Source organism: Phalacrocorax carbo, chromosome 3 (assembly GCF_963921805.1).
Source record: "Phalacrocorax carbo chromosome 3, bPhaCar2.1, whole genome shotgun sequence".
NCBI lineage: Eukaryota > Metazoa > Chordata > Aves > Suliformes > Phalacrocoracidae > Phalacrocorax > Phalacrocorax carbo.
The window spans coordinates 24984248-25039967 of NC_087515.1; the positions used below are offsets into that span (position 1 = coordinate 24984248).

Sequence of the window (55720 nt, forward strand, 5' to 3'; positions counted from 1 at the left end):
AAACTCCAGTGTTTGAAGAGGGACACTAAAAATGAGACTGTTGAAGTAATAAGTGGTGGGTTTGAGTGGAAAACCTTGAAAAACAGGCGTTATTCCCTGTAAAACATATTTTCCAAGGATTCAGTTTTGTTTCATTTGAAGAAAAGTCAATGCAAATTTCTGTTAGTTTGACTAGCTGTATGGAATATTTTCCCCAACACCTTGAACTGTCTCTCCTAAGACATCAACTGGACAAGAAGTTCTGCCTTTGCTTTTTGGCATTTTCCTGAAGGGCCAAGCAGGACCTGTATGATTTGTGCACAGGCAGCTTATATAGCATGGTTACTCCATGGCTTAGAGTGGTTTGAGCCAGAGTAATACTAAAGATGTGCTCATCACTTACATCATCAGAATACTGAATTTTCTAAGTGTTGTCCAGTATGCTCCTGCCCAAGTAAAGGTGAAATTTTGAAGAAATGCAATTAGGTGAGATGATGGTAGTAAAACCAGCCTGAGACGATCCCATCCCTGTCCATCTCCGTCTCCTCTCCAGGGGAGAAATGGGTTGTGACTTCCGAAGCCAGCTTTGCACTGAAGCCAGGGTACCTTGTAATGGCATGGTAAACCCCACAAATTTTAGAACATGTATTGAATAGCATTGAGTATAAAAATTGTATCTTTTTATCCTTTTTACATGACTGGGTAAAGATAAGTACATCTACAGCAAAATTTCAGGTTGGAGCCCATAATACTTACTTACTGTGATCAACTCATTTTATACTGTTAAAAATCATATATATTAAAAAATATGGTTGGCTCATCTTTTAAGACTACTCAAACATATTTAATATTCCTGACATTTGGCTACGTGTTTGCGTTCACAAAGCTCTTTCTTGAAAGTAAAAATATAGCACTATTTTCTCAGTAATGTTTAACTTTCTGCTTCTTAAATAGTAAAGCAATACTGTTATTTAGATTGCAAGAACAGCAAGAACACTTGCTCTGTTTAAATTTCCCCTTTCTAAAAACATGCTTTATTTATTTATTTATAATATGTAGAAACACACTTGAAAGAAAAGTAAAAAAAAAAAAAAGGTAACAAGCCAGAGTTATGAACTGAAATTACCATAACAGTATGAAAAGACAAATATTCAGGGGTTAAAAACATGCTGTGTTGATAACTGCTAATTCAGGATGGAATTAATCTCTTCCAAAAATGGCAAGGTCGCATACTGTCTAATCATATTCATACTAAATGAAGTTTTATTTCTCTCAAAATCTTTGTCTTTTTAGTTGTGTTGATCTAAGATGTTAGAAATGATTGCAATCTACAGCAACAAGGGAAAAAAATCCGTTGTTAAACATGTCTGACTCTTGGAGATAATTCAAATGGAAAAAAATCCAGGTCATTGGCCTTTTTAAATAGACCCCCGGCAATATTTACTCCTCCATAAATAGCACAGTCACATGAAATAAAACTGTGTTCAGTAAAGCCTGCAAAACAAAAGAACAATTTACAGACTGAAACGCAAACTGTGGCTCATGTGTTCGCTGGGTAGGATTAAGTGAGCTTGCAGCACGGTCTGTGCTCAGTGCCTGTGGTGTCAGATCCGCTGGAAGGAGAGCAAGTCAGGTCACCGAAGGTGCTCCATCCTTCAGCAAAAGCAGGGAAATGCTGGGATCCTGCTCTAGACAGTGACCTGTGAGAGACAGCTTTTGCTATAATGTCATATTTCACTGCAGTAGAAACAAGCACTGCTGCCTTTACCGTCATGACTAAGAGTATACCTACATAAGGAAAAATCATGGGAATTTCTATGTTACTTTAATTCAACTACTATGGCTCTATCACTACAGGAAAAGCAGCACAGTTCCCCAAGGTAGAAAAGTCATAACATGGAGGTACATACTTCTGAAATCTCAGTCAGACCATTTATTTCATCTGCTGGCAAAAAAAATATAAATCTTTTAGGATGTTACAGATAAAAAGACAAAGGTCTAAATTACTATAAACATTATTTACATCTCTCTAAAGCTCACATCAATCTCTTCCGTGTGCTTACCCACACCTATCACTTTATGTCAAGTCTTCCTTCTTTATTTCCCCCTGCAAAATACAGCTCTGGGAATCATGTTATTACATAAGAACCACAGCTCTCTCTTTTAAGTCTCTTTTGCAGCTCTCAAAACAGTTGAGAAAAACTTGGAAACATGAAAGAACTGCACAAAAAACTTGCATAATCTATATAACAAATTAATAGCATTCACAAGTGCACGTGACTCGATTTTGTTCATTAACTGGGGAGTGGAAGGATTGATTATAATTAATCAATATTTAAGACTTTACCTTACTAGCAGGACTCATTCTGCTTTTGCAGAAATTAAGTTTAAAAAATGCCCCTGAAAAGGTGTAGTTTGAAATTGAGTGTGGTTTGAGAGGGCAGATTTGCTGACAATGGGTGCCAGCCCACTTACTAGCGGGCCATGGAGAACTGGCTATTTGGCAGACTTGGCTCTTTGTTTCCAGTTGCTAAATCACAGCAGAGGCAGATGAAAATATAAAAATACTTTTCTGCTATTATTCTCCAAGGAGAATAGGATTACAAGGGAATAGAATTACAATTTGAGATGCAAAACCAATTCTTTATAGAAAGTATTCTACACTGTCAAAGTGCTCGGAAACTGTGGTACAGCGAACACTTCCCAACCTGGATTTAGGGAGAGATTTCCCCATCCTCTTCACTTCTCTTCACTAGAGCCTATATATCTGGTTTACATCTCTTGGCCACATTTTGTACTTTTCTGGCTGCCACAGTCATTAAGTTTCCAAGAGCAGCTGATTCTTAGCATGCAGTAATTCTTGTTAGCCTGCTGAGAAGCTGACAGAATAAACCTTGCTGTTTGTTTGTTTAATTCCCTTCACTGAGCATTAGGAATTATTTCTGAAAGAACTCAAGCTTCAAGGTGTTTGCTTTTATGTGCAAACATTTCATAAGAAATAGTTCCCTTTTATTTTCTAAATGCTGTGTAGAACAATCTTTACAGAAGAGTGTAAAGCTGAGGATCGAGATCGTTGGCATTTACAGAGGTCTGGTTTGCCACAGACAAAAGCATTTAGAAAGGGGTAGTGGGAAGGCTACAGTGGTTTTTTTGTTGTTGTTGCTGGTGGCTGGTTGTTGGAGGTTTATTTTTGCATTTCAGTAAATACCAGTGCCAGTTGTTACACTTAAAAATACTATATCTCCACCCCTCTTGCTGAAGATCTTTCCTCATTTTATATACAAAATGCAAACGTATCTTCAGCACAGAGAATGGATTAATAAATACATATACTCTTATGTTCTGTAGATTTTTGCTAAGGAAATGTCATTACAGCAAAGATGCTAACTGACTTTGTAAACCTATATCCCTGAGGGATGCTTTGCATCTTATTGAGCCAGAAAGACTGCTGTGGAGTTCTTGAACAGCGCTGTTTCCACCCAAAAAGACAGTTCAAGGCACAGGCAGAATTAAGGACTTAAATTGGGATACATTTGCACTGGTCTATCAGTTATGATAATCAGTGTACGTGTGCATGCGTGCGCGCCTGTGTGTATGAACTTCTTAAAATACATTTTTTGTTTGCAACACAAACACACTGAATTGTCTGACAGAAGATTCAATTAAAAGGTTTTTAAAATAACAACATGAATCACAGCTAGTTTTAACAACCCATTGCCTGCACATACCCATACACATAGTTTTGCCTGGAAAGACTGTGATGATGTATTCATAGGTATGCCGAAGGAAATTCAACTCAGGGCCCTTACCAAGAAGGTCTCACCAACTAATCTCTGAGTTCCAATCCCAGAATTTCAAATCCTCCTCTGGGAGGAAGGTGACAGATGGTCCCCGAAACAACCGATTCTGGATTAAGCAAGTATTTATGAAGCAGAAGACTTGGGAACACTTCTGCTAGATAGCGACTGGCCAGTGTAGACCCCAGAACTTGTAAACGTATGGTTTAACGTGAAATATGTGAATAGCTCACTTGGTTTTACTGGGACAGCCCAAGTGCTTAAACTTAATTCCACACATGCTTGAAAGAGCACAGGCTTAGCCCAGAAAGTATTTTAAGTTAGTTGAAATACACTGAAAAACTGATGGAGTGGTGCAGTAGTAAATATAATCATGGCTGCAGCCAATGGGGCTTTTCCTTAAAAATTTTCATTTTGAGAAGGAAATAGAAAGATATTTTCATAACCTTTCTTCACAAACCTTCCTGGTTGAGGGTTCACCTGCTTAGGGCATCCTCTTTACTAAAATATTCCTCCCACTGTCTCTGAGAAGAGCTAGATTTCTTGTAGGTTGGCTTCTAAGCACCTGTACAGAATAGTGGGAAAGCAAAGCTATAGTTAACTCCTTGTCTGCTGGCAACCAGACAATGCCCTGTAGCAAAAACTCAGCAGCAACCTGGTACTCGAAGCACCTCACTTCCAAGCCAAGTCAATCAGGATTCTGAAAGTTGATGATACGGGTTGTTCTCATTCACCTTTACAAAGGTCTCATTCCTGGGTAAAAAGATGCTAAGACGGTGCAGGAAATAAACCTCCATGATTGAATGGAAAGAACTGCAAATGTGTCTTTCAGTTAAATCTGTTCCAGAATGTTGCTTCTCCTTTTGAATAATGATTGCAAATGATAATGAGCTTTATTCCAAGTCAAGTGAGATCCATGCGTGAGGTTTTGCAGAATCGATGCTTCAGTGCATATTGAGGGCTCTTATTTAAGAGTGGGAATCATTGGCATAAAATTACTGTTCACAACATTCTCTGTGGACACCTCAGACTTTATGAATTGGATTTGGAGCCAGCAGCTTATAACCTGGCATCATCGCCGTGCGCCTTTAAATGCACTCTAAAAACCAGGGAGTTCAGAAGCTGACTCAGAGCAGCTCTGACAGCTGTGTAGGAAGCAGCATGTGCAGAAAGTGGGGAAGGGCAATCTCCAGCCTTCTCAAACGCAGCTATTCCAGATTGCCAGTCAGAGCTCTCGCTTACATTTTTTTTCTCCGAATACCCCAGCCCCGTAGGCCTGTATGTTCCGATGATTTCATACATCCATGTAATTCCACTGACTTCCAGTGTACACTGATTAAAACATTACCATTTCAGTTTGAGAAACTGTAGCTGCTTTAGAAAGCTGCTGCTGATTCTTTTCCAAAACAGAAGAGTTATATTAAAAACACAGAAGAAAACTCAACAGCTGAAAATCCTGTTCATTTATTTGGGAGAATGAAGCAGTTTCTTTTTGTTTGGCTGACTCAGATTTCAGCAATGTTTCTTTTATGAGTGATACGTGAAGATATGGTCTGAAAATATCTTCCAGTGCAATTGATATGAAAATCCCATCATTGCAAGACTACGCCTATTATTTACTGAGGCCTTTGCGTCATGAATTCCAACTGCCAACAGATTTTTACAACATAGTTTTAAACACCATGGCAGCCATTCCAAAGCCTAGTAACCCTGAAGAAAATATTTTAAATCTCAGAAAAATATTTTCATGTTACTTAGAACTTACATAATGCTTTTCACTAACAAATTCCAAAATATTTAATTGATGAAACTTTAAGGTAGACTCTTTTACACTGGGGACAGGCAGCAAGGCTTTAGCTGCCAATAAACAGTATGCAGGACACACTGGGCAGTGTCACTTTCTAAAAAAGGGTGCAGAAGAAAATGACAGCTGTCGGAGGGCAGGCAGGGTCTGGGCCTTAGTGCTCTCTCAGCAGGGGCTGTGGGAGGTAAAGGGAAATGCGCATTAACCAGGTAAGGAATGCAAGGATTTCCTTTACTGCAATGACTACTGAGTTGGCAATTTAAAGGACAAGTGCCTAAAGATTGCCCTTTTTGTCTGTAAAATGGATTTTGTAATATATGAAAAAGTGAAATAAAAAATTAAAAATATATTTACAATTGTCCCCTATCATTTCTAACTATGCTGTGTCCAGAATTGAATCTAAAGAAAACAGAAAATAATTCTTTTAGTCTCCATCTATTTCTAAACACTGAAAATTAATTCACCAAAAGCAAAAAAAGGTGGGAGGTACACAAGTAATCATACATTAAAAAGTTAGTAGAGGTTGTGCTGACAGAGGAAAGGAAAAAGGAAGGAATGACAGAAGGAAACACAGACAACAGTTTCTATTGAACAGGCTTCCACAGTCTTAGTCTTCTTTCATGCTCGCATAAAGTTATAATCTACACTTGGTTTTTGATTTATGGTTTATACATATAAACTCATGAGAGCATTTAACCAACGCATATGATCACCTTACAGTATTTATGTCCTACCCCAGCTACTGAAACTCGAGCATGTATTTAAAATACTACAAATACTTATTTGCTGAATTCGTACATAAAACTATGTAGTAAGAAGAAATGTGCTGATGTGCATAAAACTTATCTCTACGTGAATGACTACAAGCTAAGGCATCCCACAGGTTTGCAGTTCAAAATGGGGTTGTTCGTATAGAGAAATGGCACCAGCCAAAAGTCAGACTTTAATGCACCCACCTACTGCACGCACAATCCTCATTTTCTTAGGCTGCAGCAGCCACAACTATAATTTCTCATAGCCTAACTTCAGCCTGTACCATATAAATTGTACAAAACAGGAGAATTGCTAACTCCATAAATATTCACTCCTTCAAAGTTAAGCACGTGCTTGTTTCAGGCAATTTTGTGCTTTCAGCCTGCAAAACGAGACTGTGACTCAGTGTGAGAAAGCAAACGCCATGGTAACACAGGCTCCCAAGAGCCGAATTCATCCGGAGGTGTAAGGAAGACCAAAAATGTTGGAGTGCCAGGAGGGTGGGGGAAAAAAAGAAGTCAGAAGATGGGAAAAGAAGCGTTCGCGTGCTGCCGTGACTCCCGCTGCGCGCCGCTCACGGTTAAACACCCTGTAGCAGCCTCCGCCGTGAGGAGCAACCCCAGCTACCGCCCGCGGCTGCTAACGGCGCGCTGAAGGCGCGACTCTCGTTTCCCCAGCGGTTCCAGCGGTGCCGGGGAGCCCCTGCCCCGCCTCGCAGCCCTCACCCCGCCGGGGACGGGACCCCCGGCCCGGTCCCAAGGGCGGAAGCACCCCTCGGGCCCCGGAACGAGGCGGGGAGGCCCCCAGCCGGGACTGCCACTCTCTCTCCTCCCTCCCCCCGTTCGTGCACCTTATATGAGCAGCGGTGACAGCAGCCCTGGCTGCGCTACAGGCCCACAGACTCGCGCCCCTCTCACAGCCGGCACCCGGGCCCCGGCCCGGGATCCAATCCCCGCTGCACACCCTCAACACCACACCCCGGTCTCCACAGAAGCGACAGCAGGCGGTCTTGGGCTCCGTGAGGAGAAAAAGGCCACCACTGCCGCCGGGCATTGCGTTGCAGCGCGGAGCAGAGCAGGACAGTAACAAGGCACCGCCGTAACGGCTGCCTCGCGCGCCCAGGAACCTCACTCTCACGGCCCCGCCGCCACCGCTCCCCAACGCCGATTGGCCGATGCTGGCCCCGCCCCTTCCCCTTCCCCTTCCCTTTCCCTTGCGTGGTACGTCGGCCAGGAAAACCCCACCCACCTCCCCTCCCCTCCTCTCGGTTGGAGAAGCCAGTTGTCAATCACACAGCGCGTCCCAGCTCCCGCGCCTTCCCCAAGCCTCTGCGCGAGGAGGAGGGGGAGGGAGAGTTGTTCACGATCCTTTCTTTTCATTAGCTGCCCGGCGCCGTCAATCATCCAGCGCCGCCAGCAACGGCCGCTCCTCTCGCCCCTTCTTGCCCCTGTGGCGGTCGCCCCCGCCCCGCCCCTATCCCCTCCTTCCTCCTCTCAACTCCGCTCGACCCAACTTGCGCGGCCGCTCGCCCGCTGGCTGCGGGGCTCTGGCGGGGCGGCTGCGGCGGGCGGAGGCACCAGCGGCGGCCCCTGGCGGGGCGGGAGGGGGCAGGATGACGGCGGAGGCGCGGGGAGCACCCGGCGGCGGCTGAAGGCGGAGAAGGGGCGTGTGGAAGCGAGCGACTGAGGAGCGGGGAGTGGAAGCTTGCCCACCCCGGCTAGCTCGGCCCAGGGGCGAGTCCGGCCGATGACAGCGGGCTCGGCGCGGGCTGGTGGAGGCGAGCCCGGCTGAGGGGGGACACGGAGCGAACGAGGCGGGAGCGGGGCAGCCCCGCTGCCGAGCCCGACCCGCGGCTGCTCGCGTCGCGCCCGCCCTGGGGAGAGCGGCAACCCGGTCCTCGCCGCGGGAAAGTTTGGCGCCCGCCCGCGCCGCCGGGCAAAGTTGTTGGGTTTGTTTGTTTGTTTTTCCCTTTCCTCCTCCTCCCCCCCCCCCCTTCCGCTCCCCCGCCGGCCGCCGCTACCCCCCCGCCTCCCCGGCCGCCGGCTCCGTGCGGGGAGGAAACAGCGAGGGAAGCAGGAACTGAGGAGCGAGGCGACAGCCCGGACCCGGGAGCCTCCCTCGCACCCGGCAGCCGGCATCGCCGCCGCCCCGCTCGCCGCTGGGACGCCAGCCCTCTCCTCCCCTCTTCCCGTCGGTGTGGTGTGTGCGGGCAGGGAAGACTCCGTTCTGTTGTTGGTTTTTTTTTTTTTAAAACCCCTTTTTTGCCCGCCCGCTTCTCCCTCCGCTTTAATATATGCTTCTGGAGAGCGACGTCCCCCCGCGCCGCCTCACCGCCCAGCCATGTCGGCGGCCATCTCTGCCGCGGAGAAAGTGGATGGCTTCACACGGAAATCGGTGCGCAAGGCTCAGAGGCAGAAGCGCTCGCAGGGCTCCTCGCAGTTCCGCAGCCAGAGCAGCCAGGTGGAGCTCTCGCCGCTGCCCCAGCTCAAAGGTACCCGTCTGGCCTCCTTTTCCCCCGGCCCCCCGCACACCCCAGCCCTCCGGCTACAGGTGCCGGTGCCCTCGGCCGCCCCGGGCTGCCCCTTCTGACACCGCTTTGCGTGCCCCGCGCTGCCCTGTCGCTGCCTGTCCCGGCTTGTCCCCTTCCCCCGCATCCTCTGCCCTTTACCCGTGTGCTTTCCAGGTAGGGGACCCCGCAGGAGTGATTCCATCTGCGGATGGGCTCGCATCCTCCGCTCGGGTAAACAAGTGTCGTACAGGTCGGTTCTCGTTTACTGCCCCGGGCACTGGCTACTCTAACTCGCCACCCCTTTTCTGGGTGATTTAGGAGTAAGTGTTGGGCGGGCAGGTGTGCTTTTTGAGGGCTTACTGTGGGAAACTTAGACGGTGAGTTGAGTTCAGGAGTGCGGGGAATTGAGCGCTAAAACCTAGGAGCGAGTGGTGGCTCCTCCCACGGGGGGGATCTTGCAAAGAGGAACTCTGTGCCTGTGGCATAATATCCTGAGTTACCGGAGAGAGTTTGCGTTTGGCTTATTTGTTCCTTCCCATCACTTCTAGACGGTTTTGCTTGTCTTGTTTTAATGGTCAGGAGTTGCCTCAGAGATCTTCTCCTGCATAGTGCTGTATACAGGCACTCACAAGTGAATGAAAATTGTAGATGCTGGCATCGCTGATGTTAAAATAGGTAGTGAAGGTTTTATCCTCTGTACTGGAGCTAAAATTTGAAACGATTCAGTTTGTTAGATTACAAAAATAAAACAGAAGTTAAAATTAACTTTCCACACCTTTGAACATCAAAATAAATTTCTGTATATTTCTTCTTTTAAAAATGACAAAAATAGTTATTAGCTAGAGAATATAAACTTGGTATTGGAGCACTTGACAGGGACCTGAAAAATAAGGGAGCAAGATTACCTTAACATGACCCAGCATACGAATTTTACTTCCACTAGTGTTAAAAGTCTTGAGGTTTTTGAAGGTGCATCTTATGACAGTGGAAAAAAATCTCTGATTTGCAGCAAATATCCAAAATCTGAATGAAATACAGTAAACTTAAAAATATTCCTAGGTAGTAAGTTTTTTCTTTTTGATTTTTATGGCGTTTACAATCATGTCTGTAGTAGTTCAAGTCAATTTCTTTTCCCTACTCTTGAGGGGCAGATGTACATGAACCATAAAACTAGCTATTAGCATAAATGTTATTGAACGTGGATAAGCCTGGGCAGGAGAGTAACAAGGGGAGGATTTTTTTAGCATGCTTATTGCAGTGGCTGTGGGCATTACTTTCAACAGCAGGAGGGGTGTTCTTGCTCCTTGTTTTGGGCTTTCTTTTCTCTGTGAAGTTATGTCCTGTCTTGGTACACTAGTTTGATTTCAGGGATTTATAACCAGAATAATTTGTTTGAAATCAGTATTTAGTTTCTCCTCTTCACATGCTGTATAGACAGTATATTTTCCTCAGAGATCATTTTTGTAAAACCACACTTGAGACGTTGTAAAAGCACTTGGTAAACATTGCACATAGGTGGCAGACTTCAGAAAGTTTGAGTCCTGATCCAGCAAACAGTTAAACATACATACTTCATGCAGGGAGTAATTCCAGCTTAAATCAGCAAAATGGCTAAGTTTACATTCTTTGCTGAGCTGGGACTTTTAATATTAAGGTTTTAACTCTCTATGATTAAGTCCTATAGTTTGTGAGTGCAGTTTTACAGCTTTTTACTTAGAACAAAAATTTTGCATGGTATCAGCAGCTCAGATGTTCGGAAATTTGGGGCCATAAACTTTCAGAGGAATTTCTTCAGTTGGGCAGAGTTTTATAGTAGTTTGAATTGCATTAAATTCTTGAAGGAAAATCACATCTGTCTTTATGCTTATGATTTAAATTTAAAAGCCTTGCCCTTTAAACCTGCTTCAGAACATAAATTGTGGGCAAAATATACTTTTATGAGTTACAGTATCCCAACTAGTCAGTTAGCAGAAAGCCGGGCAGCACTCTTCTGTGTGTTTTCTCCCTTGGGTTTGTGACGTTAGATTTGTCCTGAACATAGCTATGGACATAGGATGGTTTCTCTCCATCTGCTTGAGGTGCCCTCTCTCCCGTCTTCCCTTGAACCTTCCCTGCCCCCCAGACCAAAAAAGTGTCTAGAAAGAGTTTGCTCTCTCTAAATGTATCATTTTGCAAAACCCCTTGTTCAAATCACATACCTCTTGGGAAGATGAAGCTTTGCTTTATTCTTTAAAGCCAATATGGAATTCAGTAGTAGTTGTGATGCTGCCAATGTAGTATGACCCAGAGAGTACTAGCCAGCGTTGCCAGGGAGGGGCTGAAAAGGAAAGTACAGTTGTCATACTGATGCCTAAGGGTGCTCAGCATACACTTATGAAATCAGATTAAGGTTATTGCTTTTCCAGATATCTTCAAATGAATGGTTAAATCTGAGGTGTTTGAAGCCTGTATTGGGAGAAAAGTAGCATTTTATAGGTGAAAAAGCAGTTTGGTATTATGCTGCTCCAAAATGTTTCATCTTGTTTGTAGTTACTCTCATTTCATCACTTTTAAGAAAAAAAAATATTCTAAGTATAAACAGTATTCTAAAACTCCAATGGATTTGTCAGACTGGCCTAAAATGCTTGCATCTATTTTACTGGGAGATGTTCCAGAAGAAAATTAAAAATTACCTGTCCACTTTAAAAAGTACCTTCTTGGGTAGGTAGTGTTGTGGGTTTTTTCCTTTTATCTACGGACTGTTGTTTGTTTGCCACCGAGATGGCCAGATCATGTTGTGTAACACACTTTTGTAGTAGTGTTGTTTGAAAGCCTGTAGACAGATAATATTAAAAGTACATATTTCTGGAGTTAATTGTACTACTGCTGTATATTACCAAAACTCCTTAATTTGGCGGCTTATTGTATCACTGCTAGGAGAAGAAATACATCAGTAATTAGTAGGTAACAGTCCAAAATAGTAGGTACTCTTCACTTTGGAGATTTTGTTGGGGGAGTGAGATTGAGTGGAGGGGCAGCAAGATTGTGTGTTGTCATTAACATTCAGCTTATTTTTGTGTGTGATGATACCTATCATTTTTAGATACAAGCTCAGCAAACCTGACCGGTATCAGGATACATAAATTAGTAATGTGTTCTTCAGTTAAATTAGCATGTTCCTGTGTGTTTGTTATTCAGGAGAGTGTCCATTTTACTGTATTACTTAAAAGCTGATTAAGAAATACCGAAGATCCAGTGACTGTATTTAAAATTAAAAGGGGGAAAAAAAGCTTGTTAAACCTGTTAGACATATACGTTGTCCCCCCATCTCCTTTTCATTTTGTTACTTTATAGTTTACATAATACAAATCCTTTGAAAAAAATCTGCAGCCAAAATAATGTGCTGGTTAACAGCAGTAAGTTATTGCTCAGTGAACAGTTCTGAGTGTGTTGAGGAACTGGCAAAGGAAGTGTTATTTTTAATGTCTTAAGAAGGGTAATTTTGTTTCAATAGCAAGTCGTTTTGAAAGATTGCAATAGCACATGTATCTCTTCTTTCAAAAATGAAGGTAGCTGCAACTCGTCTGTGGAACCTGATCTGACTCATCACAGTAGAAGTATGCATACTTGTTTCTGTCACTTTTGGTTGAAGCAGCACGTGAAAATACAGGTGGAAAATAGTGAATAGAAAACATACAACTTGTTGCTTTTATTTAGCACAATTAATATGGTCTGTAAGGTTGTAAAGCAAATATACCTTCCCCCCTCCATGTACCAAGCATGTCAAGTGCAGCTGGAATGAATAAATGTTTCCTGGTGCCTTTCTGTGATCTTCTCAACAGTGAATATCCATTTGGGAAAATACATGTCACTGCAGGTTTATTTCCTATATCATGCTCAGATAACAAATATATGAAAATAAATTCTTAGTATTCACTTCCAAATTAAACCGTTTCCCCGCAGAGAAAACTCTGGCCCTTACAGCAGAACTGGAAAATAGTCCAAAAAAATCTTTCAATTACAGGCTAGAGATGGTTATAACTATCTCTGCAGGGCTGAGATGTACAGTGGTGAAGTATACCGGGATACCACATTTTTAAGAAGACCTTCCAATGTGTAGTTTCAGCATTCAAATATGGGGTCTAAAATAGGTGTTAACAACAGTGTTTTCTTTACTTAAACCCTTGAGAGAGAACTTGGGTTTGACTGAAAACCAGGTGGTGTGTTCAAGCCAAGCTTTTGTGGAAATGGTACAGGAAGGCTTAATGAAATTTTACCCATAAGCAAAATTATCATTATTAAACCTGTCGGGGTCAGTTCCAACCTTAAGCTTCAAATGTTTTGTGTAATATAGTGTGTGCTTCAGAGTGACAAAATAAGTGGAGTTTAAAACAGCTGAGAGGAATTATCTTTTAATATTAAAGTTGCCTTTGCTCCCCAAGGGAAAAATGTACTTCAGAAATTTCAAATGGTTTACTTTTACTGCAGCCTTAATAAATACTTGTAAGTGAAATGACAGTTTTCTCAGATTTGCACTTTTTTATATCCCTGATGATTCATTGTTATTTCCTCTTCTGTAGTCCTCCATCCTATACCTTTTGTGTTCAGCATCCCTTGCAACTACGTTCTTCTTGAGTGAGTTCTGCCTTAAGAAAGCTAATCTTTATTTCAGATGAAGGATGAGGATGTTCTGTGATGAATTTAGGTTTACTCTTATGTTTCATGTCAGCAGGGTGCACTGTAAAGTAGTAAAAAGTTCTATTTAGTGAAGTTACAATTTTGGGAGATAGAGAACCCATAATAGCAAAAGAAGCTTTAAGAATTTTTTTAATATTCTAATGTAGTTCCATGAAAAATGGGCTGTTTAATTTTTTTCTATATTAAGGAACTGTTCCTAGTTTATGGAGTGGAACATTTAGTCTTTAATTCTTAACAAATTGACCTTTTTTATCCTTAGACTTGAGTTTTTGGTCTTAGAATATACTTCCATCAAGAGCAGCTCCTAAATATAGAGCCTATTGACAGCCTTCACATGAACTTTTCTATTTAAATCTTTCACATCTTCCGTGTGCCAGCTTAGTATCAGATTTCTTTTTCCATATTAGTTGCTTTCTAGTTTAGTCAGATATTAGTTTTGCAGGTGCTGAATGTAATGTTAGTTGCTGTAGGAAATACAAATGGAATTACTTTATTGTTCCAGGCTACCTGATCAAAATAAGACTATTTCAAATTTTTTTTTTAAAAAATCTATCTATCTTAAAAGTATTTAGTACTTTTGAAAAGGTGCCGTACCAACAGTTCTGGACAGATTAATATTCTGTTTAAGCATAAATGGGGTATATGTTGCATTCTTATGAAAAAAGACATTTTCCTTGGGAAGGGTATGAAATTCAGCTCCCATACCATTGTAGTCCTGACTCCTGTTTTAATCGAGCAGGATAAATTTGGATTTATAGTTTCATAACAGCATGTGGATTTTGAAGTATGGAACCACAGCCTAACTAGATGAATAGGTAGTAAATAATGTCTGTTGTATAAGACTGCCTTGGCAAAATGCTCTGCTAGAAACTGGACCAGCAGTGACAGCTTCTTCTTAATGTCTGAATCATTGATTTTTATCAGGGAGTTACTGAACTAGTTTCTGTTAAGTTTTGCTGAGTTCACGGCCCTGTTGTCTACAAGATGCCTATTTCATAGTATACTTTTGACTTAAAGGCAGAGCTCATCATAGTTAAGGTCGCCTACAATATTCCTTCACAAGACCTTATTCTCAGCTGCGTACAGCGTTGCTAAGCTGTTTGGACTGAAGTTTTCCATGCCAAGTATGGACAGTTTTATTTGGAACTGTTCCTCAGGCTAATTTTCTTAGTTTCAGCGAAAACAGTTCAAACTGCTTCTAAGACTAAAGTAAAAATAAGTTGTATATTGTTAATATATATAAAAAAATTAACTGTCTGGAGGCTTAATGTTTGCTGTGCTTTGGAGCTCAGCATGTAGTTCTTAATGCAAATTGATCTAATTTGGTCCAAATACTAAGACATGCGCAGTAACTGTTGTAGCTCAGTAGTGAGACTTGATTTGGTATCTGCTATGCTATTCTGTATAGATACATTATCTACCATGCTACTCTCATCTGCTATGCTCTGTGAGGCTACTATGCATGGCTTTTCTTCATGGGTTTTCTCGTCTGTAGTAGTGCTAGGCATGGCAACTAAGTGCATGGACAACTTGTATTCTTCTCCAAGCAAGAACCCAGAAGTGTATTATAGGTGAGGGGACAGTATGGAAATGGTGGGCTGATTTAGAGAAGCTTCAGTGAGAAGAGAGAGCAGAAGCTAGCTCCTCTCCAGTAGCTGCATCAAGTTCAGTATCTAGAGTCTCAACACTCCTGTTGGCTCTGGAACTTCCTAGAAATGTTTCGTATCGTACTCTCTTCTAGTTTTTTCATAGTTTTTCATTGCAACCATGGTTTTTGAACTTCCCATGATGTTCCTTCATGGGCTTAGGGTTTTTGTTCTCTACATCAGGAACTGATTGCAGATGAGTTGGCTCATCAAATAGTGTCTTTACTTGAGAATTTAAAATAAGGAGAACATAATTTCAGTGACCATGATTAGAGCATGAAATTCACTTTCAATCATTGCATTTAGTAGTGCTGCTTCTGGCTACTCTGTTTGGCGGGGTGTGGGAGTGAAGCTGAGAAAGGCTGGAGAAATGTAGATGCAGGGTGCTAGGCCTTGGTATTTTAAGGGTATGGAGGCTATGGGAAGAGATAGCACTCTGATCAGGATTGTTGGTGACTTGTAGCCTGCTAAAGCAGTAGCATGTATTGCTGCTGTGAATATGGTGAAAGGAAAAGGCTATAGATTTTTTTTTTTTCCCTAAAGATTGTGCTGTTGTGTTGCTCAGCTACCTTTGGGATAAGGTTTCTACCTTGTTCTCATATCAGGTTCCATGTCTCTGCCATTTTTTCTCACTATCTTACTGAGCAAAGCTTTGGTGAAATTGGTAGTTTTTGTCAGCTTCATCAATATGGTAAGGTTCAGAAGAGAAAAATGATTTTGCTGTGGAGTTGGGAGGTCAAGGAGGGAGTTAACAACAAATGTATTCAAGAATAGTGCTCCAAAAAGATGATGTTCTAATAAGTGATTTTTTTTTTATACTGCTGAGAATTAAAGGCATTAAAGCTATTCCTTACCATTACAGGAAAACTTTCAATATGTTATGCAAGTTTACTTTTTCAAAGTACTAATTAGAAGTTTACATGTGAGACTGTCACACACTTGGAGAGTTCATAAGCTCTGGATAAGAGGTGAAAGCAGCACAGTAGATTTTCTCAGAACTGAAAGGGGGGAGGTGGGGTAAGCAAGTTTAGTTAGAGAAGGACAGTGTGGCATGGACCAGGAAGGCTGATCTGAAGAGCAGGAATAAATGTCACAGCGATTTGCCTGAATATGAAGGGGGTAACAACTTTGTTTCTGCTGTTGCTGTATTTGAGAATTAGCACGGGGCATCACTGTGTAAACAAGTGAACTTTTAGAAGTGATTTAATAGGTTACTTTGTTTCTGTAGATGGTTGGTCCTTTGAAAAATAAAACCACAGCTTTTATTTTAATCTCTTCCCAAGTAAAATTTTATGGGAAAGTGTGTGGGGGGAAATGAGGTTTTTAAAAAGCTCCAATTCTGTGTAATTGGGTAAAGCTTTTGAAAAGTGGATTATGTTTTTAATTAAAAAATCTATGCTTGCTTAAAATACGGCATATGTGTAAGACTGAAGTCCTGTTAAGCAGCATAAATTTTGGTTCCATGTGTATGTAACGGAAACAAGTGATGAGAATTGCACTTAGGTTTTGAACTGTATGTGAAATTTGTGCATTTCAGCATTGGTTGGTTTCTGTAGGAAAACAGTAGTTAATTATTTTGAGGTGAAAAATTAAGATGTATATGTCAGAACTCCCTAGGGAGGCATAGGTTGGGTCCCACAGTACTGTCAGGAAGGACAAGGTTTGGTAATTTATATTTGTGTATTTTCCCTTAAGAGTAGGAAGCAGGAGCAAAGTAAATTCAGTACATGGAAATGGTGTAAATTGAGTTTAAAAATAGCTAAGAGATTTTGCCAAATGGGAATATACTTCAATGTAGGATCCCTCATTACTGAACACTTGATGTTTACAGTTTTTGATAGAAAGAACATAACTGGTAGAATATGGTTAAAATAAATGAAAAAAGTAGCTCGACATCTTATTTATGAGGCAAAATGCTTAATTTAGGTGAAGTGGGTAAAGAGACCCTGCAGGTGCTTAAATGTTCATCTGCTCGGGATGATCTGTTCCCATTGGGGTCAGTGGGAGTTAGGTCATTGAATGCAGCAGAACCAGGATTTCACCAGTGTTTCCAGTCTAATCTTAGTTCTTCCTACTGTAACACTTATCACTATAAAGTATCTCATCTTATTTGTCTGAGAACTTTGAAAATTAAGAAACACTGGTTTAGCCAATTCTTAAAGTATGTATTTATCCAAGGAAATGATCCAGTATCTGTAACTTCCACTCCGAGTTACACAGATATTCAAGGGAAGAGGAGGTTTTTCCTTGGCTTTTGAAAGGCTAGATTGCATGTTTCCTCTGGCACAGATTTCCTATTAAATTACTCTCCTATACACCCCCTTCACACATTTAAAATACGTGCTAAATTAGCTGCAAAATTAGTTTCTGAACTTCTGTGAAGTAATGTTTAACAGCTAGCCCTTGGTTTCAGATAAAAGGTATTTTTATACTGCACTCAGGGTTAATTTTGCCATGTGAAAATGACATGAGTATTTCTTCAGTTTCTGGGAAAATACAAACAAACTTGATTTGTAATGTTGACTTGCATCTCTTTTGTGATGTCAAACTGGAGCAACTTCCGAGTCTTACTCAAAATTTATTTTCTTCTTGGGTAAGGTGAGGAAATGATTGGGTAGGAATAAAAGTTCATAGATTTAAAATCCCACACCAGATCCACTTATGGCATACTTCATTATCAATGCTCACTAAATATAAAACCCCATAATTTCAGTCAGACAGGAGTTTTGCAGTTGACTTCATGAAAAGGGAACTTGCTCAAATTGTAAATACAGTTTCTGTCCTTTCAAGCTTAAAAGTTGCAAAACAACTTGTTTCGGTCTTCTGGTAGAGCAAAGTGTTTATGTTCCTATGAATAGAGAATGTTTTTACTACAGGACTGTATAATGGTTATTGAGCTTAAGTTTTTACTGAGTCTGTGGTGCACAACTTTGGCACCTGCTTTTCAGCTGTCTTTATGCCCTGATCTTGTACATACAGAGCACTACAGCTGTTGGGGGTGTGTGTGTGTGTGAAACAGGGAGCAGAGCTGTTCAGGTTATTCTTCTTTTACACTTCAATAAATAGTATTTCTTTAAGAGCAAATGCTGCTTTTGTTTGGGGAGTAGTATAATTAACAATATTAAGATTATGTTAATATAATTAACAATAAGCAGCATCATACCGATTGTATGATCTTCTGATCTCTTTGATTTGACAATCTCAGAAACTTGGTCCGTTGTCTCCTGTTGGTAGAGTCTCTCTGGTCTTGCTGGTGGTTAGTTTTCCTGGCACACGAGTGAGTTACCACGAGTAACGAGTGGCTGTGTGCCAGCCTCTCTGTGGGTGCTTTCAGCTTGTGGCTGATACAATGTAACCTGAGTGAGAGCTTTAAAGAGAGGACCTGTTCCTATTCCCAGGATTTTACCTTGACCTTTATTTGCCCTCTTGTTAGGAGGACTTCTTGAAAGCATGTATGTTTGACTGTAACAAAAACCTTTGTGTTTCAGTATAACAAACGCTATTTAGGAGTTGTGTGTTCTGTTTTGGGAAAGCAGTTTTAATACTTGGGCCTTGGTATCAACTTTTGTGATTTGAAGTTAAAGGTTGCCATCTATTCCATATTCACATCTTCTGAGAAACACTTTCCCATTCCAGAAATCAATTACTCTCCCTTCTTTCCCAGTTTAATGACCTGGCTGTGCATGTTAATTCTGTATAGGATTTATCACCCTTAAATTTAGCACTCGTCCTTAAAGAGGCAGAGTTCCTATTTTAAATTATTTTAAGATCACTATTGCTTAATAATCAAGAGCTATTACACCTTTGTCAAGCCAGTGAAAACATTATTTGGGTTAATGGCTTTCATGCAGGAGAGAATGCTAAACTCTTAGAGCCTCTGGTTATATTCAAGATAGGCCTGTGTTGGCATATGATCTGTCATTAAAGCTGCTTGATGGTTTTTAAATGCAGACAGCAAATACAGTAGCAGTGTATGCCAAAACCATAAAGGAACGCACTGTGGAACATAATAGTAGGCTTACTGGTGGAAGAAAGCTTGTTTCAAATACAAGAGGAGTAGCATAGTCGTGTGTTTTTTTTGAAAACATACACTTCAGCTGTGGTAGAAGTGAAACTGCTTTGCCTTTTATAATAAATACAGCATGCATCACTCTGAACAAAACTTGTGTACGGTTAACCATACGCAAATTGTGTAACTTCTCAGTACTTTCAAAAGCAGCATTAATTCAACTGTGTCAGGTCATCGGACAATATTTTTTCTGGATTTTTTGTTGTTGTTGCATGTGGCTGAATTTCAATTAGATTCTGAACTGGTGGTGTGCTCTTGAGGAAGCCTTTGTATTGCTCAAGTTGTACACTTCATTAAGGATGACTTCAGGGTGGTTTATGTTCCCATTCCAGTGGTTGGTATGTTTGAGTTGTTTGTTTGTTTCAGGAATCAATGTTGCTTTAATTCTCCTTTTTGAAAAAGTATGGTAGAAATGAGGTGAATTGTGGCAGACCTGCTTACCAGAGTTTTGTTATTTAACTTTTTGAGTACCAAGAGAATGATTTCTATTATATTTTGCATCTAACTGCATGTTGTCTTCTGTAATTAGTAGGAAATAGGGCTATTAATATGAAAGCACTTCAGCAGGATGCTTTCTTACTGCCTGAAGTGTCTTGGTTCACTCAAATCTTTGTTAAAATTAAGGGATTTAATGTGGCAGTAGCTGGAGACTCTTAACTATATGAGATTAGAAGAACCTTGGAAGATGGTAGAAACAATCTAGATAAGACACTTGCAGTTTATCATCACTACAAGTAGTCATGTCGCAGAATTTGTGACAAATGTTGATAGATCAGCATAGGGTTTTCAGATTTTATGGCCTGATTTGTTAAGGTCAGCTGCTGGCCACGCTGAGTGGCAGATGAGACTGTCTGAAAAAACAATATCTGTTATTGGATGGAAGATAGCTTTTCAGGAGTACTTTTAGTAAACAACTTTAAAAATTATCTATAGCCTAGACTTTGTAACTAACTTCATAAAACTAAATGAGGATAACAATCAACAATGACTTTTATTCACACACATCATTGTGGTTTAATTCTGATGTGTGATTTATCTTTTTTCCTTATTTTTCTTCCCTTTCTTCCCTGGCATGTATCACAGAATTGATCTTAAATCCAGAATATTCTAATGAGCAAAACTTGTGATTTTTTTTCTTTAGCTATTTCAAAAGAAAATTGATTTACTGGCTGGCAGTATGATTTTGAACAGTTTGGTTTTGGCAGTTTTAATTTGACTTTGCACGACTGGTTGGAGAAAGACATACGTTAATTTGGATAAAACATGCTATAGGGACAGTTGAGCAAGTAGGGTGTCACGTTGTATTTTTGAAGTACTGTTCATGTGGATCTCTTAATGCAAGTCCTGCCTGACAACCATCTGCAGAATAGTTTACCTATAAGTGGAAGTACAGCAGAAGCTCGGCTCGTTATCTTGATTGCTTCTTTTGCAGTCCTTATGATTTCTGAAATGTAGAGGTTAAGTGTTAGTATGAGCGCATGGGTCCTAGACAGGATTGACCAATGTACCTTCTGTACCTTTCATTGGATGCCAAGTCTTTGTTCTGGTTATTTCCTATATGTAGTATGAATTTCCTTTTAGCATGATGTTTGAGAATACCATTTGACGTTTTTGTTTTCCAAACCTCCTTCTCTAGTGGACAAACCTACTACTGTAGAGACTGCTGGTGAACTTAGAAGAACATTATATGTCTTATATCTGACTCCCTTATCTGACCTGGAAAGTCAGAGCTCTGTTTACTGAAAACACACAGAGGAACTTACTTAGCCCCTTCCAGAATTCCAGCAACACCTGTAGGCTTTGGGGTAACAGGTAATTTGAAAATATATGCTGTTGAACTCTGATCAGAAGGGGTGGGTGGGAAACCCACAGTCCTAGCCTATTAAGAAATGGTACGTATTCCTTAGGGTGGCAAAGTTTTCTGTGTGAAAAACCTGAAAATACGGATTACAAGATTCCTTGGATACCTAGGGTGCTGTGCAAGTGCTTGTCTGAGTAGCCCCACCATTTTCAATTGGACTGTTGAGCTACCAAAAGCTGGAATTGTGGGAACCTCTTAGAGGTGTACAGAGTTACTGGAGAATGTTATAGACTACCAGTATAGCCAAGTACACTGTGAGACTTCACACAGGGGCTATAATTTTATTTAAAAATGAACTTAAAGTGATTTAAAAAAAACAACAACCAAACAACAAAACACAACAACAGCCAAAACAAAAAAAAACGCACACCAAACAAAAACAAACCCACAAAAACACCGAAACAAAACCAAAAACAAAAAAACCCACCCTACACCAAATTGTGTTATTCAAAAAAGTAGCAAACTTAATGTGTAGGTAGGATTTTTCATTTATCATCCCACTGTAGAAGCTTGAGATATGGCTCCAAAGGAGGCAGCAAATTAATGCAACAGTTCACTGCATCCGAAAGGAGTTTCTGCTCCCATCACTAACCTTGTGTGAGAGTTGATGAACATCAGGCCCCTCCAGAAGCCATTTAACCTCACTAATATGGCCATATTATTGAGTTAAAGCAGCTTGCAGAAGAGTCTGACAAGTTCCAGAGCCAGTGTTGAGGGATGGATGTGACTAGGAGCAGAGAAGGGAAAGGGAGGAATAAATGGCAAGGGAGTAGCGGGGAGAGAGACCTCTCTCCATTTCATTGTCAGCCAACTATTTTGCTGCCTGTCAAGCTGCAAATGTAGACTTTTGAGAACTCAGACATTCTGTCTGTCCCCTGTCGTAACATCAATCGCATCAAAACTCCATTTCGTAAAAATACTTTACCATGCCTATAACATAAACATTGACACCCAGGTGCTACAAGAGATCACAACAATAATGCACACAAGAACTGCCCAGAACAAAAATAAATATGTATATGTAGGTTAAACATGACTCCCTGTGCTTGATTTATCTAGGCTAGGTGGAGTTTATGAGAGTAACTCTTCTCCAGGCTAATGGCATCTCTGAGAAGTGCAGGCTGTAGAACAGTGTTGATAATTTACTGATGTAAAGAAATAAATAAAAAAGCAAACAAACCCAAATACTTGATGTCCCATAGTACATGTGTTTCTCTCTCCATGTCAGTGTTATGGCCCCACTCTGCTCTAGCAGATCCCTCCAGCATTGAGTACAGCTGCATATAGCATGGTAAATGTATCCAGGCTACAGAGGCTAAATGCTAAACTTCACACTGTGGTATATGGCAAAACTATGGCGTGATCCTTGTCATGTGTCAGTCCTTGTCTGTATTTCAGTTTGTCAGGGAATTCTGTAGGATTGACGACCATGCTCGATTTCCTCTAAGGAGGGATGCGGTACTTTGAGGACATAAACAAAATCATTGTTGTCCTCTTAAGTGTTTGAAAGGGCTGTTTGTCAACTGCTTTAAGGCGCTGTCAGAGGAAAACTTCATGGTGGTTTCTCTGGCTTCTGCATCTTCCTGGGGTAGCTGTTTCAGGACAAAGTAGAAATATTTAATTAGAGATATTTAATTGAGAGGGTTTATTTTGTATTGGCAGTGAAAATACCTTTTTTAAATTTCCGATTTGTGTAGTTGAGAGAGGAGTTTTTGTGGACTTAGATTCTGGTTCCTGCTACTGAAGCAAGGTTTATGTTAGGTTCTCTGGCTTTGTACAGAAGGTCTTGGGTAAACAATTCTGTTGGAAAAGGAGAAGTATCTCTCTTTTCCTTCCAGGAGAAATACCTATAAACATATGAGAGAGGCTGTGGGAAGATGTCATTGTAGTTCCCTGGCTAGTGATACAGTGGTGTTTGTCTCTCCAGTTATAGACTAGTGAGAGGTAGCTCTGTGATTATGAACTGTCTTTCCCTATCTATATTTGTTGCCCCTCTCTGAAAAAAAACACACACACAAACATTTTTTAACTCAATATTCCATGCTTAGACTTGGATTTATGACTATAAATTTGAAAGTATTTGGTTTAGAGGCAAAACTGTACAATCATGCAGTTTTAATGTTTAATAACTTCTGTTCAGGAGGAACTTCCAAGTCAGCTTGTTTGTAACTTTTTATCCTTTGATATTGTGGCTACTGTCTGTAATGATCAGGTTTTTGTAAATAGTAGAAATAGTTTGAGACCTTCAGCATTATGAAATGCAAGGATGAAATGAACTATTTTCATCATTTACAAACATTTTGCCATCTGTTGTGGAAATGACCAGAGGCAATGAACATCCTTAGAAAGAGTCATGGTTAAAGTGGATCATAATTTACAATAATTCTTTCATGTTGGATGGAAATTTTTGTCTTTAGGATTTCCTACCATTATACCAAATTAAGAGTAATTTTTCTATGGCTGCCTAAAATGTCATTACTACCTTCCCAAGGACCTCAGATCAACTCAGACAGCCAACCTTTCAAAGAATGTAACAGTGGATTTAAAGAATTTCCTAAGTCACACTTCTGTTGAGCAGTCTCTAGAAAATAAAGTTGAGGCAATTGCATTTTGATCACCTAGATCAGATGGTGTGTAGACCATTTTTTGAGGGGTGATTTAAAGTATGTATCTTGACACTATTCCAAGGAGGATTTGCCTTTGCTCCTTCTTTTTCTGCTTTAGGCTTCCTCATGTTTTGTTTCGTTCCCTCCCTTCCCCACCCCACCCCAAAGTGTCTTTTCCAACAGCATGCAGCAATTCAGGGACAGGCTGGTAACAGAATTTGGCTTCACTGTAATCCTCCCCCCCAGTGCTTCAAAATACAGCCTGTCAACAAGGTTATTTTATTGAAGCATCCGCTGTCTGCTTTGAACTTACATTATCTTCTATGGTCCTTATGGTATTTAGGGTATTTGAAGCAAAGCAGCTATCTTGAACTTCAGATGTATGGTGTAAATCTTGGTAGATGTTAAATTAAAACTGGTTTAAAAATCATGCCACAGGTTGTTAAACTTCTAAAGCTAAAGCCTCTGATGTTGATGCAATTAATGGTGGCACAGTTTATTTTCTTCATAGAACTGGAATAAGCTATGGCAATACTATTTTTATCGTGGTGTAGAGTTGTCTAGCTTCTCTTGTGCTGGGATAGTTAAAGATAAGGATTTAAAAAGTTAAGAATGTTATCTGTCATAAGATTTATAACATGCCCAGGACAAATGTGATATGTGTCAAGCAGGGACTGAGCACATGAAGACAAGTAGTGCTGATACAACAGAAGAGGCTTTCTTGTTACCTTATGTATTACCATGGTTGAATATAATTTTAATCTCTTGCATATGTTTTTATTTTATGATTCCCCCTGTAATTATGGAAAATGGATGTAAGCATAGAAGAAAATCTTACCTTTAGTTTTGCTTTGAATGATGCGAGCAACAAAACAGATTAATGGGCAGGTTTTTCATTTCAGAAAATGTGTCTTATTGAGATAGATCAGATTGCTAATGAAATGGACTGGTGATGCATGGCAGGAGAGATATGATCTCTGTTACTCTAATGCCTAACTAAAAGTGGCTAATGCAGGGATTTCTTTGATATTCTAGGAAAGGTAATCAGTGATTTGATTATTTTGTCTGATTTCCTGTTACTTGCTTTTAACCTTAGGTCTTTAGTCTGTTTTAACCACTGTTAGGAGTATTCAGATGCTGTCTGCTGGCTTTTGAAACTTCTAGGTAAATTTTGGTTAACGATACCTCATTTTATTGAACATCAGCTAAATACTCTTAGCTGTGCCTCGATGCTGGGGTTTTGTAACAGAGTATAGTGAAGTTTGTAGTGAGGAAAAGTAAGAGTGGGTTTGACTCCTGTTTGAGTCTGGCTATCAGCTTGGGGCTAGTGTCAGGAAAAAAAGCTGTCTTCCCTGTGTCTGTTCCTTAAATTAAGCTTTTTGGATTTTATCCTCAGCATGTCACTGTTATTGCTTTGTTGCTATGATACAATACTTACTCATGCAATCCACTGTAGAATATTAGAAGATCTGAGCTGAAATGTTATGTAACTTACAGATGTTTTTACAGCTGATGTTCATTATTTTGCAGTGTAACAATTCCTGTCTTTGTAGTTATCTGAGTGAAATAAGCATCTTGCAAGATTTTTTTTATTCAAAAGGAAAATGGTTAAAATTGCAGAATTAACATTCAAAAGCATGAATTGTTCTTTATGAGGGTGTAGTTACTGCTAGGTTTTTCAAAAGCTCACTGAGGTTGTTATGCTCAGTTAATAGGATCATAACTGTCAGATGGGGAAGGGAATACAATACAATATTTTAGTGTGCGAACTTTCAGGGCATAGCGAGCAGTTGGGATTACAGTGGAGGCGTTTAGGTCCATTTTAGCAATTACTTTTTGCTTATGGAAATGAAATAATTCTATCAGATAATTATTGAATATTAAAGCAACTGTTGACTGTTGTTTTTCCAGCCACTAAATGGTAGGTGTTTTGTTAAGAAACTTGAGTAACTGGCATTATCAAAGAGTGACTTGTTAAACTTAGAAACTTGAAATGAAGTTTGTTTAATTGGAATAATCCTAAAACAATAGAGAAGCATGAGATCTTTTTGTGGTTTGTTTAGATTTTAAAGTGCAACTTAAGATTTTTCAGTACTCAGTATTACAAGGCAGTTGCTTTTTTTCTTGTCTTGATAATTTCCTTATGATGAAGCAGCAGTGCTAATATCAATACTGCAGTGAATGAATGAAGCTAAGGGATTAGTAGTCTGGCTATAGACAGAACTAAAATTCTTTAGGTGGAGAGCATCCCTTACTTGCAGGTAAAATTGGAAATAAAACTTTTTTCACCAGAATGAGTGAGATCCCAACTAACTGTTAGATGAGGTGTGCTATGTTGCTGGAGTGGCTTAGGACTCCAACAAACAATTAAAAACTAGAACAAAAGGCACATTAAACCAATTTTTCAGTTAAAACCATGGCTGCTTTTGTTGTGATCGTACAACTTTTGAACAGTTAAAATATTTTAAGAATGTATTAAATTTTTAAAGTGTACTGTACTTGGTAATCCACCTCTTTTTAGAGCTAATGTGAAATACTAATGGAGGAATTTTGCTTATCAGCTTATAGAGAAACTGCACTCTAAAATGAAAATGCCAAGTCATAGCCAAACATGTTGTCTTAATAGGCAAAAAAAAGCTGGAAAACTTTACATGACTAAGATTGTAATAAATTATGTAGACCAAAGCATGAAAATTCAGGATTAATCCTTTTGAAATATTGGAGTTGATTCCTAAGAGAAACATTCACCACATGATGCTAAAAGTATGTGAAGTATTTTGCATTGGGGTAAAAAGACAAGGTTCCTTCAAAGCAGATTTTACAGCTTTTAAGCAGGTTACATAATAAAGGATTAGGGAACAGAATGAGACAAATCGGATGAATGAAAGGTTAGTATGATGCATTGCTTCTGTGTATGACTTTTGGTGAGGGAGAGTTGGTACTTATTAATGTCTATGTATTTCAAATAAAGGTAATTCAGGAACTCATTTTCCATAAGTAAATTTACTGCCTTATGTTGAGCTATTATTTCTTGTATGGAACACAAGTTGTGAATGTCAGGTCTTTCATTCTAACATACTTAAAGATATTTTCAGTTTTGACAATATTGCTTCTTAATTTGCTGACTATAGAGCATACTATTCCCTGTAATAAACTGATAGCTATGCAAATTTTAGTCAAGAAAAGAGATTTAGAAATCCTGAGTTTGATTCTGCAGGCTTAAGTGGTGGGGTTTTTTTGTGTTGTGTTTTTTTATAGATGCCACCTTCAATGAACAGCAAGATCTTTTTTGCCAGAAGTTGCAACAGTGTTGTGTACTCTTTGACTTCATGGACTCTGTTTCAGACCTGAAAAGCAAAGAAATTAAGAGAGCAACACTGAATGAACTGGTTGAATATGTTTCAACAAATCGTGGAGTGATTGTTGAATCAGCTTATGCTGACATAGTGAAAATGGTAAGTAGAATGCTCTTGTTATATATTTTGAATTTAAATAAAATATCTTACACTTATCAGTTTACAACTCTGGCCTCTAACTCAGAATTACTGTTGGTTACTCTGCTTATACAATATAATTCATTAATGATAACTTGGCTTAAAAAATTATTTAGCAAGGCTTGTAAAAACAAACAACTTACAAGTTTAATTATTAGCTGAAATATGGTGCATTGAGGTTAATTAAAATGAAAGAACTGGTATATTGCAGATGCTTGCAGTCTGGGTGAACTTTGAAGATGTTCTTGTTCAGAAAATGGCAATATTTCAGTGCTGCCTGTCTTTAGGAATGGCAGTGGAGTGACAGGCTAAAGTTTTTCTGGTAAAGATTCTTGTGGGTGCTAGCGTCAACAGAAAGGTTTATCAGTGTAAGAAAGCAACTCTACTTTGTAAATACTTTACATGGCTGTTTGTTACTGTTTTGGCCTTGGAGAGCTGTGCTAGAGTAGTCTAAGTGGTTTGCTCGAGTTGTAAACCACAGGATGACTTGTACTGCACAATTTCTACAAAAGGCTTGTTGAATAAGCAACAAAATATTTGTGGTCATTATCTGCAGACTTTCCCAGGTTTTTTCTATGTGTTTTCAAATGCTGCGTAAGTGATGTTTTAGGTATGCATGTACTCCACGTACAGGGAATGCAACCAAAGGACACTTGACAATAATCTGAAATATTTTAAAATAGTTTTTTCTGGAAATATGAAATGTAAAAAATGTGTTGAGTGCCCGTGTACTTAGGCTCATGGTTACTAAACTTTGGTTAAGTTTACATAGGCACAATGCTGACTTTAAAAGTAGCTATCGGGAACGTAAGCAGACAAGTTCAAATGTGGCCTACAACTTCTGTAGTTTTCTATACAGTGCAAGCTATTTTTTCTTAAGGTTTTGTTTGGTTTGTTCGGTAGTTTTTGGGTTTGTTTTTCTGTGAGCAGCTGATATGGAAGATCAGATGCTTAATATAAATAAGCATAGAAATGTTGCCATTATACAGAAGGGCTAGGATTATTGGAACCTTTTAATCGTTTTGGCTGTTTCACCAGCTGCTTATTAAGTTTTACAAAAGATCTAGGACACTGGGGGTTTTTGTATAGTTTTGTGTTTTAAAAGACCTGTGTTTCTGTCCTAAATGCTCTTCACAAAGGAAAATAAAGGACAGAGTATGTCCACCTCTTCTTTGGCTTTTTTTTTGCTGCTGGTGGCAGCAAGCCTGAATACTTGTAATATTTTCTTACTCTGTGTGCCCTCTATAGCCTCTTTTTAGAAGAAGTAGTATACTGACTAGCCTATCATACTTGTTGAAGGGAGGTTTTCTTTTATATTGGAGTAGTTTTCTTTTCTTGGAGATAAGGTGGTGTTGTGCTGTTCTTTTGAGGTTATTGTTGTTGTGCAAATGATTGGGCTCTGTGGATGCTTGTTTTTCCTTCCATAACAATCTCCTTTTCTCCCTTAAAATGACAGAAAATGAAGAAGACCTTAAACGCTCAGTGAGAGCTTTTCCAGAGCTTGAGACAAAAGATCCCTCCAAGCCTGAATAGTATTTCTAGTCTCCCTGGCAACAGAAAAGGTCTTTGCTGTGAATTAGGACGAAGTACCAGCTTTCAGAAAGAACTCTGGATGGGTCTCTCCCTCCAAACAACACGTGTGTCAGGCTTGAGGCCTTTCTTTGTAGCAAAGCTTCTATAAGATTTAAAACATCTTTTTAATTTTTAGACTGTTACTACATGAAAAGAAAAAGCATTTGAGTTTTTTGCGGAGTTTGAAGGATAGTGGTTTTAGGATGAAACAGTAGAAATCAGCCTTAATGAAACCCAACTGTCATCTGACTGGTAGTAAAGGATGAGTAGACTACAAAAACTCCCTGAAAAAAAGCCAGAGTGGCATCGGTGGCAGAAGCGGAGCCTCATTCCCCACCTGCACGTAAAAATCCAATGCAACTGAGACTTGTCCTTGTAGCTTGGACAAGCTGTGAATTCAGAATTTCAGAAAACATCAGGTATCCCTATCTGCATGTTCAGAAATTTGAATTGAATCTAGTATCTCTCCAAATGCTTAGCTCCTCGGGAAGAGTACAGACAATAAGGGACCCTTCCCCCACCTCCCCTTCCCACCCCTTTTTTTTTTTCTCCCCTCTCTTCCTCCCCCCTTTTTCCTCCTCTTTCCGTCCCCCCTTTTTTTTCCTCTCTCTTTCCTCCCCCTCCTTTTCTTTTTTTTTTTAAAATATTGCTGTATCTTAAAACATTAACTGACACTTTTTCAGACATCACTTTCAGAAAACTTTGAGATTTAATTTAGAAAGCTAATGCTGGGTTTCTCAAGAAAACTGTCCACCTGTGAAAGACTTATGATTTATATTTCTTAAATCACAATTTTGCGATAAGACCCCACTTTATGAAGGAAAAGGGATATTTTAAATAATATGAGAAGAACTTGCCCATAGAAAAGCAATGGGGGTTTTAACCCAAACCATATTTTTGATCAATTCTATTAGCACAACATTAGAAAAAAGCTGTCCTGGTTTCAGCTGGGACAGAGTTAATTTTCTTCCTAGTAGCTGGTGTAGTGCTGTGTTTTCGATTTAGGAGGAGAATAATATTGATAATGCACTGATGTTTTAGTTGTTGCTAAGTAGTGCTTGTACTAGTTAAGGACTTCTCAGCTTCCCATGCCCTGCCAAATGCACAAGAAGCTGGGAGGGGGCACAGCCAGGACAGCTGACCCCAATTGGCCAAAGGGATATTCCATACCATATGTCACAATGCTTAGTATATAAGCTGGTGGGAGTTGGCCAGTGGGCAGCGATCACTGTTTGGGAACAGGCTGGGCATAGGTCGGCAGGTGGTGAGCAATTGTATCACTTGCTTTGTATAATATTATTACTACTACTACTGTTTTACTTTATTTCAATTATTAAATTGTTCTTATCTCAACACATAAGTGTTTTCACTTTAACTCTCTGATTCTCTCCCCCATCCCACCGGGGCGGGGGGAGTGAGCAAGTGGCGGTGTGGTGCTTAGTTGCTGACTGGAGTTAAACCATGACGGAAGCAAAAGTATTTCAAATGTAATGAAGTAAATGAACCAGTTCTTTGGGGAGACAGCTAGTACATAAAAATGTTGCGCAGTTTATTCTAAGTTCCATATGTTCTCAGGAGACCAATTATGCTAGTAGAAGTACTGAATACTCTGAAAATCATAAAATTAGTGTTCTAAAGATCTGGCCAAGAGTCTTGCTGTTTGTTTCTGCTACAGAAGTATGTTCAGTAGTTAGTACCTTTGTCTTGGACTTGAAACTTTCGCATTCTGTACTCTGAGGTTCTGTGCTAAAGGATTGACTGGTTCAGTTCAGCAAGATCCATCTAGAAATAACAGGATGCATTTTCAAGAGATGTTACCAGAAGACTTGTAATCAGAGGTAGGGAGGTCTCTGTAGGGGATGGATTTGTATGTTGGATGCTTTTGTTGAGCACCTAGTAAGAGTAGGCAAAATCGAATAACACAATCAGGATTATAGTCTTGTTTTTTGGGCTTAATTAAAATTTACGTTCTCTGACTCCTATTTACCCTCCTCTCCCCCCAGCCAGTTTCTCTTGTGACCCAGAATCCCAAGTCCCTTACGTTTACAACATTAAGGGACAACTGTACTGTTTGGGTTTTAACTAGGAGACTGCTGTAGTGCCCATCCACACTGAACATCATTGCCCTTCTACTCCAGAGCAGCAGTGTCTGCAGCTTTACTGTGTACCAACAAGAGACAGTGACAGGACATAGAACGAAGTGCATAGGAGGAAATGAAAAATTAGTTTATGCAATAGCTTTATATCTTGTTTAACGAGGCAGCTGATTCTTCTATGCAGAGCCAGCTGGGTGACTTCACGATCTTTTAAAGTCCCTTTGCAAGAGTCAGCAAACACCTTGGAGACTCCATGGAAGCTGTGCAGTAGCATTTGCTGCAAACTGTTAAACATTCTCTTTCATTTTTAGTAGGCTTAGGTGGTTAGCAGCTATTTGAAACAGATTTGATCGAGAAAACTAAAGAGTTTGAAAGATGATTGGAAAAGTTGGGCTAAATGTGTTCCTGAAAAAACAGTAGAAAACAGAGAAGCAAAATTAGCCTTGTGTTCTCTTGTGTTCATGTTAAAGATTTAAAATCCAGTATGTTACATCTGGCAGAAAAGATGACATTTATTTTTCTTTTGACGTCTGAAAGATTGGTTTTCTATCCAGGCTTCCATATACTTCAAAGATCCCTGAAAAAACCTTTTTAAACTCACCCTTTTGAAATTGACTTGATATGACTATATCATATTTGTATCATTTTACTTAAAGTAACTTGGTAGCTATTTTTCTTTTTTTTTTGTTCTTAGTAGCTCTGTGTTATATCAAAAAGTTACAATTATGTATTTCTGACTTCCAAAAACCTTGAAACATCTTGAAGTTACGAAAGGTGAAAAACTGTAAACAGTTCTTCAGTTCGTACTTGAAAGTGAGAAATATCTTGAAATTAAGTGAAGAACTCCCAAAAGATATATTTTTCGGATTGTCTGCCTTATACATAGAGTGCTCTGTTTAAATCATAATTGGCTAGTCATACTGTATTTGTCATATATAAAGCCTCAGCTCTTGGTGTCACATAGTTAAAAATTGGTCTTTTTATAAAGGGAAACGGAAATTTTCTTCTAACTTTCATGGTTTCAGAGAAAAATTAAATATGACAATGTCTACCTACAAACTTGTAAATCAGTTGAGAAAAGTTACTTCTTACTTTCATTGGTCTGTTTTGGACTTTTGGCTGTTTGGATTTAGCAGGTTTTCAGCAGAAAAAAAAATAAAGAATAAAGGTGCTTTACTTTTTTTTAAAGACTCTTTTGTTTCATGTAATTTTAGGATAAAAGCAGTACCTTGCTGAGTGTCATCTGTGGAAGCAAAGTGATACAGTTAAGCAATTGGGTTTTTTCTTGCAGATTAGTTCTAATATTTTCAGAACACTTCCACCTAGTGATAACCCAGATTTTGATCCAGAAGAAGATGAACCAACTCTTGAAGCCTCGTGGCCCCACATACAGGTATGTGATTCCTTTATATTCAAGCCTTCTTGTAAGGCAAGAACTGTGAATGGATACTTGAGTCATTTTGTGCCTTTGGTAAGAATGTCAAAATTGCTTATATAATACACATGAGCTTCTATATTTGGGAGGGAAAAAAAGTGGTGCTTTTCTTAATGTGTATAAATATGGCAGAATGTAAGACTTCCAAATGGCTTAAATACCTTTTTTTTTAAAATGGAATAAATGAACTGTTAAAGTGTGGAATATGTATGTCTTAATTACCTAAAATATCCATATTTTTAATGTTCTTAAGAGGTTTGTTTCCTGCACTTGAGCAACTTTTTTGTGTGATTTCAATAAAATATAAGTGGATCTTAACAGTTTGGTTTCTTGTGACAGTAACAAAAAGTGGAGTAATAGTATTCGTCTTTTGAGCAAGAAATAGATATCTCTTCATTCTTCCAACCCTCTTCCCTCCCTTCAGGCAAAAACTTTACAATATAGTCATTGTTGTTTGGTGACAGTTGGTTAGTTATTCTATTGTTGCACTCCTGTGCCAATCTCATTATTTTTATGGCATTGCTCAATCGATCATGTGATTGACTTGCAAAACTGCTGATCCCATCCACCCCCCCCCCACCCCCCCCAATTAACTGTTAAAAGGTGAACAAACCTAGATAACTTGTAATCATCCAAGTTCATATCTCGGGAATCTTGTTACCAAATTTACATGAGTAGTATCTGTTAAATCAAAGTTAGGTAGCAATTCCCTAGTAGTAGCTAGGAGATTAGTGGCTATCACGCATCTGTATGCCATTCTCTCCCTTCCCTTAAGAGAGTTAAAATGCTGCTCTGACCCTATAATACAGCTCTAATGTACGGACAAATGCTCTTACTTAAAAACTGGGCTTCTAATCTTGGCTATAAGTACATGTTCAGGATAGCGTTTGAGACTTAAACCAAGTAAGAAACAAGTTATCACAAAAAATAATTCTGCAGCTTAAAGGCTGTGATAGTTATTAGAATCAGCCATATATAAGTAAGATAATTCATAGGAGAAATGGCTATAACTGATCTAGGTGAGAGGCCTGATTTTGTAGGGGTGGGAGTGTGCAAGGGCTATGCAAATGTCTCTTATAGTCAGTAGCTGCGTCATCTGGCTTCAAGATGCCCATGTCTCTCAGGAGAAAAATTTGTATATGTTAGTTCAGTTCCTCTTATGACCTAAGTAACGTACAGGTCTTTTCATAGAAAAAGACTTGTGGTTTCTGCGACCAGTTCACTTGTGCTTTAGACTTGTGTAAGAGAAATCAAGAGGTTTGTAGCCTGAGGTATTTGAAATTTTATTTTTCCTTTGCCGCCTTCTAAACAAGTTTTGGCCAGGCTGTCTGATCATTGACTGTGGATTTCCCTCTCCTGCATCAGTTGTTCATCCTGCCCTTGGAATAGATTGCTCATTGCAGGACAATGGAAGCAGTTTGTGGTTTTCCTCTCCTTTCTTTCACAGTTCATATGCTACTGGATGGTAGAAGACTGAGTTTGATAACTTACTAATTGCCCTCCAGGAGCACAAAGCTGCTGGAAATGTCAATTTTTGTGTATGGAGGAAGGGGGTGTGCGCACCCATTTCCCCCCTGCCCTGCCATATCAAACCCCATTATTACTTTTGATATAGTCTAAAGAACTGCTGGGGCACCAGGGTGGGTGGGGAGGGGGGATGATGTTTTGCTGGCTGTGATTTGTGATTTCTCAGTAAAACAAATTCAGTATTCTGTCCTGATCTGGCAGTCAGGTAGCCAGTTTTCTGGGAGGGAAAAGAAAAAATCTGAATCTCTGCTCTTCTCTGGCTGAATCTGTTGGCATTTATCTACAAAATAAAATGGTAGATAATGGCTTAGTAAGTTACCAATGTGTGTAGTCACAACGGAAGACTGCAGACCCTCAGTAAAATAAGTGCCACTTGAAAGACATTGCTTTAAAGCAATACTCAGGATGGTTTGTAACAGCCAGACTGGGTTGAACAGGTTGGCATTAAAGCTGCTGTGTATTTTGAAGTGTGGGGAGTTGCAGTTATTGGAGTTGGTAGCTTAAAGCAGTAATATTCTAACGGTCTCTGCAAGAAAGAAGATTCAATCACCAAAGTAATAGGAGATATATTTCATAGCTCTTTGACCCAAGCAGACCAATTTTAAGAACTAAAACGACTAAGTCCAGCAGTTTTCCCTGTTCTATCTCTATTTGTTTTGTTGTTTTTTTAGGTAGGAGTAGCCAGTATCTGTTGTGGCTAGAATCCATTCTTGTCCCCCTAGTTGACTGTTGTTGTCATACTTCTAAGTTTGCAGACATTAGCATACAGGAGAAGGGAGAAGCTGGCTATCCAGAAATGGCCATTGCAGCTTGCTCCCAAAATGCCTCGGATAAAGCTTGATGTGTTTTCCAAGGCTCTCAAGGATTTCCAAAGTTATTTGATACCCCTTACCAGCTGTACATGTTCTAGGAGCAGTGGTACTGACTAACAGGAAGCTAGACGATTCTGTAAGCATCAAAACTCCATAAATACTCCTCCAGTGCACAAAACTTCCCTGTGATACAGCTCAGTAACTGGATTTTATGAGCACTAAATTTTGTTTTCCTGAAAGCTCTTTAAGAGCAATAGCAACAGTTATGGTTCCGGTATTGTATGTGTTTATGAGGCATTCAAATAGTTACTAATGCATACTCTCCCTATATTAAAAATGAGATGTGGAACTGATTTTATTTGTCATCACATATTGAGAATCTTGCATTAATACTGACTTGTTCTATTTTATAGATGTACCTTGGTTTTGATCCTAACGGGGATACCCTAAACTTAACATCTTGGTACAAGCTGTCCAAGGTTACAGCATTATGCTTTAACTTAGTTCTTCATCTTGATGTTTATCGCAGTCCCCATATCTATGGAAAGAAGGCAAAATTGTCCTTCCTGCCCTGTCCTTTAGGGGAAAATAAAACATGCCAATTTAGTCTTCACTTGTAAAAGGTGCTCTATCCCATGGCAATTTTGGTGGCTCCTTCTCTGTATCCTTTCAGGTTTACATAAATTTCCTCAAGCATGTGTAGGACTGTGCATCTCATCTGTGCTGTCAGTATCTTCCTGGAATATCCCAGGGTTTCATCTGTCACTTCTGTGGCTTCACTATGTAGATGGATCTTAGTCATCCTGTGGTTAACCCTTAGCAGATGTTTTCATTGGATCTCTGACTGTGACTTTGCAATCCTTGAGTTTTATCCTGTATTTCTGACTCCAGTCCTTCAGGGTTAACTTGTCCTTTCTTATTGATAACCTTGACATACTTTTTTCTCTTTTTTTTTTTTTCCCTTTTTCTGGCAGTAGCTTCCAATATTATGTCATTATCTAAGCAGTTATCACAAATGACTATTCTTTGCTGTCGTCACTGACAGAAATATTTAATGAAATTTAATTCCAAAATTATTCCCTATGAGGCTGTGCTAATAACCTCCCTCCAGCCATCTGTTTCCCATTTCAATACAAATCACTAATGAATTTATCTACTTTTTAGCTTGAAAAAAGATCAATAGAATCATGGTGTAGTTTGTTTGGAAGGGACTTTTAGAGGTCATCTAGTCCAACCCCCCTGCAACAGACAGGGACATCTTCAACTAGATCAGGTTGCTCAGAGCTCTGACCAACCTGACCTCGAACGTCTCCAGAGATGGGGCATCTACCACTTCTGTGGGCAACCTGTTAGTGTTTCACCACTCTCATTGTAAAAAAACCTTCATCCTTATCTAGCCTGAATCTATCCTCTTAGTTTAAAACCATTACCCCTTGTCCTATTGCAACAGGTCCTGCTAAGATCTCTGTCCCCATCTTTCTTATAAGCCCCCTTTAAGTTCTGAAAGGCTGCAATCAGGTCTCCCCACAGCCTTCTCTTCTCTAGGCTGAATAACCCCAACTCTCGCAGCCTGCCCTCATAGAAGAGGTGTTCCAGAGGCTGGAACACCCCTCAAACCATTTTTGTGGCCATCCTGCTCCAACAGGTTCATGTCTTCCCTGTGTTGAGGGCTAGAGCTGGACACAGCATTCCAAGTGGGGTCTCACCAGAGCAGAGGGGCAGACTCACCTCCCTTGACCTGCTGGTCACGCTGCTTTTGATGTGGCCCAGGATACAGTTTGCCACATGGGCTGTGAGTGCACATTGCTAGCTCGTGTTCAGCTTTTCATCCACCAAGTCCTTCTCCACAGGGCTGCTCTCAATCCCTTTATCTCTCAACCTGTCTTGGTACCAGGGGTTGCCCTGACACAGGTGCAGGACCTTGCACTTTGCATTGTTGAACATCATAGGGTTCACACGGGCCCGCTTCTCGAGCTGGTCCAGGTCCCTCTGGATGGCATCCCATCCCTCAGGTGTGTCAACTGCACTGCTCAGCTTGGTGTCATCTGCAAACTTGTTGAGGGTGCACTCGATCCCACTGTCCATGTCATTGCTGAAGTTATTAAACAGTCATGGTTGATCTCTTTCTAAGACAGGATGAAGTATGGTAATATTTAAAATTAATATTGGGTTGTCTATTACCGAGCTTTTATAAATATCCTGTCCTATGTTGTCTGTTGTGCAACTGTGTGCTATTATGTTTATGCACAAGAAGACAAATTAAGGCTGTACAGGGAAGCTTGGGTTTTAATACAGTTCTGTTTCATGAAATTTGATACATTTAAACTGCTGAAAAGCTCGTTAGAGACTGTCAGAGGGGAAGAAGGAATGAAAGGAAACTTGTGTTTCTGAGCTTCTACTTTGCCGCTACAGCATATCCTCCTTGAGGCTATGCATAAGTAGCTGTCATCTCAAATGTTCTAGATAAAAAGTACTTACTGTCAAGCACTTCTCTCAAGTGAACTTCATAATTATAATTGTGAATTGCTCAGGTGTTGGCTCTCAGTTTAATAAGTACTCATAGTATAGTAGTTGAGAGAGATGCCTGTGAGTATGACAACAGTTCTGTGTGGGTTATATTTGGAAGTCCAGTCAGTGATGTCTTTATGTATCTAAATTGCGTTTTAGTATTATTACTAGTTAGTTGTTTAACATGGCATTAAGAAATAGACGTTGAGAACGTAAGTAGCCCTGTATGTGTCCAACCATAAAATGTCTTTCCTTTCAATTCTGTATCAGTTAAGGGATGCCTTATGTGTATTTTCTAAATCTGCCATTGTTATGGAAGTACAGTATTTTGTCTCTTGGACTTCTGATGAACGCCAAAATATGGGACTTGTGCTCTGGCTTCTTCACGCCTCTCTCTGCTACCTCAGGCCCTCGCTAACTCTTACCTCCTGTCTGTTCTTCCAACTGTGGGCGTTGAGCAATCATAGCGAATGGGGCCTTGAACTTAACAGACATAATATACTACAAAATATAAAGGATGAAGACAAGTCTGCAGAGGGTCCTGTTGTTTGAATTGAATGTCAAGGATATGGAAACCTAATATTAAGTCAAACTCTTCAGTTTCTCTGTATTCATTCAGCTTTTTAATAGGACTTTTCATTTTTGGAGTTTGCAGCTGAAACCTAATTTCAGGAACACTTAGCAGATTTTTCTTCAACTGTTTAAGGAATTATGTGATGCTGGAGCACATAATTTTACCCTTAGCATTGACAAGTGTTTGGTAACTTATTTCTACATTATAAATTCTTAATATAGTAGGAAATGTGAATATATGTAATACTTAAAACCTGTTTTTTTGTCTAATAGTGATATTTTCAGTAGGTTATTTATTAAGCTTTGACTCTTCCAGGAATTAAAGTGTTCGTGATACTGTAATTCTTGCAGTAAATTCCAGTAGAGGCTGTGATTAAGCAGTGATGTGTTAGGCTTCGGTTTCCTTTTGTACTTTTTAAGCATGTGACTAGTCCCACTGACTTTGTGGTGGTGGCGGGGCTGAGATCTGTGTTACAGTGTACTTACTAACTTCAAAATATTCATTTCATTGTTTGTAGTTGGTGTATGAATTTTTCCTGAGGTTTTTGGAGAGCCCGGATTTTCAGCCTAGCATTGCAAAGCGATATATTGACCAGAAATTTGTACAGCAGGTAAGTAGAGAGTTTTCACATGCCCTGATTTAAAGATCACCTCTCAAGCTTAACTTCTCAGAAGACTGTACAGCTAAGGAGAATATTAAAGCTTTCAGGTTGACACAGGGTTAAATCTTAGTTGTTCCAACAGTGGCTTCTGCCAAACACTAAACAAACAGCACAGCATACCACAGAGGCTATATGTAATCAATAACTTCAGATACACTTTGCTTTCAGATATCAACCTCGGTGCTTTGCAATGCAAAATATTTGTAATTTGTAAATACAAGTTGTGTTTTTAATGATTTGTAACTTACTTCCAGTCAAATGAATAATGTGCTAATTTAACTTCTGTGGTGCTTTTCTGTTTGTTTTTCATAGATTTATCATGGGGGAAACTTAGAGCAAACTTTCATCCTGTAAAAAGTTCATGTACGGGTACATTAAATCTGTTCCAACATCTGCCAACTTGTGACTAGATAGCATCATTCTCTTTACTATTGTGTGTTACCCACAGAAGGAAAATCAAATAAGAAAGTACACAGGAAAATCATGCTTCCCTATGCCAAGTAACTATAAGCATGAAAGTGAAGTAAGATTTCATATTAAATATAACTTCTCAAGGAATTAGGCTGTAGAATACCACAAAAATTTTTGTCCAAGGTTAAGTCAGTGGGGATTTTATTTTTAGCATGTCAAAATACTTTTGTTTGTCAAGAAAGAGCTGAAGAGCTGTGCCATGCTGGTAGGCCATCACAGTACAGCAATGAACAGTAAAAACATAGATGGACACTTTTCCTCCCCACCTTCAGTGACAGCATTTAATTTCCACTTTTTCAGTTTTGCTGTTCTTGTTTATAGGTGTTTTCTTCATCTCTGTTTTATTTGACATTGCCACAAAATTTAGGCCTGAAGCTGCTGCTGAACTCTTGGCCGTGGATATCCAGTTAACTGACCTGTGGTTGTTAAGAGCCATGTTGTGGAGTTTCAATTCCTGACATTTCACTTGATCTTTCTCTAGAGTATAAGAAAGACAATGCAATGAACAGCTAGCTATATATGGAAAAAAGTGGAGTAATGACCCTGAGAAATTCCTTCTAAATATAAAAATGAAATGAGCCTGAACAAAGTTCCTGAACAGCTGTTTCCAGTCCCTTATGCTGCTCGGTGTAGACAGACCTAAGCTCACAGACCTGGACTGAGCAGGAGACCGTAATGACAGCTTGAGCTAAGTTACTAATTTAGCACAGTTAGTATTTCTGAATATGCTCTTACTTGGACATGTGGGGGAAAAAAAAAATAAATAATGGTCTATAATGGGATTGGAATCTCTTTTGATGTCTTCAAGTGAGTATGGTCTTCTCTGTATCCTTGGAAAACTTTCTACGAGAAAAAAGTGTGGAAAATCTTGCTAGCTTATTGCAGCATTTAGTCTGTATTAGCAGAGAATCAGTTAATAATTACATATCCTATGCTTATTTCATGACCCCCTCCATATTAATCATTCATTGTGATCATTTCTTGTATCGGAATGCTTTTGCTTAAAATTCAAGATACAAGTAGCTTTTTGAGATGAGCAGTACAGGATTTTAATTAAGGAATTGTAAATATCTGACACAGATTTGATTAATTCTGATTTCTTAGAGAGCAAGTATAAATCATTTACGTAAGGTTTAATTTAATGCTCACAATTTCATTTTTATTTTGATGGCAACTATTACAGTTGTTGGAAGGGCTTTGATGCTTGTGTACAGACTTTTGAAGGGAATGAAGCTGCTGGGCTTGCTTTAAAAAAAATAGCTTTATTAAAAATCTAATTTTAAATATATAATATGACATCCAGACAATTTTCAGTTAAATTGATTCTAATTTCTCTAATCTAAACTTGTAAATGAAAGAGAGAACTCGAATTGGTTAGTAACATAAGAAAATTTGAGTCTTTCAAAAGTAATACATTTCAATTTAATTTTTAAAGTTGTTGGAGCTCTTTGATAGCGAAGACCCACGAGAACGTGATTTCCTAAAGACAGTTCTTCATCGAATTTATGGAAAATTCCTTGGTTTAAGAGCATTCATCAGGAAACAGATTAACAACATTTTCCTCAGGTATGCTCTGTGTGTGTATATATATGTACGTATGTGTGAGGAATATTTTATCTTGCCTTCATGATCTGGGTCTGCAGTGATTTAGTCTTGAAGTAAAAGACCTCTTTTTGGTCTGTGATCTGGCTTCCAAATATTTGAAGCTTAGTAAAGGTCACTTTGGTGTCTCTGATCCTCTATTTTGATTTTTGATGGTTGTCTTTTTTCATAACAGGTTTATATATGAAACGGAGCACTTCAATGGTGTTGCTGAACTTCTTGAGATATTAGGAAGGTAAGTTTGATCTGACAGAAAAAATGTTATTGTGGGTGTTTGCTTCTGCTTTCTTGCTTTGGGAGTGGAGAGGGGGAAGGAGAATTATTACAGTAACAAGTGATGAAGTGCAGTCACTGACATAATCTAATAGTGTCTGAGTTACCATGTGAATATCAAATCAGGATATAGAGCATAAATTCTTTTTTGGTGCAAGTTTTAAAGATGACTGGAAAAATATTTCTCGAGAGTCCTTGTTTGTCAGGAATATCTACCATTGCTTATCTTATATCTGATAGATTACTTGTTCTTTGATTTAGAAAATGAATATTAACTTTCGCCCTTATGCTGAATGAAATGCTTTAATCTTCAGCAAGCTGGTTTTCTTTAAATACTACTCAGGAAACACTTAAGGGTTTCTTGCAGGGGTTTTAGTTATCTTTTTTTTTTGTCACTATTTCACTAATTTAATGTTTAACTTTGAAGGTTTTTTTTGTGGTAGTATTTTACTGTTTTTTCTAAAACTGTCACATATCTTTCACAATAGAAAAATTTTATAAATATTACTGCTCTAACTGAAAATCCAAACACTGTGAAACTATTGCAGAAAAAATCTTCGTGAAAACCCAGTGAAAGCGATACCATTATCTACTCAGATTTACATAAAATGTAGGGAGGAAAAAAAACCCCAAACTCTTCCTGAAGGACGTTTGTCTGTTCTACGACTCTCAATGAGACAACTTTTAAACTTTGTTTTTGGAGGGAAAGGTTGTTCAGCCATCCCCCAAAAATGTCCAAAGTGCACTGTTAAAATAGTTCAAAATTGTATGCCATCTACTTTTTTTCTCTGCAAGTTCCTAGTGATTGTGGGTGAAATGGACTGACTTCTTGATGTATCCGTCTAAGCTTTGCAATTAGACAGCAAGACTTACTGTAGATTATTTTACTGGATGGAGGTCACAACAAAAATACTTCAGTTCATCTAATGAGTATTATTTGACTTCCAGTATGTCTCTCTGGTATTCCTACCAACAGTCTAAGTTTGCATGATACCAACACTTTAAAGGTTGTGCATATGTAGAACTGTTCTATGGCTTCAAACAGTCAGGGTTAGGAATTGAATCAGAAACTGAGTGTCTCTTGAATTTACAGAAGTTCTTGGCTTGCTAGGAAAAAAAATTTTTAATAAAAATCCTGCTTATTCATGTTTTCAGTATTATCAATGGTTTTGCACTGCCACTGAAAGCAGAACACAAACAGTTCCTTATGAAAGTTCTGATTCCCATGCATACTGCAAAGGGATTAGCTTTGTTTCATGCACAGGTAAGCTTTTGCCTATTTTTAAGAGTGGTCGGGTTTTTTGTATTTGCATTTGAAACTAATGAAATTTAAATCAGTATGTGTTTATAATATCAATATTCCAAAGTATTTGCAAATTGAGTTGCTGTTTTTTAAAAAAGATCTTAACAGATCTTATTATCTCAGAATTAACATTTAGACATGTTTAGCATATATTAGAAGTGAAAGAATATAACAGCGAGTCAAAGTCACGTCAACTGAAGTGGGAAGCTTTTTTGCTTGCTCGTCTTGTCACACTTTAAGATTCATTTAATCCTAGGGCCTTGTTCTGTTATCACTTCCTTTATGTAACCTAAATGCTGTGTGTAAAGGAACCTTGAGTATCGCCAGGTACTTATTTCAGAAGTGCTTTTTTATTTCTAAAGCCATCCCAGTGACAGCGAGGGGAGGAGAATGTTGGATGTAAATGGCAGAAATGTATAGTAGCTCTCTGGATCAGCTAGAAATTATGTAGACCCATGATGTGCTGTCAGAATGCTTTAGTTCTTAATTTGACTTCCATTCTTATGCTTTGCACAGACGTTTAGCATATTATTTGAGGAACAATGTATGTCCTTCCCAGACATATGGCACTTGAGTATTGAATATATTTGATTCGTGCTTGCAAGTAATTCTGCTGTGGCTAATTAAAAACTTACTTTGTTAACTTAGCTCACTAACACAGCTCCTTACAGACTAAAGATACAAGGAAATGAGTTTCTAATTAATGTGAAATCATGATGACTATATAGCCTACAAACAGGGATCAAATCAAGAGCTCAGTTAATCCCTAATTCTCATAAAAAGTTTTAATTTAATTAAACCACTTGTCTTTGTGGTTTATTGCTATGCAATAGGGGGCTGTGTGGAATGAGTCAGTGATATGAAAGGGACCAGTCACTTGCCAAAGGTATTCTCACTGATGAATCAGTACAACTAGCTATCCTTTTTTTTTTTCCCCTATGTTTAATCCATTTCATTAGTACCTGAAAGGGTCCTATTAATTCAGCTGTACTGCATACCTGAAAGTAGCATTTGGTTTGCCTGACCAGGTTACTCGCCTATCCTTTCATAAACCACTAGTGCCATGTGCAGTTTCAGCACTGTGTGTTTCTGGTTTCGTATTATCTTGACGGTGTAAACCAGCATTAAATCTGCTTTGCAATCAGGAGTGGCCTGGTTGCTTTGTTGCTGTAGTACAAGCTTAGTTTACCCTTAAAAGTAAAACTTAATTCAGGTTTAAGGCTTTAAGTCTTTGTGTCCTTGAACAATAAAGCATTACTGTGCAATATATATAAGGGGATTTTATGAGATTAATGTGTGACATTTATTATTTTTGAATCTACGCATATACACCCTTCGCCTAAGGGTAAAAGAAATAAATTAGGCCTGTTGTAATTAAAGCATTGTAATTATCTGCTTTGGGATAACAATACCTTTCCTTTGTTTTTTAATGCTTGAATTCAAGCATCCTAAGTATTGAAATATACATATAATGCATGTAAATAATTTTTGTCTTTGCTTTACATTGCTAGATGAAAAGTACTGTGACCTCTTAAAATAATTCTTAATGGAATCTAGGATTGTGACTACTTTAGTAATAGGATTATTGTATGGTGTCTGTACTGGGCAGAGGTATGGTTGTTTAGTTATTTAACTGTATGCTTAGTAACTAAACAATAAGTCATTATATGACACATAATATCACACTTTGGCCTGAGAAGACCCTTAGGCAGAAATCATCAGAGGCTGGGAGAGCATGCTGGTGACTTAATCTCATGCTTCCCCCACTTCCTATGCTCTTCCACAGGCATTTGTTGTTGGCCATAGCTGGGGTCAGGATACTCAGCTGCAGAGATGCTGCCTGATCTCTTGTGGCCATGCAGTATGTTAAAATTCTTCTACCTGTAATCTTATCACTGAATGTTGAATGCTGTATATGTCCAGTACTTGAGTTATGTGTGCTCAAACCTGGTTTAAAACTTTTTTTTTTACTGAAAGTATCACCTTTTTTACCGCAATGCAGATGTTTGAAAAATTATAGCTTTGTACTATTAATACAGGAATCGATGTTGAGAAAAATGTGTCTGGACACCAGATCTGAGTTACGGAAATACCTGTCAAGCTTAAAAGTAATTCTATTCTAGGATAAAAAAGAAAAAAATATTTTTGTTGTGCAGGAAAGTTTTTGTAAAATAGAGCAGGCCTGTCTACCTTGCTGCTTTAATTGCTGTTTTGTTTAGTTTGGAAGAATTTAAAATGGCTGTGATGGGGTGTTTTGGGTTGCCCCCCACATCATCCCTGATCTGAAGTGCTTCCATTATAAGTTGTGATATGTAGTTATGCTGCAATGTCTAAACAGTGTCTGTTTAAACTAAATAATCACATGACTTACATTCTAGCTCGCCTATTGTGTTGTACAGTTCCTGGAGAAAGATACAACTTTAACAGAGCCTGTAAGTGTTCTTCTGTTGAATGCTTTTCTATTTTTAATTTCAACTAAATATTTCAGTGTAATTTGTTAGAATTGTATAGCAGTGCTATCTGTGCTGTCTTGCATAATGATCCATAGGCCGTGGGGTGGTGGGGGGATAAATCTAGAACAGTTGTTAAGAAAATTCTGGGTTTGAAAGGGCAATTATCTCTTAGCCTGTGACCAAGACAGAGCACAAATTTAAATAAAAGTTTGAGCCACTGATACGCAAATTCCCTTATATGAGAAAGCATGTAACGACTGTATTTCCTTCTGGTAAGAACTAAAACATCAGTATTTTTGGTGCTGATGGCTTGTGCCTAGCCACTCCATAAAGTTGAAATATCTTAGGGAATAAACAGTCCCAAAATAAAAGCTGGGAAGAATAACACCACTTTTATTTAGACAGAAGGAGCTCTGAAATTCCAAATGCGATGTTTCTATTCTGTCTCTTCAGTTACTGGGGTGCCTCTTGGCAGTTAGAGCACAGGTGCTTCAGGCATCAGTGGCTTTTGCCAGACTGAGTCTCCCATGATACATATTGACAGCTCAGCTAAAAAGGGGTTTGCAGCACTTCATGCAAGGGCTTTGGCAATGCCAATGAAGAATGTAGGCTCAGGGCAGTGCAGCAGCTCATGGGGGCGCAGACTGATGTCCGACCAGCTAGAACAGAAACTGGGTTTAGTTGGACATTCAGAAATCTTTCTGTTAGGGGTATGTTGATATTTAAATCATATTGATATGATTTAAATTGATATCATAATATTGATATCCTTTTTTGTGACAGAAAAATGAAGAGCTTATGCAAAAAATCTAAATTTTTCTATAGAGAAAAAAAGATAAGCAGCTTTGTGGAAACAACGTAGATCTTTATCAGTCTTTCAGTGGAAGCCTGTTTTCTGCACAGCCACTTCAGTATTGATCTTTCTCATCAGAAGAGAAGTTATTCTGTAGGTGGTGGAAGGTGGTAGACCTGTCTGTAAGTTTGCCTTGTCTGCTTGAAGCATCTTCTTTCCCCCTGTATTGCAGTGTTCCTAGCTACACTGGTCAATAAGCTTATTTTGTTGGATAGGGTGAGGAGAAAGGAATTGCATAGGCCTTATTCCTTAAGCCAAGCTATAAAATAATCCAGGCATTTTGATAGTTAAAGTTGACATGTGAGCAGAAAATGTGTGGGTTTACATAAAAACCTGCAAGATTGAATGAAGTGACAATGTGGCAAAGTCAGAACTTCCTGATAGGAATTTACAGAACTGTGATGTAGGATCCAAGCCCAAGCTCTGAAGTGAGAAGGTAGGGCTTTTTGAAGTAGGAGTGCCGTAGCACAATTCTGAGACTTCATTGGGACTATAGTGTGTACAATTCTGGTTGCCTCTTAATCAGTAAAGATGAATTCTGAATGGAGAAGATAGAACAACTCGCTGCAGCGTCACTGCCTGTGTTTGCTTTGGCCGTTACCCTAAGCATATAGTAAAACTGGTTTTATCAAGGAGTAAAGGTTAATAAGATGGTAAGAATTGAAGCTTTAATAAACTTTCTGAAATGCTTGAAAAGAAGATGTTAAAATGTGGGGCAACTGATGAGATAGCATTTGGAATTTATTTTGGCTTTAGGTCAAGTAATATTTTAAGAACTCCATCAGAAGGCTGTCTTCACGAGTACCTTACTGTTATTTTTCTGGCAGAAATTGTCACTCAGGGTCAATTCAGAAGACATCCAATCCGAGCTCTTTTAACTATGGTAGTCTGCCTTAGGTCAGTCCTGATGTTTGTGAAGTTGACAAGAAGAGTTTGTTACCTAACCCTGCTAAGTGCAATGACCTTTACATTGAAGAAAACAGGCTAAACACACAGTCCTTCTACGTAAGAAGTTTTGTAGCAGGTGCCTTCTGTTGTAAGTCACTTTGTGGGAAATTTGTAGCTCAGGGAGAATTACTGATCTTGAGTTTTGTCTAGTAAAAGCAGCAGGATTTCAGATCTGCATGCATGTTGAATATTTCTTTGAATAAAATCTTTGAACATAAATGTGCATGTATCAGCTTTTTAATATGAAAGCTTAGTCAAGCTGGAAACTGATACTGTCTCTGAGGAGCAAGGCATAGGTATCTTGTTGAGGCTGCACTGTTATACTCGGAACATGTTATTTCTTCATCAAGTTGAGAATATGAGTCTGTGTAGCAAAGTACATTCAACACTCTTAAAATAACAAGTGCTGGAAACTGGACTCTTCCAGCTAACTCAATTTTATGTTTTTGAGACCAGTAAATTTGTGCTCCAATTCGGGGTGTATGGTAGGTTGCAGAGAAAAGTTGTGAGAAATGTGCTTGTCTGAAACTTTTTGGCTTACTTGCATTGTTCCTGGGGGAAGGGAAGGTGTCAGCAGAATGAGCTTTTATACCTGTAAATGCCTAGGTTTGTTCTTTAAAAATACAAGATCTCAATAGTGTATAACTGATTCATTCAGTTATGAGCTGATTAACAGAAAATGGCCCTAGATTCAAAGTGTATTTACATAGGCTACTTTACACTATGAATCTAGAGAAACCAATGTAATTCATTGTAATTCATGCAAGTCTGACTCCTCAGGAGTGGAGGAGAAGCAGGTGAGTGAAGGGCTGCCAGATCAGGTCATTGCAGTGAAGTGGGGGCAGCTCAAAATTTCTCCTTCCCCCTCATGTTGCCATCTGCCCCAGCTCTTCTGCTCTGCCTGTGGAGGCAGCAAGGAGGCCAGGTCAGTACTGGCTGGTCAGGGAGGGAGCTCTGCCTCTGTGGGCCTCCTGCTCATTCATCAGGTGTCAGGTGATGGCGTTCATATTTGTTGCCTGTAGCTTTCAGCCAGCTAAGTAGAACTGTATGGTCGAGGCTCTGCAAGGAATTGGTCCTTTCCTTGCAACTTCCTTTCTTTTTGTGGATTTGAGCATAGGATTTTACCAGCTGCCTGAGGTTTCTGCATTTGCTCAGCATCATTTGAAGTGACATTCAGCTTTGTAGTAGCAGGATATGCGTGTACCTTAGGATAAAGACTTGTGGGCACTTAAAATCATACTAACTTTTTCTCTGGAAAGTCACTTTTGATAGTACATATAGTTGTGAATAAAACAGCCAGCTGGGAAGCTGGCAAAAAGAAAAAAAAATCAACATGGCAAAAATCAAATATGGAAGGTACTCAAAACAGTTGAGTAAGTTTTAAAGTTGCATATGGACAAATAGGTGCTGTTGTATCATAAAAATAGAGGTTCTTTCCTCAGAATGAAAGTTTGTAAGGCTCTGAGAATGTTTCTGCTTCCAAAACACATGGTTACAGGGTTTGGGTGTTTTTTTAAGTCAGCATTAATTTTGTAATTGAGGTGCCATGTCAGATGTTTGATTGTAGGAAAGAGGCCTCCAGCCTTTGTCTGTTATGTGTGGTCCCTCCCCCACCCTGCCTTGGGGGCTGTATTTTCTAATTAAGTTTTGCTGAAGTTTTTTTTCGGCGTTGTGTAAGATAGTTTCCAATGCAGATGCTGGAATGTGTTTTCTCTCCAAGTTCACATCTCTTTAGTTTCCAGTCTTCAACATTTCAAATTCTAGAAGAAAAGAAGAAGCAGTGGAGGCCATGACTCCTCTGGATAGCCTTGCTTGTGCAGTCAGCGTATACAGCTTGATCTCAGGCTTCGAACCTTGATGCCAAGACAGGTGCTCCCCAAAGAATGGATGAGGAGACAAAAAAGTTTTGGGAAATCTAGCTACAGGGGAGTTAACTTGATTTTGTGATGCTTTGATGTTATCAGCATCCTATCAATTAATGTATGTACCAGGATGGGAATGGAGAGTGGACGGATAATCACAAGTCTTGTGATTGATGAGAAGGGTCTAAATTATGATAACCTCAACAAGATAAATGAGAAAGCACAGTATTTATTTTCAGTGGAACTACCTTTAGCTGTATTCAGTTTTAATTGAAAAGCAAACTAGTACTTTTTTTTAATCGTATAGAATATGTAATAGAAACTTTATTAGAAACTGCTTTAACTTGTTTGTGTTTTGAATATAGGTAATCAGAGGACTGCTCAAATTTTGGCCAAAAACTTGCAGTCAGAAAGAGGTTGGTTTTGTCTCATTTCCGGTGTCCGCTGTGATGTACAATGTAGTGGGGCAGGTTCCTATCCCTTACTGCTGCTGTGCTTTTCAAGAGATCTGGCAGAAAACTTGCAACTTGAAGCTTCTTGAGGGCGCTCATCTGTCGTGCAACTCAATGCAATTGTTTTGTGTGTCTGTTCTTTCTGTGGTGTTACTATGTTAAAACTATATTAAAAGTTGCATTCCAATTAAGATGTTGTATAAAGAAACAATCTTTCAAGGTGAGAAGTATTTTAGTAGATATAGACCAGGTTGGAGGTAGTCATCTGCAGGGGGACACAGTCTTAGCATTCGAGACACCAAAGAAGTATCTGGTAAAGCGTACATACGTTCTTTTTCCATAGTATAAATAACTTTAAACTGTCTTGGGAAATTAATTTATTTTCTGGCTGCTTCTGTGTAGTTAAAATGAGTTTAAAAATCAGGAGTTTGATTTATGCCACCAGATACCTCCCCCCGACAGCTCTTTAAAAATGGGGTCACTTAACACAGGTCTCCCTGTTTGTGTGAGCGGTGCTAAATTTGTCTGTGTCACCTACCCAGGGCTCTGCTGGTTGTGATTTAAAACAGGAATTAATTATTTATCACTTCAAAAGCTACTTTGGAGATCTCAGATAATGGTAACCTCTGCAGCCATTCTTGACGAAATAAAATGTTCTAGCTGTTTTAACTTTTTAAAAAAAATATATTCTGCAGAAGCAGTTTGGTGAAGGGTTTAGAGCAATTACACAAAAAAATCCAAAACGAGAGCTGTAATCTGGCAGCTAAAATGACTTTTTTCAGGCTGAAAAAAACCTGTGCAAGTCTATTGCCTTGTAATTACACACAGTGTTTTTTGCAGGATTCATGACTAATGTATCAGTTGTATTTTGTGTGTTTCTGTTTACAACGTCAACATAAAACATTCTTATATTTTTTGACATATTTCTTTTTTTATACAAACAGGTAATGTTTTTAGGTGAAATTGAAGAAATCTTAGATGTAATAGAACCGACACAATTCAAAAAAATAGAAGAGCCTTTATTTAAGCAAATATCCAAGTGTGTGTCCAGTTCACATTTTCAGGTAAAAAAAAAAAGTTAAAAAATTTAAAAAGATAACTTATGGTAATTTATTTTGTGGCTGTTGACCCCTAAACTTTGTGTTTCAGGTTGCAGAAAGAGCTTTGTACTTCTGGAATAATGAATATATTCTTAGCCTGATTGAGGAGAACATTGATAAAATTCTACCAATTATGTTTGGCAGTTTATACAAGATCTCCAAAGAACACTGGAATCCGTATGTAACATTCAGCTTCCTCTGTAGTACCATAAATAAATTGTCCACTGTTTCAGGTTTGGATTGTAAGCTTGTAAAGGTGACTTCATTTTTACCTAAATCAGATTAAATCAATGAGATTACAGGTACTAAAATGGACGTCATTTTCAGCTACAGTTCAGCATTGCTGTGACAGAGAACTGAATTTACTGTAAAAGTATGAAAAAATGGGATGATGGTCTTGATATTGGAATCGAACTTGATCTTGTGTTAGCTAAAAATGCAAATTGCTACTACTTGGACCAAACCAATTGCCAAGGCATGCTTTACTGTATTTATGCTTTGCTGTCCTTTACCTCTTTAGATGAGGAAAAGTCTGTCAGTGTCTTCCTAAGTAGTTATTGCTGCCCGGTGAGATAAGGGGAAAGATACTATCAGAGGAGAGCAGTTGCCTACCACTGTGAATTATGGTAGGAATGAGAAATGAGTAACTGCTCTATTTTATATTTAATGCCACAGGTTAAATGTTAGCATTTTTATATCATGTTTGAAAGAAGCAGTCATTAGACTGTAATATTAAAAAGCAAAGTTTGCTTGTGTCCAGCATCACAAATTGAGTTGTAAGTCAACCTGTAGAATGTAAAGCTCATACGGGCAAAAGCCAGGGTAGGCAGGAGCTTCCCATGCTTTGAAGTTAAAGCAGGTGTCCTGTTTTAAGCCCTTGAAGGTTCTGAAATTCTTCTGAATTTATGTAGATGGTGTGTCTAGTTTTAAATGTATCAGCTGAGATTGAATTTAAGTTTTGGAGAACTAGTTCATGGACCATTAATAGTACTTGGGACCTCAACAAATATGAGGGATGTCCCTCTTTCCCTAGCTCCTGGCAGAAGTTGCTCTTTGTGAAGGAAGTGAGACACAGGATGACTGTGTACCTGGAGGACCAGGAATTTTGAGGAAGAAAGTCTAACCTTTTGGTTTTAATTTGGTTTGGAGGGCACAGTAATGTGCTTATATCCATCTAGCTGTCCAATATGGACTTAAGTACTTGCTCAAAATCAAGCTTTTCCTCTCAGAAAACTAAAACCCCAAATAAGCTTTTGTCTCAAACCACATGAAAGCCAGTGTTCAAAAACCAAAAAGGTGTGTAGACAGGGAAGTGTAACGTGCCTTTTGAACGAGCACGGGGGCTCTGATGAGTAGTTGGGAGATTTCCTGGTGCCACCACAGAGTGTACTGAAAAGGCAAACCTGGTCCTTTGGCTACTGCCTTAGGTTTTCCTTTCATTCATCATTTTTCAAGGTCACAAGACTGCGTGGCAACTCTGCTCTACAACCTTCCCATCAAAACTGCTGTGTGAAGGTGAACTGCTAGTGAGGGGAAAGATGGGAAGACAGTTTACCTACTCTTCTTGATTAGTGATAAGCTTAATGATAAGGCACCTTTTTACAATTTAATTTTAGTGCTACTTCTGCATTTCTATGTGTAATTAAGAGTGGGTTTAAAGGGGATAAACAACACAATATTTAAGATAATTTATTGAAACATGAATGCCTTCGTAAAAAGAAGAGTAATACCTAACATGGAAATACAGTCAGCCATGTGAGAGACAGCCAGTATTGCTCGAGCTGCTTGGTTTCTGAAGGAAACTAAGGTACCGGAAACCATTATCTGATGTTCTCAATTTGGTTCTCTAATGGGGCATATGCAGCAAAAGTATCTGCTGCCCAGAAATGCTTCTGGTAGAGCTTTTAGTAGCTGTATTAAACCATGTGCCTGGGGTTCCTCTGCCGCATTCTTTTGCCCAGTCTTGAAGCTATTAGCCAGAAGCTTATTCTTCTTGACTTTCATATTTCCTTACTCAAATATTACAAAATTATTGCTAAAACTCAGTTTATTAAGGGTTAACATAATTGAATGGCTTTATAGAACAGCCACAGTACCAATAATTATATCCTGTGCAATTACAAGGGTCAGGAATTTAAGGTTAAACAGCCGTTTCAGAAAAAAGCTTAAATATGCATTTTATTAATTTACTGAGGAAATTACAGTACAGGATTTTGTTTCAGAAACTGACTGACCTTACAGTAGTATTATCTTAAATAAAAAGCTCGGAGTCCAAAGAAGAAATTGAACACTTACTTACTGAAGTTAATTTTGTGTTGAGTGATTCTAATGGTATTGTTCCTTCTCTTCTAGAACTATTGTAGCACTGGTATACAACGTGCTGAAAACCCTGATGGAAATGAATGGCAAGCTTTTTGATGAACTTACAAGCTCGTATAAAGCAGAAAGGCAAAGGTACTGATTTTTCTTCCAAATGCACATTGATGAATACATATCTAGAATGTGCCAGCTGAAAAGAAGCAAAACTTAACAGGCATGCCTATGGGGTCCCGTGGTGGAACTGCTCATCATGTACTTGCTGCTGGGGTCACTGGAGCAAGAAGGACCCGTGCGGGGTGTCAGTGGTGCGGCAGGAGCTGGAGCCCCGGGGTGGCAGCAGGAAGGCCCCAGCAGGGCAGGGAGCACGCTCCGGTGTGGGAAAGCTGGGCTCGGCTGCTGCTGCGAGGGGCTGCCTGGTGCTGGCCCTGCTGCTTCAGGGGGTGTTGTCTGAAGGAAGCTTTGCTGAAGAATACTTCATAGCTCAGCTAAAACCTCCCTCTTATCCTACTAACCTAGTAAACAGTACTGCGGGAATAATAAGGGAGGTAGGGCGGACGTTACCCTGGGCCAGCTGGGACCACGTGCTAAGTCTCCTTTCAGCAGCTGTGCTTTTCTCCCCCAAAGATGCTTAGTCCCTTAACTTGTCTGCATGTGATAAAGAACCTCCTTAGAATGCAGTTGTCTGCGCAAAACCACACTACAGCAGTTGTCTGAGTTTGGAGCAAAGTTACAGTTTTACCGCTAACCGCTACCAATTTGTATGCTTGCTTTTTAGTAGAGGAAACTCTAATTGCCTCTAAAAATAGCTGTGGAGGAAAACTTCCAAGAGGAATTACTAGATGTCAGTCACAGTTGTTAAGTAACTGCGTCTCCACGTTGCACTTAAAACACATCTGAAACTGATCTTCACTCTTTTCTACAGAGAGAAAAAGAAAGAAATGGAACGTGAAGAGTTGTGGAGAAAGCTAGAGGAGTTAAAGCTTAAGAAGGCGATGGCAGAAAAGCAGAACAGCACTCACAACGTGCTAAATGCACATAGTACAAGTGCCAAATAAAAGAAACAACCACCTCTACTTGGCAGATGTACTCTTTTGTACCCTTTTGAAATATACAAGGATTTGCAGAAGAAACCTCATCAGTATAACAAACAGCCACTTTTTTTCTCTGGCAAATGTAAAGATTTGATTTTAAATGCAGCAGTTAAGTGATGTCATTACCACAGCATATTGTAAATTTGTCTAATTATTGATATACTGTCACTTCCAATGTTCATAGAACTGAATTATCATCCTTAATGAGTGAAGTAATTACGGGAGTGGTGAGAATTATGACTTGAATTTTTGATTGTGTTGCACATAGGTGGTATAGTTTGCTATGTACATTTTTTTCCTTGTTTTATATGTGCTTTTCACATTGCTGCATACTTTGGTTAAGATTATAGAAAAGGCTTCTAGTTGTGCTGTATTTTCTCAAATAAAACCAAGGTACGTTACCAGTAATGTGAGAGATCCAGTATGTGCCCCTTGCAGCACTGAAAGGAACTTGCATAGGGTGCTGTCCTTGGCTTCCCAATTGGATTCCCATTTAGATTTATATAAGGCTTGTGTTAGAATGAGGCAAAGTAGGGAGAGAAAGTCAGCTTGAACAGGTTGGGGTGGCCTGTGTGTCTGACCGACCACTTGGTGAGTGCCTCTGCCTGATTCGTGCTGCCTCCTGGGCTCCTTAGAGAGTTCCTCCTGCTACAGCTGAGGATTGGAGCAGCTTCTTGAGAGTCCATCAATGATGTTCCTCAGCAGCCCAGGGCCTACCTGAGGGTAGAGCAGGTCTCCTAGAGACCATATTGGATGTTTCTACATTAGCTTTAGCATCTCGTAGACTGAAGAATGAGACCAAAATTGGGATTGTATTGTTTTTTTGTTGTTTTTTTTTTTTCAGTAAGGAGGGAAGGATGTTAATAAACAGTTCCTTGTTTTATTTAAAGAAAATGCAGTTTGTTTCTTAAAGGTGGACATTGACAATAGAAGTCTTGTCTGTTTACTTGATCAAGTATTTTTCACATCTTTTATCAGAGTACCATTCCAATCTCTTAAATTGCAGTTGTGTGGAAAACTTTTGTAATGGAAGATCTTTGGGGAATTGAGCAGCATTCAATAAAGTCTTTATGTTTGTATTTAGTGCTGTATATCACATTTTTGTGTTTATAAAGACCAGGAGAATCAGAATGTCTTTTGCAAACAACCTTTTAACTGCGTGTGTATCTGATTAACCTGTGGCTTTTCACTGAGCGGCAAAAGCGTTGGAGGTGCCGGCTGCTGGGGAGTCACTTGTGCGAGTGGGCTGGAAGGCTTCCTCCGCTCTGTTCAGTGCGGAGCACGTGGTCGTTGGAGCAGCTGAGGCAGGTGTCCTGGGCTTGTTTTACCTATCGCTTGGCTGGTTTACTGATGTCATTCAAGCAGTTTCCAGGGGAAAGAAGCCTCTACTATGCTCTGAGTTGACTTTATTGCACTTTTATTGTTATGTCTCTTTTTTTTTTTTGTCTCTAAGTAGTTATCTTTCACAGAAGAAATGGGAACAACACTACCTGAAGTGGCTTATGCTTCCAATAGTGCTATCTGACCCAAACCCACTAGTCGCTATTCTCTACACGGCAGGTTTTTTATATCAGAAGACTACATCATCAGCTGACCAAAGTAGTGTCTGCCATGGTAAGTGGCTGGTCAGAATCGTGGGTGGGGAGGAATCCTTTACTTTTCAAGGTGCCTCTTGAAGTCCTGAAACCAGATGTTAAACACTGCGAAGGGCGTGCCTGGCCCTCTGTCGCGCAGACTGAGTTTACCTCAGTTTAATACTTTAGTGCCTTTCTTCCATGGAAGAATAAACCCCTCCTTTTTAGGTATAAAATATTTTCAGCTCTCCTACAGTCTAAGGCATTGGGGAATCTAACAGAACAAATTACTGGCATTTGCAGTGGTTATGAGTTGTTCAAAAATTTACAAATATGGACATCAAGAATAAGTAACAGAAAACCACCACTGTGGCTGTAACAGACCGTTTCGAACAAATGGTGCAACATTTGCTATTAGAATCACTCCTGTAATAGGTATATAAAAGAAAGGTTCTTGGCTGGAATCAAGTGGCTGATATTTCCTTATAAAACAACACCTCTTGATAGCTGAGGTGTAGTGACTATGGGAATTTATTTTAAAAAAAAACTGAAAAAAGTACATTAAATACTGCAGAAAGGAGCTCAACCTTTATTTAACCATACCTCCTACTTCCCCCAGAGCTGAGGCTAATTTGTCTTCCAGCTTACCCCCTCTGACCTCATTAGCAACAAATGCAGTAGGCTGCATCAGTACTGATCAATTTCTTGTTTCTAAATATTTTTCTGAAATCCAAGCAATAGCTGCTGTACTATTATTTGTTAAAGGAACACTTGGGTGTTTCTTTGACAGTGAGGAGTTAAGAAAGCTCAGTTGTCCCTGCCTTACCTGCAGAACAGGCCCTCAGCACTGTACCTGGGAAAGCAAAGGGCTGTGAGCTGCCCAGGGACATCAGTGTAACGCTTTCCTGCCAGTGTGGGCTGTTGCTTTTACTACACAAAAGGGGTGGTGGGGTTTGGTTTTTTTTTTAATATGGATGGTTTAAGTAAGTGTGGGGTCTTTTATTCCCCCCCCAAGTTCCTGTCCCATTCCCCAGCACCC

At 39.2% G+C, this 55720-nt stretch overlaps 1 protein-coding gene across 2 annotated transcripts; it reads left to right on the forward strand.

Moving 5' to 3' along the window:
* Positions 1 to 7803: 7803 nt before the first annotated feature.
* PPP2R5A (protein phosphatase 2 regulatory subunit B'alpha) lies at positions 7804 to 54186 on the forward strand. 2 transcript variants are annotated; one of them, XM_064446187.1, is made up of 13 exons: positions 7804 to 8824; positions 26960 to 27156; positions 32155 to 32256; positions 38237 to 38329; positions 40287 to 40417; positions 40629 to 40688; positions 41882 to 41990; positions 44408 to 44461; positions 48511 to 48561; positions 49542 to 49661; positions 49747 to 49874; positions 52050 to 52151; positions 52939 to 54186. In XM_064446187.1, exons 1-13 carry the CDS (start codon positions 8674 to 8676, stop codon positions 53069 to 53071), a joined length of 1431 nt encoding a protein of 476 aa, XP_064302257.1. In that variant the 5' UTR covers positions 7804 to 8673; the 3' UTR covers positions 53072 to 54186. The 2 variants fall into 2 exon arrangements, with proteins under 2 accessions (XP_064302257.1, XP_064302258.1); XM_064446188.1 differs by having other exon boundaries at positions 7806 to 7986.
* Positions 54187 to 55720: the final 1534 nt, after the last annotated feature.

Coding starts and splice junctions, on each gene's coding strand:
- PPP2R5A (XM_064446187.1), top strand. CDS start 8,674: ATGTCGGCGGCCATCTCTGCCGCGGAGAAAGTGGATGGCTTCACACGG. Junction 38,330..40,286: donor ACCAGAAATTTGTACAGCAG/GTAAGTAGAGAG, acceptor TAATTTTTAAAG/TTGTTGGAGCTCTTTGATAG. Junction 49,662..49,746: donor TGTCCAGTTCACATTTTCAG/GTAAAAAAAAAA, acceptor TTTGTGTTTCAG/GTTGCAGAAAGAGCTTTGTA.